The 72,089-nt window shown below is 36.5% G+C and overlaps 2 protein-coding genes across 3 annotated transcripts; both read left to right on the forward strand.

The window, feature by feature from the left end:
* The first annotated feature begins 24,006 nt into the window (after positions 1 to 24,006).
* On the forward strand, positions 24,007 to 37,770 carry LOC145072647 (E3 ubiquitin-protein ligase UPL2-like). The gene is made up of 17 exons (XM_079019112.1): positions 24,007 to 24,410; positions 25,081 to 25,176; positions 25,257 to 25,463; positions 25,544 to 32,701; positions 32,776 to 33,282; positions 33,364 to 33,684; positions 33,782 to 33,989; positions 34,067 to 34,341; positions 34,433 to 34,752; positions 34,845 to 35,997; positions 36,084 to 36,230; positions 36,331 to 36,411; positions 36,492 to 36,717; positions 36,816 to 36,955; positions 37,052 to 37,158; positions 37,225 to 37,368; positions 37,454 to 37,770. The coding sequence occupies exons 1-16, from the start codon at positions 24,378 to 24,380 to the stop codon at positions 37,325 to 37,327; spliced, it is 11,082 nt and encodes a 3,693-aa protein (XP_078875238.1). The 5' UTR covers positions 24,007 to 24,377; the 3' UTR covers positions 37,328 to 37,368; positions 37,454 to 37,770.
* A 10,450-nt stretch (positions 37,771 to 48,220) lies between these two features.
* On the forward strand, positions 48,221 to 50,079 carry LOC145074445 (protein NOI4-like). Of its 2 annotated transcripts, none has more exons than XM_079020816.1 (3): positions 48,221 to 48,376; positions 49,329 to 49,517; positions 49,726 to 50,079. In XM_079020816.1, the coding sequence occupies exons 1-3, from the start codon at positions 48,371 to 48,373 to the stop codon at positions 49,765 to 49,767; spliced, it is 237 nt and encodes a 78-aa protein (XP_078876942.1). In that variant the 5' UTR covers positions 48,221 to 48,370; the 3' UTR covers positions 49,768 to 50,079. The 2 variants fall into 2 exon arrangements, with proteins under 2 accessions (XP_078876942.1, XP_078876941.1); XM_079020815.1 differs by having other exon boundaries at positions 48,222 to 48,376; positions 49,723 to 50,079.
* Positions 50,080 to 72,089: the final 22,010 nt, after the last annotated feature.

Here is a 72,089-nt window from a genome sequence, read left to right on the forward strand (position 1 = left end):
AGCACCTGGTTCCTGGTACGTAAAATTTATCTAAGTATTTTACATTTTTAGTCTTGGAGTCGGCGAGTTGTAGGCCCGACTCGCCGAGTAGAGACGGGTTTGGGAGCACGTTTAAGTTGGCGACTCGGCGAGTCCACATTCTGGACTCGGCGAGTCCCCGCTGTCTGATGAAACCCTAAATTTCAAGGGTTTGCACCCTATTTAAACCAACCTTATGCGCCCCAACCTCGCCCCCTTCACCCTCAGAGCTCCCAACATCGTTCAAACCCGTATTCCTTGTGAGATTGAAGTGTTTTGGTGTGTTTCTTGAAGATTTTGAGAAGAAAGAAGAGTAGATCAAGAAGAGAAGAAGGAGGCCAGACATCCTTGTGTTATCTTAGTGATTTCCTTGAGGTATAACTCAGTTTCCCTCTGTTTTCATGCTTATAGTCCCTTATAGCTCCATTAAAGTCCTCCTTGAGCCATTTCCAAGCTTGATCACGAATTAGGGTTTGTAATAAGTTGATTAACCCTTAGATCTAGGCATGATTGAGCTCCAAGAGCTCAGATCTACTGCCTTTATGGAGCCATATTGCATGAAAGCCCTAGATCTACTCTTTTAGTGCATTTTGAGCCCTAAAACCTTCATTGGTGTTTATTTACACATCAAGTTGGAAACTTTACATGTTAATCAGGCCCTAGAAACCCATATCTATGTATGGCATGAGCTAGATTCGAGCAAAATCGAGTATATAGTGTTTGCATGTGAAAGACTCGGCGAGTCGTTCATCGGACTCGGCGAGTCGAGTCGCGAGTCCCCGAGTTTCCCCCTTTTTGTGTTTGCGGAGTGGTGTAGTGAGTCATGGGGTGTGACTCAGTGAATCGGAAGCAAGACTCACCCATGAAGAAACTCGGCGAGTCAATGCCCTGACTTGGCGAGTCCAAGGCAATCTTCTTGCCTCAAGAATAGACTCGGCGAGTTGTTCATACAACTCGGCAAGTCTCAGCGCGGAGTGTTCTTCGGATGAAGACGAACTCGACGAGTTGTTCATACAACTCGACGAGTAGGATGAAGGACTATTAGACTTTGGTTTAGAAGGAAAACTCGTCGAGTCAAAGCCTAACTCGACGAGTACAGACGAGTTTATGGTCATACAAAAGGATAGGGACTCGGCGAGTTGGCATGCCAACTTAGCGAGTCGGGTCAACTAGAAGTTGACTTTGACTTTGACTCTTTACTTAGTTAGGGGTAAATGGTCATTTTACCCTGAGGACGATTAGCAGTATTTGACTGAGTGTTTTGTGGGGATTATAGCCGGAGGATTCCCGGAGCAGCAGCAGCAGAAGATAGTCAGTTCCCACGCAGATCAGCAGCTACTTTGAGGTGTGTTACCTTCCAGTAGCGGTGGGTCAACGGCCACAATGCCGTCCCACCAGTAGGAGTTGTATGATAGATGATTGTCTCTGTGATATTCATCTAGGGTTGCTACTACTTGTGATATGTTATTATGCTAGTATGATATGATGCTATGTGCTAGTGACAGTAGGGGGGAGATAGTCCCCCAGATTACTGGTCAATAGGGTCGAAGGGGTGGTCATACCCAACCATGCTAGATAGATTACGTGATATATGTTTTATGTGGTAGTAGTAGGGGGTGAAATAGTCCTCAGTACCCGGTCGAGAGGACCGAAGGGGAGACCAGCACCCAGATATGCTAGTCAGTACCCGGTCGAGAGGACCGAAGGATAGGCAAGCTCCCAGATATAGTGGTCAGTATCCAGTCGAGAGGACCGAAGGGGAGGCCAGCTCCCAGATATACTAGACAGTATCCGGTTGAGAGGACCGAAGGGGTATGTCGGGCACCCAGATATGCCTGACAATATATGTATGTTATGTGATCGTATGGTATGTGGTATGTTGGGGGAACTCACTAAGCTTCGTGCTTACAGTTTTCAGTTTTAGTTTCAGGTACCTCTTCTTTGAAGGGGAAGGAGCTGGCGCGGTAGCGGCCCATCACACACATGCCTTGTATTCCGCACTATGAGATCCTCCTGGGAATTTGTACTATGACGATATTATGTTTTTATAAAATGTTTTTCAAGACATGCGATAACTTTTATGAAATGCTATGATCGGTGAACGTTTTATTCCTAATGTTTGCTAAGTATATGTTTTAAAAATGAAATTTTTAGCTCGTATTTTTGGGACGTTACATCGTGTTACCCAAAGCGCAACTTTGGTGTATCCAAATACTCAACTGGAACATAGAGAAAGCACTAATGCTTCAGAACACGCTGATGATCCTTCCGACATTCTTTCCTTTACTGCTCAAAATCCTTGCAATAATACACCTACTAGCTCGGGAGTTGGCTGCTCGATCATCTTCTATCTACCCCAAAGGTCATACACAATCCATACTTTGACTCAGAAGTTCTCAACTGCGCATACCATCATTACGAGTCTTCCACTTTGAACGACCCTAGCCATTGGCCACCTGCCGTGGAGACACTCATTCTTTCTCAGACACGTACCACATGCATTATCTCGCTCTGCACCTCTCCTCGATCACCAATAACCCTGGTCTCATGAATCTGTATCGTAGGTCTCTAAATCCCACTTCCTAACCACTCTTTTAACAAATTTATGCTCCCTTCAATAAAATACCCGGTTCTTCCCCACTTGGGGTCCGAACCATCACCAATTGGCGCACAAACCATCCATCCCACAGATTGTTTCCACTATCGAAATCACACCTACTCTTGGAAGGTGTTATGCAACGCCCGACGACCTCCGTTAAAGAGATCAAGCAACCTCAAATACTCTAAATCTCCGATGAGCTCCTCAGGAACTTCCCGTCACGACTGTCTCTAGTCATTCCAGTCTCATACCATCCCAATACCGAACATCTCAATCGTCCAGTAATATCCCTGACTCTTAGACTGGATCAATAAATCATCACACTCTTCGGCCTCTACTTCCCAACCAACGTTCCAACACATGGTTCATCACAAGAACAGGGACTCCATTCCCATACTCCATACCCATATTAGACAGAAGAACCACCGCCTAATATACTCGTCTGGATTACCCACTAATACCGATACCATATGCCCTACTATATTCAAATAGGGTGCAACATGGTCATTTACCAACTCAGTCCCATCTGACTACATACTCATGATATATCCTTACCTCACGGCCGACATGCTACCAAATACTCTGGCAGAAGGTTGTCATCAATCTTAACCCGCAAGGTTTACTCCTAAACCCAAAACTGAAACCTTACACCTCTCATGTTTCCCGCAAGAAACATAAATACCACCACTCAGGTCACAGAAGGTGACATCTCCTCGATCGGCAGATTGCTCAGATTAGGCCGCAATCCCCCCACAAGCCATCTCTACTTATCCTCGAGTCTTGCGACTATATCTTTCATTTCACCAAAATATTTTGAAATTCTCTCGACCTCCCTCACAAGGGATGCCTCTTCGGACTCAATCATGGCCAGGCCTAAAACCCCATCGTATCCAATCTCCTCCTAATCAATCATGACCGGATAACCGGAGAACCACGAGCATCATTTGCTATGACCCATGGTACTCAGCCCACGACGTCACTTCTCAATCTGCTATGATGCATGGTATTCGAACCATGACATCACTCCTCAATCTGTTACAATGTATGGTACCCGAACCATGACATCACTCCTCAATCTGCTACGATGTATGGTACCCGAACCATCACATCACTCCTCAATCTGCTACGATGTATGGTACTCGAACCATAACATCACTCCTCAATCTGCTACGATGTATGGTACTCGAACCATGACATCACTCCTCAATCTGCTACGATGTATGGTACTCGAACCATAACATCACTCCTCAACCTGCTATGATGTATGGTACTCGAACCATAACATCACTCCTCAATCTGCTATGATGTATGGTACTCATACCATAACATCACTCCTCAATCTGCTACGATGTATGGTACTCGAACCATAACATCACTCCTTAATATGTTACTTACAACCTTTAGAATACTCTTTGTATCGAGTATGGGTCCTCTACTTTCGGTAGTACGGGCCCATACTACCTGCCACATCTACTCATACTTTTCACACGGACCATCCCAAAGCTCCTAAGTAGTTGCTCAACCTTCTCGTTCACCAATTCTGTCACGGGTACTCGCTCCTCAGCGAAATGCTATACCCTGCCAGCGCACTCATCTGGCTAAGGTTACTACCTAGGCTCTTCCTTGGTTCTACCACTTCTCCGCCATCAGCTGCTGAAGAACTCCTAATGATGTCAACCATCTACCTCCTGAATATCGTCATATTCACTTAGTAACTGACTCCCATCATTGAGAGTTCCACAAAGCACGAAGCAAGCAACATTTGGGCATTGAAGCACCTCCTTCGGCATGTAAAACCTCCCAAGGTTATTATCCACTCGCTTTCCTCATACTCGAAGGATATCACCGAATTCTAACATCTTCGCCCCACATGGCCTTTGGCTACCCTCTCGGCAGACTCCTCATATGCTCATATAGATACCTCTTCTAGATTACTCCTCTACTCGAATCCCCTAAAGGATTCCTACTGAATACTCTCACTCATCTCATACTCAAAAGCACATCACATACAACAACAACTCCTAGGCTAAGACATCACAAATCAGCCCACTTTAGTCTTAAGATATGAAATACCTAGCCTGTCTCTAGCATGCATAATATCTCATAAAATGTATCATAAATATCTCATAACAAAAGTAAGGGTATTTTGGGAAATCACCGTTCGGGCTCTGGCTGATTGTACACACTGCTCTTTTTCGTTTTCTCTTTGAACTCTTATTCGCTTTAGAAAAATCATTTCTTTGAAAAGTTTTCTCAATTCCTCAGTTTGAGTCCAAATTTACCCGAAGGTGCGTCCGAATCCCTCAAACCAAGGCTCTGATACCAACTTGTAACACCGTAATTTTCAAAACTAAAATTTTCATTTAAATTCGCTTAATTCTTAAAACACTTTTCGTAAAAGTCTCATTTTGTTTAAATTACAAAACATTACAAAACATAACTCCATAATCAATTAAATAATAATCCAGGATCCTCTAAAACATAACTTTTCCTCTGGTGTGTACAATCGAGCCGGTGTCGTCCCGTGATCCTGAGAAAACTTGAAACACATAACACAAAACACTGTAAGCACGAAGCTTAGTGAGTTCCCCAAAATACCACACATAACATATACTAGCCACTCGAGGCTATAACTCTGTGGGCCCCTTGGCCCTAACTCTGTGGACCCTCTGGTCCTAGCTCTGTGAACCTTCTAGTTCTAACTCTCATATACACTAATACACACAGCATAAATCACATAGAAATAATGCAGTGCAACACATCACATAAATAGTATACAATAACTCTATCACATAACTCTAATTACCACTCAAGGTAAAGTATAGTGAAAAGACTCACCTCGGATGTCTCTGGTAATCTCGCACGCGTATACACTGATCTAGCCTCTGCATAAACACATAAACAATTATCTCAATCAATAACGGCTCTCCAGGCTAGATTAATCCCTTCCATGTCCTCTAAGAAGGCTAAAAGACCATTTTACCCTTCAAATGGTCCACATGACCAATTGTTGACCAAACCCTAAAAGTCAACGGTCAACTATGACCAGACTCGTCGACTACATAAGGGTGACTCGACGAGTCCATGTGTGTCTTCTGACTCTTCCACGGCCTCACTCGACTCGTCGAGTGAACCTTCCACTCGACGGGTTTCCACTGGATTCATATCGCGGGGCAACCCGACTCGACTCGTCGAGTCTCCCCATGGACTCGGCGGGTTTCTCCCATGTCAACACTCATTTGACCTTCTGAGGTCCTATCTTTTCCTCTAATCCATAGATTTGGCTTCCCTACGACCAATAATCACGTAAAGGTCGAGGCTTGACATACATGCAAAGCTCACAAGGCTTTCCTTGGAGAAATGGCTCCAAGAATGGCATTAAAGTCTCATTCTCTCAAAGAATCAACATAAAGCATACAAAATAAGGCCCTATGGACCTCTATGGGTCCAGATCTGGGATCTCTCACACAAAGGGACCCTATACTCATCACAACAAGCCATAGGAAGCTGTAAAAACCCTAAAATCACCAATCTCACCCAAAACAGAAAAGGGAATTCGATTTGATACCTCTACAATGAAGATACGAGCTCAGGAACTCTGAATCAACAACTCCCTTGACCTCCCTTTGCTGGAAATGACTTCTCCCTTGCAAAATCATACCAAGAATGCTTAAAATGGCTTTATCTATCTCACTCTTCGCTCCAGCTCTCTAGGGTACCTCTCTCTGGACTGGTAGCCGCACAAGAGGGCTATAAGGTCCTTTAAATAGGTCTCCAACCCGGACAATTAGGGTTTTCCTTAACAGCACTGACTCGGCGAGTCCAGATACCCGACTCGTCGAGTCCCTTCATTAAACAGGTCACCAAGTCGCGATCATACTCGACGAGTTGAGGCATCAACTTGCCGAGTCTCTTCATAACCCATAATAAAATACTCAATTTTCCATGCCTAGATATCCGGATGTTACATTGGGACACCTAAAATGTCCAGATCCACAAGATCAATACTCTGAAACAACTATAGCTCATAAGAACCTTCAAAAGAGGCTAAAATGACTAAGAACAAATCCAAAAGGAGAGCTAACCAAAGAGTGAGCAAGATAGATACTTTATACCTTCAAGATCACAAAATTATGATGCAACTTCTGGATCTTTAAGCTCGTTTCAAAATAGTGAGTCTTTAACCTTCTCCTTCTCTTACACAAACCACCACAAATACTCCCCCAAGCTCCAAGACTCACTTAAGGCACTCTAGGGTTTCAATGTAGATGAAAGGGGATGTAGGTTGACTTAAAAGACTCAAAGGAAGACCATAATGATGTTTATACAGGGTCAGAACCACAAAATTAGGGTTTTTCTTTGAAAGGAGTGCGCCCCACGTACCCCTTAGTACACTCGGCGTACTCTAAGATCCTCCGCGACTAATTAATCCACTACTCCCTGCATTCAAAATGAGTACGCCCCGCGTACTCATTGAACCTTTAAAACCCTAAACTTCACTTGGCTCTAACTTCTTCGTTCTAAGTTCGTTTACGAAGAACTTTATATCCATAGAAAGGTCACAAGAAGCCCTACACTTCTAACAACTCACCCTTACCTTAAAACCTCCTAAACAAAAACCCAAAATTTACGAAGACCCGAACTGCCCAAATTATGATTATACCCTTAGGCTTTGAAACACAATCGAACTCTTAGGTCACTAAAACCATAACACCCATATACAAAAACGGCCAAATCCTTTCTTACTCAAGGCCCTAAGCCTCGTGAGAACTGATGATTGGGCCATAACCCTGATTAATGAAGCAATCTGAAACCGAGTGTTACATACCAGTGGAAGAAGACTTTTCCATCTTCCCAAGTAAACAAGATTCACAATCTCCATTGGACTCTAGGTTAAATGGTTCCAAGATTCCATATGGTTAGAGGTTGGCAATTCTCTTTTTATTTATGTGGCCAAGGCAACAATGTCATAGGCATGATTTATCTAAAGTAGATTAATTAATGTTGAAGACTGATTTTTCGTTTTTACTTACACCAATCACAGATTCATATACTCCATTGCAAGTATGTGCTTTAAAATAAATAGTATTATCTTTGCAAACCAAAATAATAGGATTATTTTTGTCAAGTCCAATGGTAAAACTGTCATGCCACAATGGATAAAATGAAATGATGTTTCTTGCCATGTAAGGTGAATAATAACAATCTACTAAACTAATTGAAAAACTAGAAGGTAATGAAAGTTTGTAATCTCCAATCTTGGGAACAACTACCCTGCTCTTGTTCCCCATGATCAAATCAAGCTCTCCATGCCTTAGCTTCTTACTTCGTTTTAGTCCATGCACATCATAACAAATATGGGTTCCATATCTTGTGTCAAGTATCTAATTATTAGAAGCAAAAGCCAAATGTAATTTAATTGTAAACATACATGAAGTGTCAATACCCTTGGCCTTGTTCTTATTGAGATCCTCCAGATATTTAGGGCATATTCATTTCCAATGGACCTTTTCTTGGCAGTAGTAGCAGACGACTTCTTTAGGATCATTCACTAGTGGTATGTTATAAATGTCCTTAGGGTTATAATTGGGAGCATAAACTTTTCCTTTTCCTTTTCCCCTAGCAATGGGATAAGAGGGCATTTTTATCTTGACACCACCTTCCCTAATAGCCCTTGAACATGGGTGGTTGAACTTGTATTCCTTGGTGGAACGATGCTTTCTTCAATTGTCTTGAGCATCCCATGTAGCTCCATGATACTCTTCTCTAAACCATTCATATACTAGTTCATTGTGAACTGCTTGTATGCACTAGCCAAAGAGTTAAGAACGAAACCAATAGCTAAATCTTGAGTGAATGCAAGCCAAGACGATCAAGTCTGTGAAAGTACCCTTTTAATTTTAGCACATGGGTACTCAAAGAACCATTCTCATGCTGCTTGCAACCAAGAATTAATTACATCACCTTGAATCTTTCAGTTCGAGCTTGCTCTTGGTAACATATATTTGATTTGCTCGTTCATATCGTACGCCACAAGATTCTCACAACTCTTTTGGAATTCAGAAGAGAAGGTCGCCAAAATCAGACACGAGACCTAGATAAAGTGACATCGATGCTTTTTGTGTTTGGCTGGTTCTTCTTCAGTAGCACGCCAGTCGCTAGGAAGTTCCTCTTCCAGATACTCGCCTATAACATACTCCTTCTTTTCGTACCTTAGAGTGATCCTCAGGTTACGAATCCAATTAAGGTAGTTTGGACCAGTGAGCTTATCTCATGAGAGGAGTTGAAGTAGTGAAAATTTTGATGAAATTGCTTGGTGTAGGAGGAGGAGTGACACTAGAACCAGGAGTCATCTATTTAATAAGAAGAAACACAGTCACTTTGATTAAGAAATCCATTTAATATAATTACCCAATATCAAATTATTAATCAAATTGCTAGGATCCATATTTGGCTTCACAATGTAAAGTGGATTAGCCAAAATTACAAAATGAAGTTATTTCGGTGGACAGACTATTGTCGATCTCAATCTCAATGAGATTCCTAAAAAGCAAGATTTATTGATTTATATAAATAGCATGTTAATCTCTTATAATGCTCGTTTAGCATTCATGATTCGATTAGCCGACGACCATTAATCCAAATGTTGAATCGTCCATGTGAAGTTATAATGAGATCAAAGCAAGAAACGCTTGAGAATCGCGATCTCCATATACCTTTCTTTGACTATATTCTTCTCTTGACAAGCCAGTAAACCACACAAGCTAATGTCAAACAGAATATACCACAAAACATAATTTCCACATGAAGCATAAGATTCACATTATTATCAAACAGGATCTTGTTTTATTACTTATTAAGTTAATACTTTTAACTTTGTATAGTTGTCCTATCAAACCCTTGCGATGCCTCTACTTCAAACACAAGAAGGCGGGGAGGGTGGCGAGCAATAAATGTCACTTAAAAGCCAATCTCATTACGAATCAAGGAGACGTACCTTAAACCTCCCTTATATCAATAAAGTAGACGAGCCTAGTCATGGTAAGACTAACAATGCACATTTAAGAAACACACGAAGATGCAATGTTTGTAAATTGGTGTGATACATATAAATACAATTTTACTATATACATACATATTTGGAGTTTATATGTCTTTTAAACTAAACAACAAGATGTAAGTCAACAATTAAATTATTAAAGTTCTAATCTTTTGCTTTTTAATTAATCTTATAAAAAAATCAAAGTGACTTTATGTTTTAGTGTAAAGGCTATTTAGTATTTGTTTTAAAATCGAAAAAGAAGAAAGTAACGAAAAAACAAGAAAAAGATTTTATAATTATCGAACAACATGTTCCATGACATGGGGAATGGGCAACCACATTGTGGGGCACCCGAAACACAAGAATAATTATAAAATATTAATTAAAGTTCAAGCAGCTCACCATGACGTGTCCAGGTAGGGATCACGACGCGGCGACAAGGCAATCATGATCCTGTTTTAGCATCCAGTAGATACCACGACATGGTAGAGGACCAGCCACGACGTGGTGAAGAGGCAGAACAACCCGAAAGTCATTTTTCTAGCATTCACAAATCCTAATTTAACAAGGCAAATTTCTAGACATTTAAAACAAATTAAACATAGAAAAACTACACATACAAACCCTAACATACGATCAAGACAATGTGTAGGTGCAATAGAACTGAGTTAACTAGACGCTCTAATACCACTAATGTGTTTCGAGCCTAGTTGAAGACCATATCGGGACAACAGAAGCAATAACAATTTCCAATCTTAAAGACTCAAAACAAGCCGATCTAATTCAAACAAATCTATGCAACTTAAAGGATACAAAAGAATAAATCATAACTTTGCTTTCTTGGTGATTGTCTCAAACTTCGAGGCTGGAAGAACGCCCAGCATACCATGTGGTACGCTTAGTGTATAAATATATACGCCCAACGTACAAGGTATGTACGTCCAACGTACTATTGTGTTCACGGTCCATAATTAGCTACGTAGCTTACTGTTCTGCATGGTGCACATGTGTTCGTAGCCTTGACGCGTTTGAGATGATCTCTTCGTACGCCCATCATACTCAAGGTACGCCCAACGTAGTGGTTGAAGAAGCAGTACGCCGCACGTACCACAAAGTTATGCCCATCGTAACTCCAGGGTTCAACCACTATAAATAGAACGCAATGCCATCCGATTTTAGGTTACAATTTTCCATCATCTTACCATATACATTCTTTCATGTTGCACTAAATACCCCTAAACCTTAAATACTATCCTAGCATCTTAAGAAAGCCCGAAAACCCCAAGAAAAAGAGTTTTTGAGTCGAAACTTTGCCCACGTGAAGTCCGATTTTTGAGAAAACATCCCAGTTTTATCGGAAATGAGTCTTTTAAGAGACGAAGTGCTGCCCAATTATCGCCAAATCAAGTGACTATGTAGTCACTTTCATCTTACACATAGATATGAAGTATTTTCTATAAAAATACATGCTATGTGTATAAATATTGTTTGTTTATTTGAGATGGATGTTGAATGAAGTTTTTATACATGTTTAGAATGATTTAAACTGTATATGTATTTTTATCCACATATATGTTGGGTATAACATGGGTAGATGAAATAGTTGATGTGTGTTAAAATGATGAGAGGCCTCGATGTTGTTGTTGTTCCAGTTATCTAGCGGAGTATAGATGACGACTACAGACTATTGTAGACAGTCCCGTGGAATACTGGCATGCTCGCAACATGTAGGTGTTTTTGAACTAAGTATTCACCAGATGTACTCCATCCCCCCATGGTTGCCTTATTTGACATGTATTGCTGAGGAATCCCCTAAGCAGTGTTGTCACTTCGAAGAAAAATCCTTAGGCTAGGTCCCTTATGATAGATGTTTAGGGACGTAAAGTGAGGATAACGTGAACGGGTAATCGGGGTTATTGTTGGTATATAAAATTAATAAATTTATTTTTTGTTGATAAAATTAATAAATTTATTTATTATGGGTTAAAAACCCTATATGCTCACCAGGCTCCCAAGCCTGACCCACTCAACTTTTTATTACAGGTAGTGGACCCAAAGCATAGTTGGATGATGACGATGGATTTTTGGATTATAGGGCAGTAGATGTAAATAACTGTTGTAAGGTCTATAATATATTTATGCTTTTGGTCTGTATCGATGTGGACATTCCGAGTTTTGTAATGAAATGAAAAATACATTTCTTTAAGAAATGCTTTGATAATTTTTTATCATATTTTGTTTTGGTACAAATTCCGCATATTTTTATCGGAGAGATTACTTGGATTTTATTTTAAAAGCATAAACTAAATCGGTCTTTTTTGGCCGAGAAATTGGGGGATGTCACAGTTGGTATCAGAGCATTAGTTTAAGCGAACTAGAAATTTACAGGATTTCCAAACTTAAACTTAGAATGCTAAGTGATGATTGTGAGATAAGTGTCTACCATATTTTAGACACAAGCACTAGTATATTTTAGGAAAGATGCCTAAAATATTTTTATGTGTTGTATGTTATATGTTTTCCATATATGATATTATTTGTTCGGATCTATGCTCTGTTGCCGACCGGATCTGGAAATCTTATGTGTTCAGGATTCTAAGCGTACGACTACGATATTAGAACTAGCATGTAATGTTTCAGAATGATAAGGAGAATTTAAATATCCATCATGCATGAAGTTCTAAATCCGCCTAATTTTATGTATAGATCATAATGGCAAAAACCCGAAGTGGAGCTGGAAATGAAAAATAGAAATTAGCAACCTCAATCCCAGGTGATGGAACATGTGCCTATAGCAGAAGCTGCACCAGAACCAATCACAATGAATGGAGTGTGCGCCATGATTCAAGCCATGATGGCTGAAAAAAGGGAGGAAATGAGACAATTGTTTCTGAACAACCGGAGTGAACCTTCAATGCCTGTTGAACAACCGGAATTAAATGACAGTCATTCAGAGGAAGGAAATTATAGTAGATCTGTTGGTCAAACTGAGCCGCTTGTGGATAGGAGGAATAACCAAGATGAAGGAGTTGAGAAAAATGGATACAAGTACAAAGATTTTATGACTTGCAATCCGTTAAATTTCAACGTAAAAGAAGATCCTATCAGAGTAATGGATTGGATCTCGGAGATGGAATTAGCCTTTATGACATGTGGTTGCAAAGGCAAGTTACAAATCATATTTGTAGTACATTAGTTCAGAGGTGGCACTGTTCGATGGTGGAACACTCTGGGGAAGACCCTAAGCCCTATCGAGACACTGCAACTGACTTGGGTAGAGTTCTTGGTGCATTTCAAGCGCAAGTACTGCTCGGCCTAAAATTTGCTTGAGCTAGAAAACCAAAATTTGACTCTAAAGAAGGGAAGCATGTCCATTGATGAATACACAAATAACTTCACAGACAAAATGGAGTTTGCTTTGTGTATTGTCCCAAATGAGCTGACAAAAATTGAAAGGTGCGCAAAGGGACTTCCTTGGGAGTATACAATACCAGTGCATCAAGAACTTACTCTGGAGGCAGCTATCTCGGCTGCCAAGTATGTTGAAGATATGATAAAAGGAAGAGCCGCCAACAAGGTTGAAGTTGGCGAGAAGAGATAGTTTGAAGGAACTTCATGTTCCAACAAGAAGGGCAAGTTCTCGAAGTCTGATTCGAGGAAATTTGGAGGAGGAGCCGAAGCAAAGTGGTGTGAGAAGTGCAAGAAGAAGCACTCTGGGAAATGTGGCAGAGAAGTCACTAGTTTTAAATGTGGAAAGACAGGGCACTATCCCAACGAGTGCACTTCCAATAAAAGGGTGTGTTGTGGATGCAACGAAGAAGGTCACATTTTGAAGGACTGCCCGAAGAAGAAGGAGGCAGCAAGGCCCAATCTCCCACCAAAACCAAAAGACAGAGCTCTCCAGATGACATTGGAAGCCGCAAAGGAGGCAACAGATGTCGCTTCAGGTACCTTTCTTGTAAATGGATTGCCTGCCAATTTATTGTTTGATTCCGGAGCGAATTACTCCTTCATATCACATAAATTTGATGAAAGGCTAGCATTGCCTATAGAAAAGCTAGATGATGCCCTAATTATAGAAGTTGCTAGTGTCAAATTTATACATGTTAGCGATTATATTAAGAACATTGTCATCGACTTAACCGGAAACAAATTCCAATAGAAGTTGTTACCCATCGAGTTAAATGGTTTCGACATCGTTCTGGAGATGGATTGGCTTAGCGCCAATGATGCCGAAATAATGTGCAAGAAAAAGATAGTAAGGGTAAACCCGCCAGGAAAAGAGACATTTATGGTGTACGAAGACAAGCATAGAGTGAATTCTGGAATCATTTCCCTGATGAAGGCCAAATTTTTTTTGAATAAAGGATGCACATCATACTTGGTGTTCGTGATCGATGCTAAGAAGAAGAAGAAGGAAATACAAAGCATACCAGTGGTATGTGACGATCCGGAAGTCTTTCCCGAAAATCTTCCTGGATTACCCCCTAATAGACAAGTGGAGTTTAGAATAGACTTGTTGCCAGCAACAACACCAATAGCAAAAGCACCATATCGATTAACACCGACAGAGATGAAGGAGCTTATGACGCAACTTCAGGAGTTGTTGGACAACGATTTCATTAGACTTAGTTCATCACCCTGGGGAGCTCCAGTGTTATTTGTAAAGAAGAAAGATGGGAGCATGAGAATGTGCATAGATTACAGAAAGTTGAACAAGGCAACAATAAAAGAACAAGTACTTATTTCCAATAATTGATGACATGTTCGATCAGCTACAAGGTTCGAGTGTAACATCCCGAAATAGCGAGAGTAGAGTTGAAGGGCCAAAAGTGTTAATTGGGAAAGAGTGACTCGGCGAGTCCATGGATGGACTCGGCGAGTAGAGTCGCGGCTTGACCGCGAGTTAAGTAGCCGACTCGGCGAGTCGATGAGTTGGACTCGGCGAGTAGGCGCTGGGTGGAGAAAACCCTAATTCTCGGGGTTGAGCCCTATATAAGGAACATTATGTTCCTTCCCCAGCCTCTTTACTTCCCTCTTGAGTGCTAGAAACCCTAAATCGCAGAGGAGATCCATTGTTGAGTGGATTGAAGCTTGGAGAAGTAATCTTTGAAGGAATTTGTGGGAATTGAAGGCTTGGGGCAAGGGGCTTTGCTTGGAATCAACTTCATTGCAGTTGGGGGCGTCCATTGGAGGTAATATCTCGTTCTTGGTCTGATTGTATGTTGTTTCTTCATTTTGGGGTTTGTGGGATCATGTTTAAGGGTGTAAATGGATGTCTAGAGGATAGATCTGAGGTTGCTACCTCAGATCTGGAAGGGAGGAGAATCAGAGAGCATGAAAGTCCCTGTGTTGGAGTGTTTAGTGAGGCTTGCAAGTCCCAAACCCTAGTTATGAGTGATTATGGCCTAGATCTCTATGGATTCACGTAAAGATTGCCACTTTACGTGATGGATGAGTTGTAGGAGGTTGGATCTATGTTTTGGATCATTTGCATGGCCTGGAATGCTTCTGAATGGATTCAGATTGGTGGTACTCGGCGAGTCACATGGGTGAACTCGACGAGTTGCTTGAAGATGAGCTGGGACTCGACGAGTTGGAAGAACAACTCGGCGAGTCGGATGAAGATAGCCTTGAACTCGGCGAGTTGTATGAACAACTCGGCGAGTATGTTGATGATAGCCTTGGACTCGGCGAGTCTGTTCTTGGACTCGGCGAGTCTTGTCGAAGAGTTCCGATATTCTCTGGTTGAGTCGAGAATCGGTGAGTCAAGGGATGACTCGGTGAGTTGTGTGCGAGTGGTCTCTGAGTTGTTGGACTCGGCGAGTCTCGGGGTGACTCGGCGAGTTAGGTCGCGGATGGAGTAAAGTCTGAGCATGGGAACTCGGCGAGTCATAGGGTTGACTCGGCGAGTAGGGTCAGTCAGGAGTTGACTTTGACCTTGTCTTTGCCCAAGGGTTGACCAATGGTGTCCAGGGATATTTTGGTAATTATTGTTTGTTGTTTTGAGTTCAGCGCATTGGTGGTTGACCAGTGGCGGAGATCGTATCAGTGATCAGAGTAGCTCGGATTATCTGTTCAGTCGGCAGCTTCGAGGTGAGTTATCCTCACTATATCAACGGGGTCTAAGGCACTAAGGCTGACCCTTATCGGATTGAGATCCGGGTAGTTGTTTTCATGTTGCTGTTTTATCATGTTTGCATCCTGTGAGTTAGGATGGTATATGCTAGAGACCTGATTGAGTTCGGTATCCAAAGAGTTAGAGAGATGCTATGTTAGTGACCTGTTAGGTCGGTATCCTGGCGAGGATAGTGGCTTGTTATGTGATTTGTTGATCTGCTTGTTATCTGTGAATTGTTAGATGATTGTATGTATATGTGCACATGGATGTATGGACTGGAGTTGGGTTGAGGCGGGTCCTGCTGTGTGTAGTAGGCCAAGATACCCAGGGCGGACCGGTTGTCCCGTAGGCCCAGCGAGCGGTCCGGATAGGCTGTAGGTCCCGGTAGGGGCGGATCAGACGTGCCGAAGGCTCGAAGAGTGGACCAGACAGACTGAAGGCCCGGTGCGGGCGGACCAGTCATACTGTAGACTCAGCGAGTGGACCAGGTGGATTGAAGGCCCGGGAACGGGCGGACCAATCACACTGCAGACTCGATGTATGCGGATTGACTCAGAGGGTGGACCAGGTGGACTGTTGGCCGGTGCGGCGGACCAGTCACACAGTAGACCCGGAGAGCATGGCTGTTCTATGATCGGATATGTTATGGCATGTTATGCGTGTATGGTATTTGTGGTTGGTATTTTGGGGGTATCTCACTAAGCTTTCGGGCTTACAGTTGTGGTTTCATGTTTTTCAGGTTCTTCAGGAGATCGTGGCAAGGCGAAGGCGTGATCGTACCGCTCCTCGTAATTTTATGGTGTTATGATTCTGGGAATACGATAAATATTTTGAATTGAAAACCTTTTTGTAAAGAATTATTGGAATTGAGATGTTTTTAAAAAAATTAAAAATTTGTTGTGTTTTTCGGTTGTTACATCGAGCTATTTCTCAAAGATCGATCTTAGGTCAGGATATCATCAGCTAAAGGTGAGAGAGCATGATATTGAGAAGACTGCATTCATAACAAGATATGGACACTACGAGTTCTTGGTTATGTCATTTGGACTAACCAATGCTCCAGCAGCATTCATGGATTTGAGGAACAGGATTTGTAAACCATTCCTCGATAAATCCATGATAGTGTTCATAGATGACATTTTGATTTATTCAAAAAGCAAGCAGGAGCATGACAAACATCTGCGAGAAGTGTTAGAAGTTCTGAAAAGGGAGAAGTTGTATGCAAAGTTCTCCAAATGTGATTTTTGGATTCAAGAAGTCCAATTTTTTGGTCATGTGGTTAACCAAGAAAGGATTGTGGTTGACCCAGTTAAGATTGAAGCTATAATAAAATGGGAACAACCAAAGAGTCCCACGGAGATCCGAAGTTTTCTGGGATTAGTCGGATATTACCGAAGATTTATCCAAGGCTTTTCTTCCTTAGCTGCTCCATTGACAGCTTTGACTCACAAAGGAGCTACTTATACTTGGAGTGAGAAGCATAAGAAAGCATTTGAGAAGTTAAAAAAGAAATTGTGTGAAGCACCGATTCTTTCTTTACCCGAAAGAGTTGAAGACTTCGCAGTTTATAGCGATGCATCTGGAATTGGGTTAGGTTGTGTTCTAACCCAAAGGGATAAAGTGATAGCATATGCATCGAGACAATTGAAAGAACATGAAAAGAACCACCCCACTCATGATTTGGAGTTGGCAGCGGTAGTGTTCGCCCTAAAGATACGAATGCATTATCTTTATGGTACAAAGTGCAAACTTTTCACTGATCATAAGAGTCTTCAGTATCTCTTTAATCATAATGAATTGAACATGAGACAACGATGCTGGCTAGAATTGCTTAAGGATTACGACTGTGAAATACGTTATCACCCTGGTAAAGCAAATGTTGTAGCCGATGCTTTAAGCAGAAAAGTGAGCCTTGAAAAGAAAATGCCAAGAGCATTAAGAATCAAAGTTGTCTCAATGATTGTAGAAAGCTTTAAGAAAGCTTAGATAGAAGCTTTAGAGAAAAATGACCGAAAAGAAGAACGTTTGGGCAAAATGTTAGTGTTCGATATAAACGGTCAAGGACTGAAGTATTCCAAGGTAGGATTTGGGTACCTAAAATGGGAGGAATAAGAGATCTTCTGATGGAGGAAGCTCACAAGACTATGTACTTAATTCATCCCGACAACACGGAAATGTATAGGGATCTAAAACCCTATTATTGGTGGCCGACGATGAAGCTCGATGTTGCAAAATATGTGGCCGAGTGTGTGACATGTGCTAGGGTTAAGGCGCAAAATCAGAAACCGTATGGAAGTTTAGAACCTTTACCTATACCCATGGGTAAATGAGAAGACATTACCATGGATTTTGTGACTAAACTGCCCAGAACGAAGAACGGTCACGACATGATTTGGGTGGTCGTTGATCGGTTTACTAAAAGTACACACTTCATAGCAGCCAATGAAAAATGGTCTATGGATAAGTTTGCAAATGCTTACGTGAAGGAGATAATGAGACTTCACGGTGTTCCTTTAACAATTGTATCAGATCGGTCATAGTCGTTTCACGTCAAGGTTTTAGAGAAGTCTACAAGAGGAATTGGGTACAAAGTTGTGTTTAAGTACAACTTACCATCCGCAAACCGATGGTCAGAGCGAGCAAACGATTCAAACATTAGAGGATATGATGAGAGCATGTACCCTAGAATTCCAAGGTAATTCGGATGAATATTTACCTTTGGTAGAATTTTCCTACAATAATAGTTTCCACTCGAGCATCAAGATGGCACCTTATCAAGATTTGTATGGACAAAAGTGTTGAACGCCGTCATGTTGACTTGAATCTAGAGCAAAGCGGTTTATGGGACCCGAGATAGTCCATCAGACTGCTGGAAAGTTGAAAGTGATTAGGGAAATGATGTTAGCAGCTAAGGATCATCAAAAGAGTTATGCTGACAAGAAAAGACAACCAATAACATTTGAAGTTGGAGATTCAGTTTTACTTAAAGTCTCACCGTGGAAGGGACTTATAAGATTTGGTAAAAGATCAAAGTTCAGTTCAAGGTTTATTGGACCGTTCAAAGTTCTTTAGAAGATTAGGAATCAAGCTTACAAGCTGGAACTACCAGAAGAACTAGATGATATTCATAACACTTTCCAGGTGTGTTATTTGAGCAAGTTCACGGGAGAAGTTCCCGACATAATTCCAATTTCTGAATTAAGGTTGGATGAAAACAATAGGTTAATTGAAGAACCTAAGGCAATCGTTGACCGTAAGACTAAGAAGTTGAGACGCAAGATGGTAGATTTAGTGCTTGTGCGATGGAAACATACGAATGCACCAAATCTCACCTAGGAAACAGAGAGTGACATGATGAGTCGCTATCCACATTTGTTTGCTGATGTATGATTCCGGGGACGGAATCGTCTTAAGGGAGAGAGAGTTGTAACGTCCATGTTTATAGGCTAGGCATTAATGATGATGTAATAGTCTAGGTCAACCTTTGTAACTTGTTTTGAAGTAATAAATATGTATTATTTGAGTATTGTGTGTTTATACTTAATTATTATGATTTAATAAATTAAGGATAAAAAATAATAAGCGCCGAAAATAAATAATAGATAAACCCGATATCTACGAAGTAAATTGTAGTGGTTGAAACAAGGATTCCGGAGATATAAAGAATACCGAAATCCGAGTTATAACGAAGAATGTATGACCTGTCGAAGTTTCGCGACAGAATCGGCACAACGCTGTGTGACGTAAAAAATGATTTATGATAAAGTGCTTTTTAGCCTTAGCAATTTAAATGAAATTCGTAGTATACGTTAAACCAAGAGCACGCATAAAATGAATGTCCAAATCTGACTTCGTATGAGGAAGTTATGAATTTTTTAAGATTTGGTATAACAGTATGCAGCCGAAACTCGAATTTTAGATCGAGCGATTAGCTGACACAACCTATAGGAGAATCGAAGATCTTGTCGATTGTAGTTTAACAGTAAAAAGACAAATGAAAACAGACGTCAGATGAAGAAGTTGTGAATTTTTAACGGACTTTTCCCGTCCCGGTCTGTTAAAATATAACTTTAAAAATAAAGTCAAAATTAGCCGACGGAGTCTAAATGAAAGTTGTGGAGCATAATTTCACCTACACGTGGATATAAAGAACGTAAAAAATGGAGCCCGTATGCGAAATATATGAGTTTTTGAAGTTTCAGGCACAAACTTCGAGGCTAGAAGAACGCCCAGCGTACCAAGTGGTACGCTTAGCGTATAAATATGTATGCCCAACGTACAAGGCATGTATGCCCAATGTACTATTGTGTTCACGATCCATAATTAGCCACGTAGCCTACTCCTCTGCATGGTGCACACGAGTTTGTAGCCTTAACGCGTCCGAGATGATCCCTTCGTACGCCCAACGTACTCAAGGTATGCCCAACGTAGTGGTTGAAGAAGCAGTACGCCCCGCGTACCACAAAGTTACGCCCAACATAACTCCAGGGTTTAGCCACTATAAATAGAACGCAATGTCATCCGATTTTAGGTTACAAATTTCCATCCTCTTACCCTATACTTTCTTGCATGTTGCACTAAATACCCCTAAACCTTAAATACTATCCTAGCATCTTAAGAAAGCCCAAAGACCCCAAGAAAAAGAGTTTTTGAGTCGAAACTTTGCCCACGTGAAGTCCGGTTTTTGAGAAAGCATCCCAGTTTTATCGGAAATGAGTGTTTTAAGAAACGAAGTGCTGCCCAATTATCGCCAAATCAAGTGACTGTGTAGTCACTTTCATCTTACACATAGATATGAAGTATTTTCTATAAAAATACATGCTATGTGTATAAATATTGTTTGTTTATTTGAGATGGATGTTGAATGAAGTTTTTATACATGTTTAGAATGATTTAAACTGTATATGTATTTTTATCTACAGATATGTTGGGTATAACATGGGTAGATGAAATAGTTGATGTGTGTTAAAATGATAAGAGGCCTCGATGTTGTTGTTGTTCCAGTTATCTAGCGGAGTATAGATGACGACCACAGACTATTGTAGACAGTCCCGTGGAATACTGGCATGCTCGCAACATGTAGGTGTTTTTGAACTAAGTATTCACCAGATGTACTCCATCCCCCCATGGTTGCCTTATTTGACATGTATTGCTAAGGAATCCCCTAAGCAGTGTTGTCACTTCGAAGAAAAATCCTTAGGCTAGGTCCCTTATGATAGATGTTTAGGGACGTAAAGTGAGGATAAAGTGAACGGGTAATCAGGGTTATTGTTGGTATATAAAATTAATAAATTTATTTTTGTTGATGAAATTAATAAATTTATTTATTGTGGGTTAAAAACCCTATATGCTCACCAGGCTCCCAAGCCTGACCCACTCAACTTTTTATTACAGATAGTGGACCCAGAACATAGTTGGATGATGACGATGGATTTTTGGATTATAGAGCAGTAGATGTAAATAACTATTGTAAGGTCTACAATATACTGTTTATGCTTTTGGTTTGTATCGATGTGGACATTCCGAGTTTTGTAATGAAATGAAAATACATTTCTTTAAGAAATGCTTTGATAAATTTTTATCATATTTTGTTTTGGGACAAATTCCGCATATTTTTGTCGGAGAGATTACTCTGATTTTATTTTAAAAGCATAAACTAAATCGGTCTTTTCTGGCCGATAAATTGGGGGATGTCACATTTATCATCCAAAAACACTCTACACTTAATCCATTAAGTGCTAATTGAACCCCTTAAGAACATAATGATCCTCAAAATTTACAAGAAGGGGTTAACTAGTCTATTTTGCAATTTAGCATTCTAAAACTCACATAGTTTGTTCCTAACTTACTGAACCTCATATGAATGTTGTTAGGTACATAAAACCATAATTAATCACACTGTAAGTGCTTAAATTAACTATGAAATCCTCAATTCCATTCCATGTTCCCAAATTCCCGTTATGGCCAAATATTCCATAAATTCAACTAAAGATCATTCAAGTCTTCATGTTATTGCATTCAGGCCATTCTAATTGCATCCATTCATGATTATGAACTTCATTTGCTCAAAAAATATACCATAATACATAAAATCCGTTGATGTCATTATAATTTTCCCAAAACCACCTAAAATCCATGTTTATGCAACATTCTACCATCGTGGGTGAATTTGAGCATTCCAATTAGATTTGTTGCTATCAAATATCACGTAGGTCACAAAATACAATCGCATTTCATCATCAATTGCAATAGCCTCAATTAAGGTTTTCTAGGGTTCATGTGGGTTTTCACCAAAATCATCAAATCCATAATTGTAATGATTGGATTAAGATTAGAACCACGAAAACCACTCAAGGGAGGTTAGAAAACCAAACCATAGTCATCAACTGAAGCCAAAATCGAGATTAGGTTTTCCCCAAACCTTGAATTCGAAATTCAGAGGTAGAAGAGAAGAGATTATACCTAGAAGCTTTTGATTCCTCTTTCCTTTGCTTGGATGCTCCAATCTTGTATTGGATTAATCTTTAGGTGTAAGATATAAGAAAATCACCATCAGAGAGTCTCTTCTTCGTGAATCACGACCTGGAGAGAGAATGTAGGGAGTATGCATCTTATTTCCTAATATTTTCACAATTGGTCCCTCTAATTTACATCTTTTGTCAAATTTACCATTATTTCAATTATTGTTGCATATGCCTAAAAGGTTGACATAACATAGTCCTCCTCTATCCATTATATAACTATGATAGTCCCTTCCATTAATTCAGTCAACCATTTGGTCAAACTAACTTTGTTAACATTACACTGTTAGATCTTTAACTTTTAAATTATCATTATTTTTACTTATAACTTTCTAAACTTCATATCAACTAATGATATGATTATTCCTTGATTGTTTAACTATATATATATATATATATATATATATATATATATATATATATATATATATATATATCACCCTTTATTTATTTACCTTATTAATTTAATAACCTAGTATTAAATTTACATAAAATATCTATGTGTATATTTTTTTATAGAAACGGTCCACGTGTTTAAGACTTTTATATGTTGGCATGTTTAGTCCATATGTAAAAAATAAATTACAAAAATTGTCCCTGTACCTTACATAAAAGGTCCCTATGTAGATTTTTTTTTACTAAAACAGTCCATATGTTTAAAATAATTAAAAAATAACCCCTATCTAATAGAAAATTTACAGAATACTTCCCTCGCAAAGTGGATGTAATATACCATAGTTAATAAATTACTATTTATAAATTTTATAAACATAACTAACAAAGTTGGGGTCAAACCAATCATATATGTTTCCTTCTAATCAACATTAAAAACTATCACCTCGCTATCGAGTTCAACTTAAGGAGAGAAAAGAAATGAAATGGGTGGAAATGAGAGGAAAGTAAGAGAAATTGGTGTTCCCGAGTTTCATTAAAGGAAGGAATCGGAAGGAAATGGAAGAATCACTTTCCCTCCCAACTTTCTTTCGATTTGGTAGAATTTGGAGAGAAAGAACAAAATGTTTAACTTTCCTTCCATTTCTCTCCAACTCGGGAACACAAAAGACAAATTTCTTTTCCTTTATTTTCTATTCTCTTCATTTTACGCTTTGTTCCCGAGTTTAACAAAAGAAAAGAAGAGAAAAAAAAAGAAAGTCACGAGAGAAAATAAGAGAAAGAAAAGGAAAATAATTTTTTTTTGTGTTCCCGAGTTGGAGAGAAGTGGAAGGAAAATGAATCATTTTGTTATTTCTTTCAAAATCCTTCCAAATCGGAAGGAAAATTAGGAGTGAAAGTGATCCTCCCATTTCCCTCAATTTCTTTCCACTTTTCTCCTTTAATGAAACTCGTGAACACCAGTCTCTTTTATTTTCTTCTCATTTCCATTCATTTCCTTTCTTTTTTCTTGTTAAGTTGAAGTCGAAGCAGTGTTAACTCGAATTCAGTTAGATCCAATTATACCTCATCTTAAAAATATAACATGACATAACTTTAGTTATAACAATCGTTTACAAAATATCAATGATTTACAAGTTTTTGTAATGTTCTGATATTATAAAAAATTAAATTAATTTAGATGTTATCATTTATAACTGAATACAAATATTTTGGCTAAATACGTGTTAAATTATTTTGAGTTGGTATCGGTAAAAGGTAAATGGTAGGTCGGTGAAAAGAAATATATAAGCCCCCTCTGTGCTGCCTTTTTCTTTTTGTAAATCGTTCCTAGGACGACAGTAAGCTTCTTTGCTTGAGCAATTCTCTCTTTGTTCTTCCCTTTTCACTCTTCATTCTTCCCTTATCTTTCATACCTACATCTACAATCGCACGCAAACACTTTCAATTTCTCTTTCTGATCAACCGCCGGCAAACCACAAGGGAAGAAGAAAAAACCCTTGCCTCGAAAACCCTTGAATCGAACCATTGGTTGATTTCTTCAATATTGATTCCCCACTATCTGATCTTTTGTCAATTCGATCGTCTTTGACGCTAATTGATCGTATTTAATACTAATCGTACGATCAACGAATCGATCGATTGTGTTTTGTGGGCAATGCTATTTGTCACGTTGATTTCAATATGAAGTTACGGAGAAGGAGGGCATCAGAAGTGGTTAGTGCAGTTATTATATTCTTTTAGTCTTTTTTTTTATTGGAAGTTGTGTAATGGAGTGTGGTAGTTTAGGGTTTATTCAATTATTTTAGGGTTTTTTAATCGGGAATTAACATGATGGAGACTAGCGGTTTGGTCGATCGTTTCTTTCGATCGATAGTGGTGTTTTTACTATTTGAATGTACCAGTTTTACGCATGCCCACTCATATGATCTTTTAAATTATTGGAAGATTGATTATTTGTTTACTTGTGGCATTTGTATCTAATTTATTTAATGTTTTCCATTTTGGCTGTTTATTATCTGTAAAATTTTGGATTGCTTTGTATACTTGATTTTTGGTATTCCAATAAACTCCACACTCTCAAAAATTATGGATTCCTTGAAATCCCCATCCCCATCCTCTAGGTAGAAGCTTTTCTGTTTACATGAATTATCAGATATTTTGATTCAAAACTAAACGTAAGTGTTTCCATATGTCACTTCCTTATGTTTCCCACTCTATATGACCATTAGCAGCTTCTTTTATCCTTGGATTCATAATGTCTTCAATGATGAAAATTGAATTAGTAAAATTCTTTAAAAACCATGCTGACAGTTGAATTCTGTATACTTTGATTTGTTTAAATGTTGATGATACATGTTGTATGCTTCTTTTCATTGTGCATCAGCCTCCCAAAATCAAGTCATTTATCAATGGTGTAACTGCTGCTCCACTTGAAAGTATCGAGGAACCCTTGAAAAGCTTCTTCTGGGATTTTGACAAGGTACATCTACATTCCTATCCGACTTAGCCATATAATCCTGCTTATATATGGGTTGTTTGTGATGATTGTTGTTGATACAGGGGGACTTCCATCATTGGATTGATCTATTTAACCACTTCGATACTTTCTTTGAGAAATACATAAAACCAAGGAAAGATTTGCAAGTTGAGGATGATTTCTTGGAGTCTGATCCTCCCTTCCCTAGGGAATCCGTCCTACAGATTTTGCGTGTTGTTAGAATAATATTGGAAAACTGCACAAATAAACACTTCTATAGCTCCTATGAGGTAAAAAATATATCTTTGCACTTCATAGCTACTTCTTATTTTACTTGGTAAGTTACTTATTCTGGATTAATACGATGCAGCATCATCTTTCTTCTCTACTGGCTTCCACTGATGCGGATGTGGTTGAAGCCTGTCTACAAACTTTATCAGCTTTCTTAAAGAAATCAATTGGAAAACACATTATACGAGATGCATCCCTAAATTCAAAGCTATTTGCTTTTGCACAAGGTTGGGGTGGGAAAGATGAAGGACTTGGATTGGTTTCATGTGCAGTTGAAAACATATCCGATTCAGTAGCTCACGAGTTGGGTAGCACTCTCCATTTCGAATTCTATGCAGTGAACGAGTCATCAAACGAGTCAAATCAAGGGCTACAGATTATCCATCTCCCTAAAATCGATACATACGAAAAATCCGATCTTGAACTTTTGCACAAGTTAGTTGAAGAATATAAAGTCCCACCTAGTTTAAGATTCTCACTTTTGACAAGATTACGTTTCGCAAGAGCTTTCACCTCTTTCACTGCTCGACAACAATACACATGTATTCGCTTACATGCGTTTGTAGTTCTAGTTCAAGCATGTGGTGATACTGATGATCTGGTCTCCTTTTTTAACACTGAGCCTGAGTTCATCAATGAATTGGTGACTTTATTGAGCTATGAAGATGCAGTTCCTGAAAAGATTCGGATTCTAAGTCTGTCTTCTTTGGTTGCACTCTGTCAAGATCGGTCCCGCCAACCGACTGTGCTGTCTGCTGTGACATCTGGCGGACACCGTGGCATCCTGTCTAGTCTCATGCAGAAGGCTATTGATGCTGTGGTTAGTAAATCGTCTAAAGGGTCTATTCTTTTTGCTGAAGCTTTACTCTCCTTGGTCACTGTTTTGGTTTCTTCCTCTTCTGGCTGTTCTGCTATGCGTGAAGCAGGGTTTATACCAACACTTTTACCTCTTCTTAAAAACACAGACCCTCAACATCTGCATTTGGTTGGGACAGCTGTACATGTTCTAGAAGCTTTTATGGATTACAGTAATCCCGCAGCTGCTTTGTTTAGAGACCTTGGAGGGTTGGATGATACGATATATAGACTGAAGGTAGAAGTTTCTCATGTTGAAAATGGATCAAAGCAAGAAGGTAGTACGTCTGTTGAGATGGAGAGTTCTGAATCTGATCATGATCAACCTCTTTATTCTGAAGCTTTGGTGTCATACCATAGGAGGTCTTTAATGAAAGCTTTACTACGTGCTATATCACTTGGAACATATGCTCCTGGAACCACTGCACGCGTTTATGGCTCTGAAGAAAGTTTGTTGCCACATTGCTTATATGTGATCTTTAAAAAAGCTAAAGACTTTGGTGGTGGGATGTTTTCACTGGCGGCGATTGTCATGAGTGATCTCATCCATAAAGATCCTACTTGTTATTCGATCTTGGAAGAAGCTTCTCTTCCTTCTGCATTTTTGGATGCTATAATGGATGGTGTGGTTTGCTCTGGTGAAGCGATAACATGCATACCTCAGTGTTTGGATGCCTTGTGCCTTAATAACAATGGCCTTCAGGCTGTGAAAGATCGTAATGCTTTGAGGTGTTTTGTGAAGATATTTACATCAAGAATGTATCTACGTGCTCTTATGGGTGATACCCCGAGTTCATTGTCCAGTGGTCTTGATGAACTGATGAGACATGCTTCTTCTCTACGTGCACATGGGGTGGATACACTGATTGAGATTCTGAAAGCCATTGAAAAGCTTGGATCTGGACCTGAAGCTACTTCCTCAACTGTTGATGCTCCAAGCTCTTCTTCTGTTCCAATGGAAACCGATGCAGATGATAAGATTGAAAATCCTGAGAAGAGTCCTGAACAACCTTCTGATGCATCTTCGTTGAATGTCGAGACCTTTCTCCCTGATTGTGTTAACAATGCTGCTCGTTTACTTGAAACAATTCTTCAAAATTCCGACACGTGTCGTATATTTGTGGATAAAAAGGGAATCGAAGCCGTTTTGCAGTTATTCACCCTACCTTTGATGCCTTCATCTGTGTCTGTTGGACAGAGCATATCTGTGGCTTTTAAAAACTTCTCTCCACATCATTCAGCATCACTTGCTCGAGCATTATGTCTTTTCTTGAGAGAGCATTTGAAATCAACAAACGAACTTCTTGTTTCTCTTGGAGGTATGCAGCTTGCACAGGTAGAAGAGTCTAAAAGGACAAAGGTGTTGAGGTGCCTTTCTAGTCTTGAAGGTATCTTATCACTTTCAAATGCTTTATCAAAGGGGACAACTAATCTTGTGTCCGAATTGGGAACCTCTGATGCTGACGTGTTGAAAGATCTTGGAGTTGCCTATCGGGAAATACTCTGGCAAGTTTCCGCTTCTTCTGATTCTAAAGTGGACGAAAAAAAGAGTAGTGAAGCAGAGGCTGAAAATGCCACCAGTGCTGCTGGTGGTAGTAATGGTGGTGGTGATGGTGATGCTGCCATTGCTGCAAGTAATGAAAGGGAAAGTGATGATGATGCGAGCATGCCAGTTGTCAGATACATGAACCCAGTGTCTGTTCGGAATAGTACACACCCTCACTGGGGTTTAGAGCGTGACTTTGTTTCAGTTGTTCGATCTGGTGAAGGGTTCAGCCGTCGCAGCCGACACGGGTTGGCACGTATACGAGGAGGAAGAACGGGTAGACATCTAGAAGCTTTACATATTGATCCGGAAGCTTCCATGAGCAACACTGAAGTAAGCTCTTCCCAGGATCTGAAGAAAAAAACCCCTGAAGCTCTTGTTATGGAAAGCCTCAACAAACTTGCTTCTACTATACGATCTTTCTTCACCACTCTTGTAAAAGGATTCCCATCGTCTAATCGGCGTAGGGCTGAAACCGGATCCTTAAGTACTGCTTCCAAGAACATCGGGACTGCATTAGCAAAGATTTTTCTTGAGGCCCTTGGTTTCCAGGGGTACTCCATGGAGCCGGGTTTTGATGTGTTGTCTGTGAAGTGTTGTTATCTTGGGAAAGTTGTGGATCACATGGCGGCATTGACATTTGATAACAGGCGGCGTATCTGCTACACGGTAATGATAAATAACTTCTATGTCCAGGGGACTTTCAAGGAGCTACTCACCACTTTTGAAGCTACAAGTCAGTTGCTTTGGTCATTACCTCATTCTGCTTCAACATCTGGTGGTGATAATGAAAACAGTGAAGGAAGCAAATTATCTCGTGGTTCATGGTTACTTGATACGTTACAGAGCTACTGTCGTCTTCTAGAGTTTTTTGTTAACTCTACCTTCCTGTTACCTCCAACCTCCACATCTCAAGCTCAGTTGCTTGTACAGCCTGTTGCTGTTGGTTTATCAATCGGGTTGTTTCCTGTTCCTCGAGATCCCGAAGTGTTTGTTCGTATGCTGCAATCTCAGGTTCTTGATGTAATACTTCCTATCTGGAACCACCCTCTGCTTCCAAATTGTAATCCAGGGTTCATTACTTCAATTGTGACACTTGTCACCCATGTATACTGCGGTGTTGGGGATGCAAAACGGACTCGGAGTGGTGTTTCCGGGAGTGGTAGCCAGAGGTTCATGCCACCTCCACCTGATGAATCCACTATTGCTACGATTGTGGAGATGGGATTTACTAGGGCAAGGGCAGAAGAAGCATTAAGACGAGTTGAAACGAATAGTGTTGAGATGGCCATGGAATGGTTGTTTACTCATGCTGAAGATCCTGTTCAGGAGGATGATGAGTTGGCAAGAGCACTTGCTTTATCTCTAGGAAACTCATCTGAGGGCCCAAAAGTAGATAGCAACACGGAAAAAACAAGTGATGTACAAACGGAAGTGGCGGAAACAAAGACACCGCCTATTGATGACATTCTTGCAGCCACAATGAAGTTGTTTCAAAGTAGTGATTCGATGGCTTTTCCCTTGACTGATTTGCTTGTCACGTTCTGTAATAGGAACAAAGGAGAAGATCGGCCGAAAGTGATATTGTACCTTATTCAACAGCTAAAGCTTTCTCCACTGGAGGCCTCGAAGGAGACAAGTACACTATGTATGATATCACACACAATGGCATTGCTTCTTGCTGAAGATGTTACTGCTAGAGAAATTGCTGTGAACAATGGCATTGTCTCTGTATCAATTGATATTTTAATCAAGTTCTTGGAAGGAACCGAGTCACAAAGCGAGCTTCTTGTACCAAAATGCATCAGTGCTCTGCTTCTTATCTTGGACAATTTGTTGCAATCCAGGCCAAAAGTTTCTTCCGATAGCAAAGAAGCATCTTTACCTGATTCTAAGCAAGGGCAAGAGCAAGAGCAAGATCAAGAGCAAAAGAAGGAAGGTGGTGAAGAGAAATCTACTCCAGTTGATGTTGATAAAGAAAAAGAAAAGGGCGGAGCATTTGAAAAGATATTCGGGAAGTCCACTGGTTATCTGACTATTGAAGAGGGTAATAGGATACTCAATGTTGCATGTGATCTTATCAAACGGCATGTCCCTGCTATGGTTATGCAAGCAGTTCTATTGTTATGTGCTCGCTTGACAAAAACACACACTCTGGCTCTACAGTTTCTTGAAAATGGAGGTATGGTTGATCTTTTCAGTATACCAAAGAGCTCTTTCTTTCCTGGATATGACACAGTAGCTTCTGCCATCATTCGGCATCTCATTGAAGATCCCCAGACTCTACAAACAGCAATGGAATTGGAGGTACGACAGGCATTAAGTGGGACCCGCCATGCTGGCCGTGTTCCCCCTCGAGCATTTTTGACATCAATGGCACCCCTTATTTCTAGAGATCCCGAGGTGTTCATGAAAGCAGCAGCAAGCGTATGTCAGTTGGAAACAACAGGAGGGAGAACTGTTGTTGTTTTGTCCAAGGAGAAGGAGAAAGAGAAAGAAAAGGATAAAGAAAAATCAAAAGCACCTGGTGTTGAAATTGGTATATCTGAAAATAGATCTCAAGATGGGCCAGCAAAGTGTGGTAAAGCCCAGAAAAAGATTCCTGCTAATCTGACACAGGTTGTTGATCACCTGCTTGAAATTATATCAAAATATTCTGAGGAAGATTGCGTTAGATCTGGTAATGCTGCCATGAACATGGAGATAGACGAGTCTACTGCCAACAAGGGTAAAATGAAAGTGGATGAAACAAGGAAAGAATCAGACAGTCAATCAGAAAGATCAGCAGGGTTAGCTAAGGTTACATTTGTCCTCAAGTTGCTGAGTGATATTCTTCTAATGTATGTACATGCGGTTGGAATAATTCTGAAACGGGATCTTGAGATGTGTCAGCTGAGGGGATATAATGAGGTAGAATACCCTGGACATGGTGGGATTGTGCATCATGTTACACATCGACTTCTCCACCCTTCCATTGATAACAAGAGTACCACTACAACCTCAGGATCTGATGAATGGAGAGGGAAATTATCCGAGAAAGCTTCGTGGTTTTTGGTGGTTTTGTGTGGTCGCTCAAGCGAAGGGCGTAGGCGTGTCATTAATGTCCTTGTGAAAGCCCTGTCATCATTTGCAAACTCAGCCAACAGTTCATCTAAGGGCAGTTTATTGCCTGATAAACGGGTTCTTGCTTTTGTTGATTTGGTTTATTCGATTTTGTCTAAAAATTCATCTTCCAGCAATGTACCTGGTTCCGGATGCTCTCCTGATATAGCCAAAGGAATGATTGATGGAGGGATGATTCCGTGTCTCTCCAGCATTCTTCAGGTACTGGATCTAGACCATCCGGACGCCCCTAAAGTTGTAAATATCATTGTTAAAGCCATGGAAGGGTTAACACGGGCCGCCAATGCAGTGGAGCAACTCCCATTATCTGATTTGGGTAACAAGAAAAAGTCGGTTAGTTTGAGTACTGGATCCGATAATCAGATGCCTGACAATAACAATAATACCCCTGTTGACGAGATACCCGAGGGTAATAATAATAGTCAACATGAGATCGCAGATGACAATGACACTGAGCAACATGATGAAGAAACAACTCAGGATGAGGGTGGGGGTGGTCAACAGTCAAACTTAAACCAGCCGCCGGCAGAACAGGAATTGAGAATTGAAATGGACGAAACTGAAGAGATGGAAGATGGTGGTGTGTTGCGTGATTCTGATCAGATTGAAATGACTTTTCATGTTGAGGGTAGGGGTGGTGGTGATGAAGATGATGACATGGGCGATGACGGTGAGGATGACGAGGATGATGAGGATGGAGATGGAGAAGGCGATGGCGATGACGAGGATGAGGATATAGCTGAAGATGGTACTGCTTTGATGTCGCTGGCTGACACGGATGTGGAGGATCATGATGAAACTGGGTTAGGAGATGAATATCAGGAGGATGACATGGTTGATGAAGAGGACGATGATTATCATGAAAACCGTGTTATTGAGGTGAGGTGGCGAGAGGCTCTGGATGGGGTGCTGGGGCAACCGGGAGGAGATAGTGGACTTATCGACATTGCTGCAGAGCCTTTCGAAGGTGTGAATGTTGATGATCTTTTTGGGCTTCGAAGACCTTTAGGGTTTGACCGACGCCGTCAACAGAGTCGAACCTCATTTGATAGATCTGGCACAGAAGGGAATGGAATTGGGAGTGGGAGTGGGAATGGTTTGCAGCATCCTCTTTTATTGAGACCTTCTCAGTCTGGTGACTTGGGTTCAATTCGGGAATTGGAATCGTTATCTGGTGGCAGCTTTGATGTGGCTCATTTCTATATGTTTGATGCTCCTGTTCTTCCATTTGATCATGCACAACAGTCTAGTGTATTTGGTGACAGAGTTGGAATTGGAGGAGCAGCCCCACCGCCATTGTCCGACTTTTCTGTTGGTTTGGAGTTGCGTGCACCTGGAAGAAGAGGACCGGGAGATGGGCGGTGGACTGATGATGGGCAACCACAAGCAGGTGGTCAGGCTGCTGCTATTGCACAAGCTGTAGAAGAACTATTCATGTCTCAATTACGCCCTCCATCCACTACCACTTCTACTCAGTCTCAGGGACAACATTCAGATTCCCCCTTGCCCAATGATAATCAGCCTGGTGGTGAGACTGATCAAACTAATACTCTCCATCAAGACCTTAATGAAGTGGTTGAAAATGTTCAAGTTCAGCCCAACACAGCTGTAGAAGAACTACAAGTGGATGGCCACACCTCTCAAGACAATGCACCAAATAGTCATGATAACATGGAAATCGGTGAAGGAAATGTTAATGTAAACGAGCAACAGGTAGAGATTGTGTTTTTTTTTTTGGGTGACTTCTCTGATGCGATAATTATACATTATGATTTGTGGCATTTCAGGATTTGTCAGCAAATGATGAGGATGCAAGCAACCATCTATCAGTAACCTCAGGTGATAATGTGCTACCAGATGTTGACATGAACGTTGCTGATCCTGATCAAGGAGGTGTCATGGAGGAGTCAGACAGTCGCATTGCCCAGCAGGATAACAATGGTCAACCAGATGAAACTGGTGCAACTAATGCAGATGCAGATGCAGCTGCAGCCCCAAATGCAAATGGCATAGATCCAACCTTCCTGGAGGCACTCCCTGCAGATCTAAGGGCAGAAGTGTTGGCTTCACAACAAGCTCAATCTGCCCCACCCCCACCTCCGGTTGCTGCTCCTGCTCCTGTTACTGCTGAAGATATTGATCCAGAATTCTTAGCCGCCCTTCCTCCAGATATTCAAGCAGAAGTTTTAGCCCAACAACGCGCACAGAGGGTCGCACATCAAGCTGAAGGGCAACCTGTGGATATGGACAATGCATCAATTATAGCCACTTTTCCAGCTGATTTACGTGAAGAGGTTTGCATTGCTTCTCCAGAAGAAGTTAAAAATTGTCAATACATACTCTAATATGGATGGTTGATTGTTATTTGTTTGTAGGTCCTGTTGACCTCTTCAGAGGCGGTTCTCTCAGCATTGCCATCTCCATTGCTTGCTGAAGCACAGATGCTGAGGGATAGAGCTATGAGTCACTATCAGGCCCGTAGCTTGTTTGGAAATAGCCATAGACTGAATAATAATCGTAGGAACGGCTTGGGATTTGATAGGCAGACTGTAATTGATAGGGGTGTGGGTGTTACTATAGGACGAAGGACATCTTCTGCTCTTCTAGAAAACCTCAAAGTCAAGGAAGTTGAGGGGGACCCACTTCTAGATCCTGAGGCATTGAAAGCATTGATCAGGCTTCTACGACTAGCACAGGTAATAATTAGTTACTCCATCTCAATCTAGTCCCATAGGTTATTTTCATTACTTTTGCAATGTGCAGAGTTTGACTTGACCGTTTTCTTGATGTCAGCCCCTTGGTAAAGGCCTTTTGCAGAGACTCTTTTTGAACTTATGTGCTCATAGTTACACAAGGGCAACCCTTGTTTTTCTGCTACTTTACATGATCAAGATGGAGACTGAAGGCCCTGTAGGTGGAGGTGGATTAACAACAGTAAACTCTCAGAGGCTTTATGGCTGTCAGTCTAATGTTGTTTATGGCCGATCACAGCTCTTGGATGGTACTATGGTTTCCTCTTAACATGACACTTGATTTTTTTGCTTTAAAATCTAATATCTTTCCATATATTTATTACAGGTCTCCCACCTCTCGTACTGCGTCGGGTTCTTGAGATTTTGACATACTTGGCTACAAACCATTCTTCTGTTGCTAATTTGCTCTTCTACTTTGATTCTTCTCTTGTCCCAGACTCCTTGAGTCTCAAATACCATGATAAAAAGAACGATAAGGGAAAAGAGAAAGTTGTTGAAGGAGGAGGAGGATCTGGATCCGATGGTGATATACCTATTTTATTGTTTGTAAAGCTTTTGAATCAGCCCCTTTTCCTTCGCAGTATTGCCCATCTAGAACAGGTATGCATATTTTTAGACCATAGCTAGTCATCCCTGTTGAACACAACACCACACCAGTATACATTTTTTATATAAATGAATGATGCATCAGGTCATGGGTCTGCTTCAAGTGGTTGTATACACTGCTGCTTCAAAAGTTGATTCCCAATCTCATACCGAACAAGAACAAGCAGCAGCAGCTACAGCTAGCTCCCAAGGTCTTGCCGCCATTGAAACTGCACCTGCTAGTGACAATCCTCCTGCTCAGGGAGATTCTTCCTCAGCAGCAGCAGAAGCAAGTCAGCATGATAAAAGTGTGAGTGATGGGTTATCCACTTCAGATGACCAGAAAAGTGTCAACATGTATGACATCTTCATGAAGCTACCACAACCTGATTTACACAATCTATGCAGCCTTCTTGGCCATGAGGGGTACGTAATATCTACTATCCTAAATAATCCAATCTCTGTCCACCATTTCAAAGATGAAAATGTTAATTCTTTTGTCCACCATGAATGACTAGGCTATCTGATAAAGTTTACCTGCTTACTGGGGAAGTTCTGAAGAAATTGGCATCGGTTGCTCCTTTACATAGAAAATTCTTTATTGTAGAGCTTTCAGATTTAGCTCATAGTCTGAGCAGTTCTGCCATCAAAGAACTCATCACTTTAAGAAACACACAAATGTTGGGTCTGAGTGCTGGATCCATGGCTGGAGCTGCTGTTCTAAGAATCCTTCAGACACTGAGCTCTCTCACTATATCCGGTGAAAAGAGTGATGCTGATGATGATGACAATAATCAGGAGCATGTCACTATGTGGAAGCTAAATGTTTCACTGGAGCCTTTATGGCAAGAATTAAGCGAATGCATAAGTGTGACTGAAACACAGCTGGCACAAAGCTCATTCTCTTCAGTTATGTCCAACACCAATGCCAATGCCAATGCTAATGCTGTTGGTGACCATGTCCAAGGTCAGGGTCAGGGTCAGGGTTCGGGTTCTTCATCTCCATCTCCTCCACTCCCTCCTGGGACCCAAAGGCTTTTGCCCTTCATTGAAGCATTTTTGGTTCTATGTGAGAAGCTTCAAGCAAACAATTCCAATTCCAATTCATCTCTCCAGCAAGAAGACACGTATGCAACAGCAAGGGAAGTGAAGGAACTTTCTGGAAGCTCATCACCAAGTGGGGTTGATGGTGCTGTGACATTTTCTAGATTTGCTGAGAAGCATCGCCGGCTTTTGAACGCTTTTGTCAGACAAAACCCCGGCTTGTTGGAGAAATCACTCTCTATGATGCTGAAAGCACCCAGGTTGATCGACTTTGACAACAAAAGATCATATTTCCGTTCTAGAATCAGACAGCAACACGATCAGCATTTGACTGGTCCACTCCGGATAAGTGTTCGACGGGCGTATGTTCTAGAAGATTCCTATAATCAGTTACGGATGCGACCTAGTCAGGATTTGAAAGGACGCTTAAATGTCCATTTTCAAGGTGAAGAAGGTATCGATGCTGGTGGTTTGACAAGAGAATGGTATCAGTTGCTTTCCAGGGTCATATTTGACAAAGGTGCTTTGCTTTTTACAACTGGAGGGAACAACGCAACCTTCCAGCCAAACCCCAATTCTGTATACCAGACAGAGCATCTTTCTTACTTCAAATTCGTTGGCCGTGTGGTACTTTCCAAAAATACCCTTTTTCTTTTTTCAAAATCAAATTAAAATGTTGTGGAATAAGGTTTTAAAATTTATGTATGCTATAGGTTGCTAAAGCTTTGTTTGATGGGCAACTGTTGGATGTTTACTTCACACGATCCTTCTATAAGCATATCCTTGGTGTGAAGGTAACATATCATGACATAGAGGCTGTTGATCCTGATTATTACAAGAACTTAAAGTGGTTGCTGGAGGTAAGCGACACCATTCTTTATACTTTATTTATATTATTAGATTTAATATTTAATATTTGCATGCAATATAATATCGTGGTTTGTTTTTTACTTGGTTCAGAACGATGTAAGCGACATACTGGACTTGACATTTAGCATGGATGCTGATGAAGAAAAACACATTCTCTATGAGAAGACAGAGGTTTGTAAATTAGATTTATTTGTTTATTTATAGAATGGAATATTGAAATGTGGTTTATTTGTATATGGTAAAAAAAAAAGGTTACTGATTATGAGCTGAAACCGGGAGGCCGGAACATAAGGGTGACAGAAGAAACAAAGCATGAATATGTGGATCTTGTTGCTGAACATATTCTGACAAATGCGATACGCCCTCAAATAAATTCATTCTTGGAGGGTTTTAATGAGTTGATTCCACGTGACCTTATTTCTATTTTTAATGATAAAGAGCTTGAGCTGCTCATCAGTGGACTCCCAGAGATTGACTGTGAGTATATTTTGTTAAAAAAAGATTTATAAACATATTTATTACATGATTAATTTAAATTTAACCAACCTTGGCCTTGTTAATTGTTTTTAATGCAGTGGATGATCTGAAGGTGAATGCTGAATACACAGGATACACAGTGGGTTCTGGTGTTGTTGTGTGGTTTTGGGAGGTTGTGAAAGCATTTAATAAAGAAGATAGGGCGAGATTGCTTCAATTTGTCACTGGTACATCAAAGGTATATTTGAGGATATAATACCTGAATTAATAATTATTAAAGATTTTGTATAATATAATATAATATAATCTAACGATAACATTGATGATTGATTAGGTTCCATTGGAAGGTTTTAAAGCACTACAAGGCATATCGGGTCCACAAAGGTTCCAAATCCATAAAGCTTATGGAGCACCAGAGAGGCTGCCATCTGCTCATACCTGGTTAGTTTAATTTAGAATTTAGAATTTTTATTTGTTTAAATTTAAATATTTATATTTTTGTTTCAGCTTCAACCAATTAGATCTTCCTGAATACACATCAAAGGAGCAGCTTCAAGAGCGGTTGCTGCTTGCTATCCATGAAGCTAGTGAGGGTTTTGGGTTCGGCTAGTCATTTCAATTTGTTTCAGCCATATGTTATTATGTATAGATGTAAGTCTCCCTCCATTTCATTTGTTTACTTTTCATTCCGATTTCGTTTTCGTACAATGAAGAAAGTTAGGTTGATTTTTTTCAGATAAAGAATGAAGATTGGTTATGAATCGTGAATTTTGAAGAACGAGTCATGACAAGAAAGAGAAAGTGATAAGACTGATGATATATTCTTGTTATGTTGAACAAGTGGTTGGTTGGTTTTTGGGGCTCTATTTGTAAGCATGGAAAAATGCTGTGGTCTTATGGGTTGCTTTTGCTTCCTTCCTTCCTAGTAGTTTTAGTTTTAGTAGTAGAATAATAAAATGATATAATGATGGAAACTTGAAAAAACATGAAACATCCACTTTCATGTAAGTAAATTTTATTACCTATTTTTTTGCCCAGTTCCAATTTGGTAAACTTTCTTTGCTCCATTTACCCAAATTTTCCTTTCTTTCTAGATATATATATTATATATTATAAGAAAACGACAAAAGAATGTATTTGGATTAACTTCACCTCCTTTCTTTCTATCATCTGAGGTTCAACTACATATAAAGAAGTGACACAGGTTGACCTTCACCCAATACTTAAGTTTTGATGGTTAGTTTTATGTAACACGTGGAACTACATACCAAACCAAAAGCCTAACCTAAGAAAACCAAACCTGTTGATTAGTTGAAAGTTCCTTGGTTTAGCATTCCATCTGGTCTGTCGGATGGATGTAGATGCAACGTTTAAATATTCTACATCATGTTTTTTTATTTTCCCATTTCGGTTGATTTTCAGTCGGTAGGAAAAATGATATTAAAAAGAAAATTAATAATTGATCACATATCTTCTGGTTAAAATTTAATGCTCTCGTGCTTGATGCAATTTGATTAATTAATGTATCCCCTTCTTTTTCAATTGAGAAATTAGATATATTTTTATTGTTGTTCTTACTATCTTTCTATCTATTTTATATTTCCTTTTTCCAATTTATGTGAATTTTTTGCCATTTGTTGTTTGCTCTCTCCCTATTTTGTATTTTTTGTTGTTTTTAATTTATATTTTATTATTATTATTATTATTATTATTATTATTATTATTATTATTATTAATTTCGATAATCGTATAAAATTTAGACAATATTATAAAATTCGGACGACATTATAAAATTTAAACGACTATATAAAACGGAACAAAAACAAATGTTGTTTTTATTTAACATATATTAATTGGTTCGGTATTATAATTGCGTGGTGCGTTACATGGATCGAAAACTAAGTTTTTTTTAATCATTAATAATAATAAAAACAATAACAATAATATAATAAGTAAGCTTTTTTGTCATATATGAAAATATCATACATAAAAGTTTTACAAATGAGCAATATTACATTTTCTATCATGAAATTGCATTTGTAGTGTAATTCCAAAAAAAATAAGTTTTAATTTTTTTAAATAATAAGAATAATCTAATAAATAAAAAACGAAAAAAAAAACAAAAAGGGAAAAGAACAAAAAAAATGATGCCAAATTAAAGGTTAAGGTTTGATTAGATTTTTTTAATAATAAGAATAATCTAATAAATAAAAGAAAAGAAAAAAACACAAATAAAATAAAAATAAAAGGGAAAGAAACAAAAAAAAATGAAGTGAAATTAAAAAGTACAATTTTCCTTCTTGAGAATGGTTAAATGTGAATGGTTAGTTGTGTATTAAAAAAAATGTTAATATTTCTCATTCTTAGAAATATTTTGACACCCTATTATAAATCTGTCTTTTAAGAAATATTTTGACCCTATTCACAATTTGTACTATTTGCATGCTTCACATAGGGCGGTGCTAGAAAAACCTCATTTGAGGTTTTTATTACTTTGTTTTCCGTATTACACTAATCAATCAAATTTAATATAATATTTTTACTTTTAATTATTTAATATATGTTAATATAACTATGTTACTTTTAATTTCTTAATACATATATTATTTATTAGTTCTATTTTTACCCATCATGTTATCTTTTAGTTTTATTTTAATTACATTGTTTCACAGTTTTTTTTTTTGTTTTATATATATATATATATATATATATATATATATATATATATATATATATATATATATATATATATATATATAAAAGTAGGATCAGGTAGAAGCTTAAAAAATGGTAGGAACCGCGACGATAATTTTTGGCCTTAAGATTGAAAAAATAAATGGTCAGGATTTAATTTTATTTATCGTCAAAATCTCGTGAAATGGTATGAAATTTTCATAATTAATTATGAGATTTTGATAATTTCTGAGGAAGGTTAATTTTTTTGAGGGTACAAATGACAAAAACAAAAAGATTAAAAGAAAAAAAAGGAAAACGAAAATTCGGCCATGTGGCCTCTCCAGGAGTTGACACATGCCCCCACCCCTCCCCCAGGAGGGGGTATTATTATATATTAATAAATATTATTTTTAATTTATAATATTTATATCCTAATAAATAATACATTATCAGATTGTTAATTTCTTTCAGTTCTCGGAGACATCTTTATTTGAGGAGGAGGCTTCGTCGTTCGGCTTCTCATAAATGATGTTAGGATGGGCCGGCCCATCCTCGGAATCCTAAAAAAAAAGAGAGGGAACATAATCACTTTCTTTCAGTGACATATCTAATCAAATTGAATAGGATTTTAAGAGCTGTCACGATCATTCACATCCATTTCAGTAGGCAGGAAGGGCAGGGAAGCTACCGTTTCTAGAATGCGAGCAAGCTAGCTTGCTGACTCTCCTAGTGGTTTGGCGGCAAGGAAAGGGGCATTCGGGAAAATGCAGAGCCCGAGCGTCCAACGAGCGAGACTTATAATTGGTCTTGCCCGAGGAGATGAAAAAGAATTAGGGCTTGCTTTCTCAATTCACAACCCATGATTAATTGTGACCAAATAAACATAGTGAATGGTTAGTTGTGTATTAAGAAAAAGTTAATATTTCTATTTCTCGTAAAATATTTTTACACATTGTTGGAAGTCTATCTTATGAGAAATATTTTGACCCTGTTGGAAATCTATACTATTTACGTGTTTCCGAAAGGTGGTGCTAAAAAGACCCCATTTGAAGGTTGTTATTACTTTTTATTCCATATTATTATAATCAATCAAAGTTAATATAATATTTTTATTTTTAAATATTTAATATAATTTAATTGAACCATGTCGCTTTTAATTTCTCAATAACTATATTATTAGTTATATTTTAACCTATGAAGTTCACTTTTAGTTTAGTTTTATTTACATTGTTTCACTAGTGTCTTTATTTTTACTTTATATATAAATGAGAAAAGAATATATATATATATATATATATATATATATATATATATATATATATATATATATATATATATATATATAGAGAGAGAGAGAGAGAGAGAGAGAGAGAGAGAGAGAGAGAGAGAGAGAGAGAGAGAGAGAGAGAGAGAGATGATCATTTGAGAACTCATAGTTTCATAAAAACACAAGAACTAAAAGTGGAACGTTAGATCAATTTTTTGGACGGCTTAAATGATCGGTGGCGTAATTATAATTATAAATGACTTTAATGACATTTTAGGTTTTTCTCATTAGACTTTAAGGGTAAATCTGGTATAGAAAATATATTTCAAAAAAATCAATAAAGTAAATTATCAATTGAAAAATCCCTAAATTACTCTTTCTTTTCCCCACGTCCTCTTCAGTTTCACTGTATTTCTCCCCTTTCCATCTACCGCCTCCCTCCTCCTTCCATCCACTACCTCTACTTCTGCCGACGATCAACAATGACTACAAATCCATGATCCTTATCCTGCATATTATCGACGGGAAATCCACTAGCCAAGAGATCAATGTCGTTCGTTTTCATCTTTGATTGCGATAGTCGATCGCTGAAGACGTGAATGTTCATTGGTAGATCTTTGATTGGTAGAGTATCTGTAATCATTTTGTATAGAAACATAACTCCATTGAAGATCAAACTTACACACATACGTTGAAGATCGATGAAGGACCACAATTATTGTCGATTTCCACAAAAATCCCCGTCGATTTCAACAAAATCAGAATCGATTTCGAGCACTGATGATTGAAATCGCACTCATAAAGTCGATTATTGCTTGTCGCCAATCAAGCGAGTTCTTTTACTATTCCTAGTATTTTGAAAACCTTATGTTAAATAAAGCGTGCTCCTGGATAACAATATCTCTAATGAAACCTCCTATTACGGGGAAGAATACGATGATGAAGCTTTATCTCTTTATAAACACAGTAATAAAACGTTATGATTATCTGGTATGCATCATTGCTCATCAATAACTACTTGTTTGTTCTATCAGGCTAGAGCATGCTCATGTTGGACTGGTGGCTCCCAAAACACCACATACAACATACATATAATGTAACAACACGTGGCTGTTTTAGGTCCGTATCAACCCCGGGTTCGTATCAACCGAAAATAACAAGAAGTAGCTATGTTGGGTCCGAATCAATCCCCGAGTTCATATCAACCCCGAGTCCATATTGACTCCGAGCCTAGACTAGCTCAATATATAAATCATACAATCATATCATACAAAATCATATGACAACATACAATTTTTCTCATACAATACAATGGGTCGACATTGGTGCCTTCGACCCACTTAAGGTGGTAAGAAGACTCACCTCACAGAAAGTCGAAAAACTGAAATGACACGTTGCTCTTAAACCCGTGCTACTGGTCACCTTTATGAATAACAATAACCATAACTCAGACTACTAATCAAATACCTAAAATACCCCTAGGTCAAACCTTAGTCAAAATCTAGGTCAAAGTCAACTGAGTCAACCGATTTGACTCAGCCAGTACACGGGGCGTACTCATTGTGTAGGCGGGGCGTACTTTTCAGTTGAACGAGGATCAGGAAGCTGACCTCGTATGCACAACGTACCCCTCGGTACACCCAACATGTACGGCTGCTCACCACCCCTCTTATTAAGTGGTTAATCCCTTAAGCACTTACATCCGAATTTTAGATCTAGGCAACAAAAGATGTTCTTAACCATAAAGTTTCTAACATTACGGTTTAACATGGCTATTAAGACCTTAACTGCATAAACCATGGTCTCTTAATCCATTAAGACCATCTAACACTTGCATGGAGAGAAACTAGTGACCAAAAACCCAACTTTATGACTTAACACCCCTCAGAACCTCTGAAAGGACAACTCAAATGCCTTGGAGTACCTTCAACTCACAAAGAACAAGGTTGGGACAAAAAGGGAACAACTTTGAGAGAAAAGTAGATCCATAAGATTTCTACACCAAGGTTGAAGCTTTTTACCTTCACAAGGTGCAGAAGGGGAACAAGATGCTGGATCCAAAGCGTTAAGTGAGACACCACCACCTCAATCCTCTTCCTTCTACTCTAAAAGATCCAAATGGCACAAAAAATTGCTCTACAAGATTCACAATCCACTAACCCTCTTTAGGGTTTCGAAATGAGGAAGAGGACGGAAGGTAAGAAGACGCATGTGGCCATAAATGTGTTTAAATAGGGTCCAAACTCTAAAATTTAGGGTTTCCACCCTGGTTACGTACGCCCAACATAAGAGCATGTGTGCAACGTACTAATGCGAACCCGAGTACAACCTGCGTACGAAGGTGTACGCCCCGCGTACTCCAGCTGACTCCAAAATTACAAAATTTCCATCGGATACTAAACTTACAAATAAAGCACAACTCATGGGTTAAAACGAATATCTGAATAATAGATGTTACATAATCGATCAGAACTTAATATAATAGTTTTATTTCTAATTTTATATATATATATATATATATATATATATATATATATATATATATATATATATATATATATATATTGTAATCCCAAAAAGAAGTTTTAATTTTTTTTAAATAATAAGAATAATCAAATAAATAAAAGAAAAGAAAAAACAACAAAACCCAAAAACAAAAAGGGAAAGAAACAAAAAAATGATGTCAAATTAAAAGGTAAATGATTGAGGTTAGGTGTAAAAATGGTAAATGGGATGGGGTAATTATAGCACAATCAGTGGTTAATCGTGAATAAATAGACATACTGAATGGTTAGTTGTGTATTAAGAAAAAAGTTAATATACTTTCTTCCCGATAAATATTTTGATACCCTGTTGAAAATTTGTATTCTGAGAAATATTTCAACAATGTTGGAAATGTGTACTATTTGCGTGCTTCCCATACGAAGGAGCTAAAAAAACCTCATTTGAAAGTTTTTATTACTTTGTTTTTCGTATTACTCTAATCAATCAAACCTAATATAATATTTTTATTTTTAATTATTTAATATATGTTAATATAACTATGTTACTTTTAATATCTTAATACCTATATTATTAGTCCTATTTTAACCATCACGTTCTCAGTTCTCTTTTAGTTTTATTTTAATTATATGGTTTTACGATTTTTTTAATTTTCAATATATATATATATATATATATATATATATATATATATATATATATATATATATATATATATATATATATATATATATAATGTAATTCCAATAAAAAGTTTTAATTTCTTTTAAAATAATAAGAATAATCTAATAAATAAAAGAAAAGAAAAAAAGGAAATAAACAAAAAATAATATTAAGTTAAAAGGTAAATGATTTATTAGATTAAGATTAGGGGGTAAAAATGGTGAAGGAGAGTACTTATAGGAGAACCCATGGTTAATTGTGAGTAAATATGCATAGTGACTTGTTAGTTATGTATTAAGATAAAAATTAATATTTCTCATTCTCGAGAAATATTTGGACACCCTGTTGGAAATCTACCTTCCGATAAATATTTTGACCATGTTGAAAATCTATACTATTTGCGTGCTTCCCAAAAGTGGTGCTAAAAAAACCCATTTGAGTGTTTTTTTTTCTTTATTAGTCTAATGAATCAAACTTCTAGTCAATCAAACTTAATATGATATATTTATTTTTAATTATTTAGTATATGTTAATATAACTATGTTACTTTTAATTTCTAAATAACTTTATTATTAGTTCTATTTTAATCTCTTTTAGTTTTATTTTAATTATATTGTTTCGCTAATTTTTTTATTTTTACTTTATATATATATAGTGTAATAAAAAAAGTTTTTTTTTAAGTAATAAGAATTATCTAATAAATAAAAGAAAAGAAAAAACAACAAAAAACAATAAAAGAAAGAAACAAAAAAATGATTTCAAATTAAAAGGTAAATAATTGATTAGATTGAGATTAGGGGGTAAAATGGTAAAATGAAGGGGGGGGGGGGGGGGGGGGGTTGGGGGTACTTATATATAGCACAACACATGATTAATTAGTAGTAAATAGGTATAGTGAATGATTAGTTGTGTATTAAGAAAAAAATATTTCTCTTTTCGACAAATATTTTGACACAAGCTGTTTGAAATCTGTCTTCCAAAAAATATTTTGACCATGTTGAAAATTTATATTATTTGCGTGTTTTCCTTAGGGTGGTCCTAAGAAAACACCCTTTAAGGGTTTTTATTACTTTGTTCTTCATATTAGTCTAATCAATCAAACTTCTAATCAATCAAACTTAATATAATATTTTTATTTTTAATTGTTTAATTTATGTTAATCTAACCATTGTTATTTTTAATTTTGTTGATATTAGTTCTGTTTTAACCCATCACATCATGTTTTAGTTTTATTTTACGTTGTTTCACTATTTTTTTAAAATTATATATATATATATATATATATATATATATATATATATATATATATATATATATATATATATGTATTTCTAAAAAAAGTAAGTTTTATTTTTTGCTAAATAACAAGAATAATCAAATAAATAAAAGAAAATAAAAAACAATAAAGGGAAAGAAACAAAAAAATGATATCAAATTAAAGGGTAAATGATTAATTATATATATATATATATATATATATATATATATATATATTTTAAATAATAAGAATACTCTAATAAATAAAAGAAAAGAAAAAACAATAGAAAACAAAATGGAAAATAAACAAAAAGTTATATCAAATTAAAAATTAAAAAATAAATAATTGATTAGATTGAAGTTAAAAAGATGAAAAATGATAAAAGAAAAGATAATTATGATACAACCATTAAATATTTCAAACATTATTTTTTGTGATTCATAGACATATATGCATGACAGATACTCTTGGGCCTTAGCTGGTTATATTAGTAATCGCATCTAATAGCTAGAGCAAAAAGTTAGGCCCAATTACTTGGCCTGAAATAGTCGAACCAATCTATACTAAAAAATGGGTGCTTTGCTTTGCGCCACCTCTGGTTTGGCTTTGGGTACCACAATATCTTTCCTCTCTTTATTGCATTACTATTTCTAACATAACCTACTTTTAATTTTTGTCCCCGAGTCCCCGAGTATTCTGGTCAAGTAGTAGTTGTGCCTAGGTTATAAACGAACACGAATGACAACTTGTTCATATTCCTTCGTTTAATATAGTCCAACGAACGAATAAACAAACATGTTTTCTTGTTCATGTTATATTGTTCATTTTCGTTGGTTTAACAAATTATATTGTTCATGTTTATCAACATGTTAGACGAACATAAACAAACGAACACAAATGAACGGAACAAAAAAACATAATTGAACATATATGAACATAAACGAACATATAATATAGTAATGTAATCAAACACAATTGAACATATATTAACATAAAAGGAACTTAAATGAACGACTATAAAGTTACGTAAACAAACGAACATAATTGAATGAAGGAGACCATTGTTTGTGTTCAATCGTTTAATTAAACAAACAATAATTTATGTTTATGTCCGTTCATTTATTAAATAAACGAACTTTCGCCGAACAGTTGATGAACAATTCGTTAAACGTTCAGTTCATTTACAATCTAATTGTACCATACCAAAATTTGATGACTAACCAATAAAAATACTCAATTCTAGCAAAATTTAAATTATTATTATTTTGTATAAACTTTATATCAAATTAAGGATAAACACCATTAACAGAAAATTTAAATAGTCGATTTCTATTTTAAGTAACATGTTTTGCGGTTAACTTTGAAAGCTCTATATTTTAAACTAGTTTATAACTCGTGAGAACCTCGGTTATAAAATTTATTAAACTTTCATATTAAAAAATCAAAAATATTAATCAATTATTTTTAAAAGATACTTTTTTAGTTATATAAAATTATAATCGTTGATTTAAATATATACATGAAGTTATATCACCCTATAATCTGTGTTAATTTTATAATATTTTTTAATCTAATGTTATTAATTCAGTATAATTAGAGTTAGAAAATTTTAAAATTTGAAATTTAAAATGGAAAATCAATCATTAATTTAATGTAATTAGAGTGATAAATTTAAAATTTGAAATTGATTAATAGGTTGGTAAATAGAATGATAAGTGACATATAGTATTAATGATGAATTCTAATAGCATGACAATTGTCAATAGGAGAATAAACTTATTCTTTTATTAGAACATGAAGATGAAGATTTGACTGATCATTACTCAAGACTCGAGAGTCAGATTTATATTCTAGGCAATAGTGGCGGACGCAGACTATTTTAGTAGGGGTGTCCCTCATATTTCAAGCGGGTGCACCTAATAGAAAAAAATTAAAAAAAAAAAAATTACACTACGAGCCGGAAATTGAGCAGTGGCCCGGGACCCCCAATTCTCCACATAGGTCCGCCACTGCTAGGCAATAACTTAGGTTATGTTTATCACATTACGATTAATTTATGGGAAAACCTTAGAAAAACCCAACATAATTTCACCAAATGCTTAAAAAAACCACTATATTATTTTTTAGTATACTAAAACCCTTATATTTTCTAAAATTCTTATTTAAGGTTTTATGAGTTTAGAAAAACCTACTCTATTTTCATGAAAGGATTAGAAAAACCATTATATTATTTTTTTAGTGCATTTAAACCCTCATATTTAAAAAAAAATTATTCTAATGAATTGTAACAATAGAAACGTTAAGAATCGAGTACATAACATTTTTGGCTATTTAAGATTTACCGAACTCAATGCCTTAAATGATACATTTTAAAAACTATAAATGTTTTAACGTACAAAAAAATAATATAGTTGTTTTTTTAACACTTTGATGAAAATATGTTGGGTTTTTATAAGATTATCTCTTAATTTATAAGTTTTTTTTTTAAGTTTTTTAGAATAACTGTTGGGCAAACTAAAAAGTAAGCTATAAATTAATTTTTCATTTTTTTCATTAGAGTAGTTTTTTAAATCAATTATTTTTTCAGCTACCAGTTAGTCAGTCTGCTAAAAATAACTTTAATTTCAAACAAATAAATTATAAACATGTTTAGCAAAAATGACTTCACGTACTCTAAACGAGTTGCAAACATTAACTCTTTAACTATCATATGCTTTTTTTTTCCGTCTTTTTTAGATTTACATGGTTTGTAGGATATTATGTAATAAGATCATTTTCCTCTCTCAACAAAATTGGTTCATATGAGGTGATAAGATCATTTTCGTCTCTCAACAAAGTTGGTTCATATGAGGTGATAAGATCCTTTTCGTCTCTCAACAAAGTTGGTTCATATGAGGTATTGTTATTTTTATTTGTGGTTGAAGGTTCAGGTCTCGTTTGAAACATAAGTGATGATGTTATGGTTATTTTAGTAAAAGTATATTAGATTTGAGGTAAAAGAAAAAAAAAACAAAACGTAAATTAAAAACTGCTTTTTGAAAAGTGATTTTTTAAGCACTACAAAGAAAAAAAAACTTTTATGTAGAAAGTAAATTTCCGTGTTGATTTTAGGGCTTGACTGACGGTTTGAAATTGAAGTCAAAACTCAAAAGACACCGTTCGGTTCCGTTACTAGCGTCGTCTCCCTTTCCATCCTCACGGATTATTCCTCACATATTCCTCTTCCCCCCTCTCCCTCTCTCTCCCTCTCTAAAACAACAGTGAATCAGTATATCTCCTGCAAATTCATGTCGGTAAGAATCAAATCTATTTTCTTTTTTACTTTCAATCCAACGTTTTCTGATTCCTTTTTCGTATCTTTGTTCGTTACTGCTTGCTGTATAGATCGACCGATCGACCGATCGATCGATTGTATAAACGCGTTGTTTGTATTTGAATTCTGAAATCACTCGATTTGATCGTTTGCTTTTGAGTTTAGGAATTACTTATGCTGTCGCTTGTTGATTATGGTTTCTACTTTTCTAAAAACGACTAAATTTAGGGATTTTGCCGTTAAGTTATCGATCATTCAAATTAATTCCTAATTTAGAACCATCACTGATTTTTTTTCTCTTTCTTTTTACCTTGTATTTACTCCTCTTTTCTGTTCTGGATTAGAATCGGAAAGGTTATAGATGTATGATAATTGGAATTGGAATCTTAGTGCTATTGCTTAGCTACTAGCTAGACTAATTATTCATCTTGTTTTTATCAATTGTCTTGATTGGTCTTCCTTTCAAACTTAAAGTTCAACCCCACCTCTCACTTAACACACCCACACAACTAGGTTGAACCTCTTAACGTAAAGGTACTTGAGAGGGTTTGGTACGATGGGGTCAAGTGTCTCTTTGATCACCTTATTAATGTTCAAATAAATCAAATAACCCCACATCATCATTCTGCTCTATACAACTCTTTCAAAAAAATTTCCACAATGCATTGAACTTTTCAAAAGTTTAATGGAACATTTTTATAAAATCTAATTTATGACATATTTAAGCCAACATGATATCTGACAATGTTAGAGCTTAATCCATTGAATGCCCATTAGGCATGTCACCTCATTCAACTCACCTATTGAATTATGAATTGTAGATGCTTTTAACTTCCATACCTAACTGTAGATGACAGGAATTTTGAATAATCATGATTCTTAAACTGTTTGTTAATTGTGATTTGAAGTTTGGTTTATTTATGGTTTTGCAGGAAGAGAAGGGTAGGCCTTTGCCAAAGTTTGGGGACTGGGATGTAAATGATCCTGCTTCAGCTGAGGGCTTTACTGTCATTTTCAATAAAGCCAGGGATGAAAAGAAAACTGGTGGCAAGCCAGAATCACCAGCTAATGGAGATCCTGGTTATAAGCATTCCTCTGCCCCTGTAAAGAAACCTCCAGCTGTAAGTGTCCCCTTAATCTGGATTTTGTTTTCAAATTTATACTTTTTGGCTGCTTTAATTCCTTTTATTATCAAAACTTTTGATACTCTCAAGTCCCCTGTTCTTTTCTGCTTTTTTCTTTTATTGGGTGTTAAAAAAGACAATCTTTTAAAGTCTTTATACTTGATTGAAGATTATAAGTGCCTAAAAAACAATTTATTTGCAGAAGAAATGGTTTTGCTGCATGCAAGCACCTAATGCAGAATCCTAACATTGTGGTTATTCAGCCAACAAGGCATTCGGGTGCTGGGCCCTACCTACCTACCCCACCAAAACTTTTAGTTTCTTCTGTGTGTTAATGTGTTATATATATATAGAGTCAAGTCAGTCTTCTTGATGGGGGGAGGGAAAATTGAAAAAATGAAGACTTTTTAAGTGTCTATATTACAGATTTTGAAGTTTCTTGCTTCTTTTCTGTGTGCTACTGGTTTATTTTATCTCAATCAAAACTCAAAAGCAAGGCTCATGTGTAGTAACTAGTTGTTTTGCCATGTTATTGCTTTAATTTGGTTTGGTTTGCTTCTGCTATGATGTTAACAGAATTTGTGTTAGATGATGATGAAATATGTTTTCAAATTGATATTACTAAAATCAAAACTTGAATGGGTTAAAATGTATTTAAATTCTTGTGTTTTAACTTTTAAGTTGTGAAGGAAATTAATTCTTTGATGGTATAATGTTATGGTTATATTTAGTTTAAATTGTAGAATAAAAAAACAACGAAAAAAGGGGATTAGTTGGGTCGTTACAACTCATTGTTTTGTCACTTTCATTCGTGACGTATCAAGGACATGATGAACAAGATTATTATAAATGCGCTTTATCCATTCAGAATATTTAATGTTAGGTTTGACGTTAAACTTAAATATACACATGACTATTTATAAATGATTAGGGATGCCTTCATCACAAGGATGTATTTTATTATAGTATGGTAGTTTATAATATTAATAAAGAAATAATTCTTTTTCAATACTTTGCTTCAATCAATCTAAGCACTTCAATTGTACTTAACATGCAATTCAAAATTGAATTCCTCCTATTTGTTCTCTCCCGATCGTTTCACGCCAAATGAATCCAAGCCCTAGATACGATGCTTTAATTAGTATTCTTCATTTGACACTCATAAACTTTCTATTTCAATTTTATTCATGTTGTACCCTAGTTAGAAGGAAGACCACAATTTAAGTTTCCTACTAATCCCAACTGCCATATTCTTCAATAACTTTACATTATTAATCCACACTTGGTTGAATAATAGTAAAATTCGGAGTGTGTATTCATACTTCACCACTCATCTTTTAGTTTCACATCCTGCATTTCATCTATTTATCAAAATATAGGAAATTGTCATCTATCACTATCTTTCATTTTTATTTTATTAAAAATAAAAGTAGTTTAGTTTTAAAGTTTTTAATTCAAAAAATAAATAGAGTTAATAAAAAATGATTAAGAAAAACAAAAAGTAATTAAATTAGAAAATTTTCGTTACTTCAAAATAAAAGTTACATAAAGGCTAACGAAGATTAAAAAAAATTACGTAAAATAACAACCTAGATTAAAAAAACAACCAAAAAAAAGACAAAAAAGGTCTACAAGAAATATTTTTTCATGATCTTCTCCTTCATCTTCAAAACTAGCTCTAATGTCGGTCCCAAAAAATGATCGATTTTTTGCATCAAGAAATTCATATCGTTAATTTCTTTCCTTTCCTTGCACTCCGTTTTTTGTGGTCGTGTTTTTCTTTGTCATTTTACGCATTTCGTCTACTTTGCTGTTGAAATATGATGCATTGGAAAAAGACCCTTTCCCCTTCCATTTTGTTTTGTGCATACCAATTGGTCAAATAATTTTTTCTAGCTTGAGCTCGTCTTCATCATTTAAATCTAACTCGACACGAGTATCGGAAGAAGTTGTGTATCTACTAGAGCCTTTTTTATTCTTTTTTATTGTACTCCTCCTATTATGAAGCTGGCTTCGTATTTTTTCTACCTTGGACTAAGAGATAACAATTTCAAAGACTCATTAAACTTGAATATCTTTATTGTTTCCTCACTAAACAAATGCAAAGCCTCTTGAAGAATGTCTTCATCTCATTGACAACTTCTCCTTTGGGTTTTTAGGTTGTTGTGCAACTCGTTCATCTTCGAAACACTTCTTGCTATTTCTCAAAACTTTGAATTAAGTTGTGTTCGGTACGGTAGTCTCATCTTCACCCAAGTTCTTGTGAAATCTTCACCCAAGTCAACGCTAGCTCTTCTTGTTGAGTCCATGTTATGGCTTGCACTTTTTCTTGTCTTCCACTGGTTGTTTTCTTCTGCCGCTGGTGGGGGAGGGGCTTGAATTCCCATACAATCGTCGTCAGATTCATCGACGCTTTGGTTTTGTGATTGGGATTAATAAAGCGAGGTTTGGCTTTGGATTGATTTAGTGAAAGTTGATCGGGTAAACCAACAGAGTTGTCGAACATGTTAGGACCAGGACCAACATTTGGTACTGGCATAAGGTAGTATTGTCTAACATTTTGGAATTGAAGTTCTAGACGGGATTAAATAGGGGCATCAAGTTGGGGACGATAAGCAGGTAGGGATAGATTGAAGGCGAAAATGTTTCGAGTTATGGTAGTTGAACTCAGAACATTGTTTTTTTTTTTTTCTATCGGATTTTGCGGTTGGATTGTTGTGAGTCATTTTTTTAAGAAATAGAGAGGAAATGATAGAATAATGTGTGATTTTAAAGGTGAAAGAAGTGGGGTATTTATAGAGTTGTAAAACGGTGTGTGTATATATATATATATATATATATATATATATATATATATATATATATATATATATATATATATATATATATATATATAGTAATGATCAAATGAGAACACCAAAAAGGTTGAGAACGCGAGAACACTTCTGGACCAATAATTTTATAAGAGTATATTAGTAATTGTATAATTAATTAAATTCAAATCTTAATTTCCTAAAATTTAGCAATATTGATTACATTTACTTAAAATAAAAGATTAACCAATTTTTTTCATTTTCTTATTAATGAGTGATAAAAATAATTTGTATTTATTTTTCACTCAAATAAAAAAATCGATTTTTTTTTAAAATTTATAATTCATCAGAATATTTTTAATCATGTATGAATAAAACACATCTGTAATTATAAAAATATACGATTGTAATCCTAAATGAATAAAACATGATTTAGAGATAAAAAAATTTCATTTATAAATGAATAAACAAACTAATAATCATAAATGAATATACTAACAAATAAAAAAATCAATACATTAATAATTCATTATCAAACATTATTATATTAATAAATAAATTTTCCAAAGATTGAGTTTATACATTTTTATATTTATATTCATAAAAGAATATGTCAAGACTAATTTCTTACATTTATATATGATTATATTCAATAATAATTAAACCACTTCAATGGAAAAAATTACAAAATTCATTATTGTGTCAACCATTTTCTTGAATCGGTAGCAACCTCGTTCTTCTATTTGAATCAAATGGCCCGTGAGCTTGTGTAACCAGTAGTTGTGATACCTAAAAAATTCCAACATTCATTTTTCGTTGATCAATATCTACAAAATGACAATACTATGTAAATACAATAAAATGATCAAAAAAAATATTAAAATGAATGATTAGTAGCAAATCGTATGTTGTTATAATCATAAATGATTATAACTGTTCCTCTCATCGTTTATGCTGCCAATAGCTATAATCATAAATTATTATTATCGTTGTCTTCTAATTATATGGACAAACAATATTTATAATCATAAATGATTATAACAAACACAACCAAACATTGTTTTTTGATTAAACAATTATAAGATGTAAAACCACCCTACAATAAATGGATTCACTTTTAGCTAATTCTAAATATTGAAATCGTCAAATATAATTAATAAGCAAAAAATTTTTTGACCCAAACCTAAAAAAAAAAAAAAAGAGAGTAAATAAAACAAATACCTTGATTTTTATATGAGGACTTTACTTTCTTCTATTTGCAGCCTTTAAGACCCAAAACAAATTAGCACAAGTTTCCTCTTTGACTTTCCTTCTTTCCCTACATGAACTTGGTTGCAGGTATTCATAATAAAAAGAAACCAAAACAAATTTATTTTGGATCTTTGTTTTGATTAAATCCACCGATAAAATTTACATTTCAATTTCTTTTTGTCTTTTTTAGATTTCTAAACATCTTTGCTTCCCTTTTTACATAAATATGATAATCAAAATAATATAAGAAAAATGAAAAGTTATAATCAAAATAATATCTAGAAAATTGAAATACGAACACGAAAAGAAATAACAGTACATACCAGAATAACAATCACAACTTCCGAACACTAGGGCTACCATCGACTTGTTGCCACCCAATACCACACGACACCACCAAAATCGGCTCTAAAACGCTGCTACACCCTCCCCCTTCTCGATCTGTCTCTGAATCCACTTCATACTCTCCCTTCTGTTTGCATTTTTAAGAGAAAACGGAACCCTATTGTAGTTGGAATCGATTAAGATTCAAAGAGGGAACCAACAGTGTAAACGACAATGTTTAGACCAGAGAGGAGGCTTGATAGTAGCTACAACATGAGATGATGATGATGATGAACTGATCATGGTTACGTGTGGTCGATGGATGCGTTTTTGTTGATGAAGCCCTAGGTACACGAAAGGAAGAAAGAGACGGCAAAATGAAAGGAAATAGATGAGAGAGAGAGAGAGAGAGAGAGAGAGAGAGATTTTAGGAATCAGCTAAAGTAGAATTTACTTTTATATCCTTATGACAATTTTGAAGGTACACTTTAATGCAAGTAGTTTAAGATTTTTACATAAACGACCCATTTGAAATTATCCTTAGATTTAGATATTTAAATGGTCCAGACACTACTAGAAAAACAACCTTTTATGACGCTCATTGTGCGTCGTAAAAGGCTCAGACGACGCGCAAATGCGCATCAAGAAAGGTCATGTCATAAAGAGAAATGACGCGCATTTACGACGCGCGTTTACGACACGCAATGCGTATCAAGGAAGACCTTGTCATAAAGGAAGACGACACACATTCGCGTGTTGTAACCTTACGACGCGTGTGTTAATGACACGCAATGCGTATCAAGAAAGCCTCTGTCAAGAAAGACCATCTCATAAATGAAGATGACATATATTTTTGCGTATCATAATTTTAAATGTTTTAAAAAAATATTATTTATAGATTTACTAATTTTCAAATTTAATTTGTATTTAATGTCTTATAATAGAAAATAAAATATCATATACAAAAAATACAATCCATTGCATAAAATTTAATGTCATACAAATAATGGTTCCATGGAAAGATAAAACAAATCAATAGTTGTAACAAAAATTTACAAACTAATTAATTAGATACAAGAAATATAAAAAAATATACCCTCAAATGCTTTTCAAAGTCTAATCTCCATGTCAGCTCTTCAACTCACTTCTCTAGTTTGTCCTTGGGTTCTCTAAGGGCTCCAACATCTCTTGCAGCCTGTGACAACATATATTATAATTTTTTATTACTATTTATTCTTATAATTCAAAGAATTTTTTACAGAAAATTCACTCACCAGCTTCAACATTCTTAATTTTTTCCCAAGTGAGACCTTTTTCCTGTCTGTTAATTTCCCTGTGCTTGTGTTGAGTAAAAAGTTCAAAAGATGTCTATCCCCAAGTGCACACAACAAGTAAGGTATCTATAATTAAACATTAAACACTTTTTACAAATTTGCCCTCATAGACGAAGATAAAGATGAAGATGAGATGAGAATCATACCCCTTCAAAGGCACAAAGAAGAATAGAACGTGATATTATTTTGCCACCTAGATGTTCTTCAGTGATGTGATGAGAATCATACCCCTTCAAAGGCACAACAAGTAAGGTATCTGTAATTAAATATCAGTCCACATCCCAACTGCAGCAAGATTACTATAATTTGGATTTTCACCAATGGGGTTTATGTCAAGACATGAGATATCATATTTCAGTTCTGCGTGCTTTTTTTCTACTAAAACACCATCACCAATTTCAAGATAAACCAAATGGCCACCTCTAGTAGCCAATAACACTTGTTATGGAAATTAAAAAGGCTAGTCAAACTTATTTATTAAAAGACCAAAATACACTTGGTTATACCTGAGTAGCGTTAGCAGTGGCAACATTTATTGAGCAAAAACCTGAAAGAATGAAAATTTAATTAAATGAGGTATAAATATAATAGCAAAATATTTAGACAATTATACCTAAACAAGTTGACATACCTTTCTAGAACTTCTACATAAGGGCCTTTTGTATCAGGTTGGAGATTCAACTTAATAAGTTGCAATATGTAAAAAATAATAATAATAAATTACATTAGCATTTGACATTATTGATGTTAATATAATACTTTTATGTGATGAAAGTTTTTACATACCTGGGAATCTCCATAACTTGAGTCAACATACACAAATGCATTATCAAGATATGATATAGTTGATACTATAGAAGTTTCCCCTAGAAGCTCAATTTTAAGTTTAGTAACTCTAAAACAATGAAGAGAAAGTATCTTTTCAAACAGTTGGGAAGACTATTTAATGGTATATATGACAAAAATTAGAATTATAACTCACTTTTCTTTCTCATGGGCAATGACAAGCAAGTGAAGAAGGCCACTATGGTCTAGTAATAGACTGCAAGTTTACGACACAATACATCAATTAAAAATGAAAATATGTTGCCATCTCAAAGGTGTTCAGATCTGGTATATTTATTAAACCGGTGACTAAAGCTACTCTCCCCCTGATTTGTCAAAAAAATGTTTCACTCAAAGAGAATGAAGGGATCTTTCAAGGGTATTTTGGTCTATTAATAAAAAAATGATGAATCAATGTGAAAATAAAGAGAATCAGGGGCATTAGGGGCATTTTAGGCATTTTATAAAGAGAATCAGGGGCATTAGGGGAATTTTAGGCATTTTATATCAGGCAGAATCATGGGTAGTATAAAAGTCGATGCTACTTTGTTTACTTGTAGTTATCACTATTATAATGTAGAAAGAAAAAGGAAGTAAAGTAAGATACTTTGATCATTTCCCAAATTCCCCTGATTCTCTATACTTGATGATTTCCCAAGTATGTTTAAACAAGGGCATTAGGGGCATTTTAGGCATTTTATATCAGGCATTTTAGGCAGAATCAATCCACATAACTAGCATTTAATCTTTCTTTACTCTTATCCCTAGGTAAATTTGTATTATCAGCTTCCATGCTACCTTCTATATCCTCACCATAACCACTACCCACATCTGACTCATCATATTGTGTCCAAAAGAAAAGGTAAATCAGTCTCTCAAGTCTTATCTTTCTAGATGTTGTTTAAAAATATATATATATATATATATATATATATATATATATATATATATATATATATATATATATATAAATCACACATACCATTCTTTCAGCGCTCTGAGAAGGTGATGACATTAGACTGGAAGCTCTTCTATTTGGAGAACTACCTTTCTTTGAAGCTTCTGCCAATGCCATTGCTATATTGTGAGCAACATCTTCATCATCATCTGCCTTGGGTTTTATTATCCCTTTCCTTGTTGGCAAAAAATACTTTTCGCCCTTGACATACTCGTCAGAATGTGAGACAGGGAAATTAATACGATCAACAGAGCCAACAACTCCATTCTTTAGTTTAACAACATTATCACCTCTAACTATAATCACTTGAGCTTCAAAGACATCCCAAAGAATGATTAATCCACTTTCGTGTGCAATTAAAACTCTGCAAAAGAACAAGCAATTGGCTATTTATACAGGCTGTATATGATATTTAGTGAATGTATGCAAAAAAAAAAGTTTTTTTATTATTATTATTTTTAAATGAAAAAGGAGAGAACTTCAACCAATACTTGTATTCCAGAAGAACATGGTTGATGAAGAACTCTAACAACAGTCCAATGATCTGGAAATGATGATCCAACTGCTTCTGTAGAGTAAATTGGAATATAAAGTATTGTAATGTGTTGAAAATGAAGACAGAGAACTCACATTTAAGCACCAAATTTATAAAGAAATAATTCAATGAAATGGGAAGAGATATTACCAATAAGAGATTTGGCTGAAATATGATATGGCTGTTGGATTAATGTCTAAGTCTATAACTATAACTGGTAAGACTTGACCCGACCCGGCTTGGTCTATTTGGGTTGCATGGCATCATGCATTTGGATAGACTATAATGAGAGAAATAACACTTAAGGTTTGTTAATATATTATAAGTTCTAATATATTAATAAGATTATTTAATTAGTATTGATCAAGAATTAATCTAGGATTAATTAAGTGATCAAAAGAATACTAATTAAATATATGGGTTGATTGTGTAAATCATCCATACTTATATAGTGGGCTAATGCTCCATGGATTGTCAAGTTGGGCTAAAACCCATAAGATGCTCCATGGTGTATTTGTACCCATGGATCATGGAAATGAAAGGCCATGACAATTAGGGTTTACATGGTGTAACCCTAACTATATAATGATCTTATTCTTGGAGAAAATCGACCACTATATGTGATAGAAAGGGCTAGCCGATTTTATGAAGTGTGGATTTCTCTCTAATCTATTCCAAGTGTATTTGGTGTTATGTGAACCATTTGAGGTGTCACACTTGGGGCACTAGGCACTCAAGCTTCATGAAGACATTCTACATCAAAGAGGTATGTAATTCTAACTTGATATATTCATATGAATCAAAGTTATTATGCTAGTTAGGATGAATACCTTGGAAAGTTCATATTTGCATGTATAGTAAAGAAAACATAGATCCAAGGTATTTAGGGTTGCATGTACACTTAGGAGTGTTAGAATGCTCAAAACCCAACAGTGGTATCAGGGCCTAGGCTTGCTTTCTCTTATACTTGATGAAAATGTGTTTTTTCAAAGTTGAATCTGTCCAAACCATAAAACTCGACGAGTTTATGCCAAAAACTAGATGAGTTCATCATATTGGGCATGAACTCGACGAGTTTCTTAAGGAACTCGACGATTTTTGGGTGCTGACAGCTTGCTGTTTGCTGTTTTAGCTAGAATTGGACTAGGAACATTACCCTAAGATGTTTTTGACCTTATAAACTTGTTTTTGATGTGGTAATGTTCATGCTAATCCAATTTCAAAGATAAATTTCAACAGATTCATGTTTTGTATTAGTTTAAAAGTTATGTTAATTACATTAAAATGTTTGATGTGAATTATCTTTGTTCATATGAGTTGCTTAGATTAATAGATAAGTTAATTGATTATGTGTTTTCAATCCATTTTAATCTAAGAGATGATTCTAAAATGTGTTTGTGTAACTTGTCCTCAAGTTACATGAAAGGTCTCATTTAAGTTTCATAAAATTAATAAAAGTTGGCAATGGTTACAAAAAATGAAGAGTCTTGTCCTCAAGTTATGGAGGTTCAAGAGTCACTTCATTAGTAATAAAATGTGTAACCTTAATTAACTCCATAAGTTACAAAATAAAGAAAAGTTACATTCTTTTATTAGTTTAAAGTCTTCCATAACTTGTCCTCAAGTTATGGAACTTGAAGAGTTTTTAATTAAAACTACTTTAAACACATAAGTTATGGAATTAATTAGTTTTGAATAGTTTCAAAACTTGCCCTCAAGTTTTGGAATTTGAAAAGTTCTCACTTATGAATACTTTAATTCCAAGTTAGCCTTTAGAATTTTAAAAGTTAAAATTCAACCCTTATACTTTATAATATTATAAGTTAATAATACTTATATATATGTATAAGAGTAAAGTCAGTCTTACCGTTAGTAGGCCTCATTCACGAAGCCAGTCTATAAGAGGGGGGGGGGGGGGATAAGGTTACTGCCTATAACATGGCAGTTTAATGGGTGTCCACTCTCACCCACCGCTTCCTTGACTGGTGGAGGGTCGTTAGTCGAACGGGTAGGACAAGGACTATAATTCTCCCTTCATTAAAAGTATTAATGATAAATACTAAGTAACTAAACTCTTATGAATACCCAATCTTAGTTACTTAGGAAAAAGTGAATAAGGTGCTAATCCATGAAATTACACTTTGCACTTTGTTTAAGTCGGTTAGTGGAGCGTGTGTGGTTAACCGGCACACTAACCAGAACTTAACAAGGTAGGCAAAGGCTAACTTAATATTTATCATAGTATCGATGGAGCGAGTGTGGTTAACCGACACATCGATTTAGGGGTAAATATTAAGGGTACCAAGTATATTTGCATGGTTACTTCACACATTGTTTTGTGATCCTCGGCATCCCAGTCACAAAACCTGAAGGGCACACTCGAGATTGAAACATGCCATTGAACAGTTCAATGAATCTCAAAGATCTAGGAGTTCAAAAAAAAAACCAATTAAAACCTAATAATATATTTTGTTTTCATGGTGGAAATTGGTGAATCGTCATTCGCCTACCTTCAAATATTTTATAGCTTGGATTACGACATCCCTCTTCCAAGTTATAAAAGTATTGTGTTGGGTCCTAGCCTTAATATTTCATATTGGGTGTTATATTAAGGACTTTAAATCAACTATCTTGAATATCTCCCAAAAAGATGTCTGGCTTAGACATTTATGATCTTCCCAAATCTCTTGAAACAAGTTTTCCTAAATGAAGATAATGTCCCATGGAAATCGTACTTCCTTCACCTCCTCCAGTTATTCTCCCTAACCCACAAGTTCTTGAAAAGTTTAAGGTCACTCAAGCCCTATTGGCAAGAAAAGGTCTATGTATGATCACATCTTGGAGATGTAGTCACATATTGACAAGCCGGGAGAGTTGGGTGTCAAAGTCTTGAGAAAGTTGGTGGCTCAACTACTTTCTAAGTCACATAGTGAGTTCCTTTGGTACTCCTATGAAACAGACTGTGAAAAGACCCTTAATGATCTTATCTATTTGCTAAGATCAACTTCCTAAAACTTTATGGACATTGACAATGATGACATTGGATATCCAGTAAAGCTCTCTCTTCCCAATGGAAAGGGATCGACCATAGTCAACTCGGTTGACCAAATGGTAAAGAGAGAGGCTAAGTCTAAGATAGTCCCATTATCAAGGGTCCATAGGTATCTATTGCCAAAGGAAGGGGCATTGATTACGAAGCTGCCAAATTTACCTAAGGATGTTAAAGTCGATTAGTTTGACTCTACTTCAGGTAAAGTCCACTATCTAACTCTGCTAAGTTTCTATTCTGAGATACTTGATACATGATGTGACTGGGTCACATGGTGATGTTTTAAGAATCAAAGAAAAGTGAAGGAACTTAAAGAAAGAATATGATGAATCTAATCGCGTAGATGGATTTCTATCGCGTAGTTTGAAGATCGGATTCTTGAGCTACTTCTTAGGAGTTATGAGATATTTCTTAGGAATAGATAACAACAAGTTTTCATATGGATTGTAAGGATAAGTTTTTCCGCAAAGTTTTAAAATAAAAGGAAAATTTTGATTTTATTTATCTTATGTATCCTTACAATGGCGTTTGTGGAAAATTGTTGCTTATAAGATTCCACTGATAGCAATATTGGAAAGTGAATTTGATTCTTTCATTTGTGGTAATGTCTAAATTTACCAAATAAGGAAATATCCTCATGACCCAAGTTTCAATTGGACCGAAACTTGGAATCATGCAAGTTGTATAGCATGATGGATGAGAACTTTCAAGCATTGGAAAATTAAGACTAACTACTTGTTCACATGGATGTGTGAGTCAAGTAAAGGCCTAAGGGATCGAGTACACATTCTTGTACACTGGTTAAGTCCACCACAAAAGATCGATAAGACTATTCATCATAAGTTACTACAGCTTAGTAAATATGGTTATACTTACAAGCTTAAGTATAAGTTCAGAAACATTGGAAAAGATCCAATATATGGCAGAGTGAATAAGAAGAATCAAATTAGGCAGAAGGATAAAAGTTTCTCAAATCTGGAAAGATGGAAGAGTACTTTAGTATCATGTTTGTGATCATCTTGATGATTAAGAAACCATATCACAATTGGTCTTCTAAGGACATCTTAGTGCATTCTTATGGCTAAGAAGAGGAGTTATGAATTGTTGAAGTGGTTAAATCAAGATGATTCATACTTCGTTCCAAAAAACAACTCTTAGAGTTATACTCTAAGATTATAACTTGAGTGACATGTCTTAAAGAAGGTTTAAAACACTTGTAAAATGTAAGAGTAAAAGTTTTCTACTCTTGTACATTTGAAATTGGTAAGTTGTGATGTTTTGGATAAAACAAAGACCAACTAAGGCCAATTGTGTGAAGTGTTTGTCTTGATTAAGAATCCACACAATCTCCTGAATATTTGACAAGAGAGTATTATATGTCAAGAGGACAGTGGGAGTCCTAAAGGCCTTGAAAGTCTCAAGAACTAATCAAGAATAAAACCTGAAGTTCTTCACTAGCACACGACTTGAGGTTTATAACCTATCATGTTGACATATTTTGTGCCCATTCCAGTTAAAGTTGGCTCTGCATATTGATGGGTTTTAGGTAAAACAAATAAACTAGAAAACAATTCCTAAGTTCACATGCAACCTACTTTGGATCTATGTTTTATCTATTGAACATACAACTTTGAATTGCAAAACAAGAACCCTAGAGGAGAGAGGCTATAATCGAAATTTACAAACTAGGGTTTAGTAATTACATACCTTTCAATATAGTAAACAATTGATAATTCCCTTGATCTTGATCTTGATCTTCTTGGAAGCTTAGCACCACAAGTGTAATGCCTCTAATGGAATCACACCCAAACTAGCAAGAAGGAAAGTAGAGGAGAGAGGGGAGAGGGAGTATTCAAAATTTCGGCCCTTAGGGTTTCTTCAAAAGAAAAGAGTGACCAAAACATGAACCAAGAGGCTCCTTATATAGCTGAGGGATCTAGGGTTTAGGGGAAACCCTAGTTATCCTTTGCTTAGGGCCTAAGCAAACCCAAGGGCCTTATCCAAGCCCCTATGGACGAAATTATTAGGGTTTCCCCTAAAGATTTCGTCCACCCTTATCCAAGGGGGTTCTAGAGCCTTCCACTCAACTATTAGATAATTGCAAACTAGTCCCTGGACCTTATAATTAATTCTTTTAACCCCGAAATTAATTCTAATTAATTTCTGGCTAACAACTAATTAAAAAATAATTTCTTATTAATATATTAATCTTTTAACATATTAATAAATTCATTTATATTAATTTATTAATCTTATAATAAATTAATATCTCTCCTTTCATAATTTCCTTGTCCGGTTGCTAGGTTTGAGGGCAACCCGAAAGGACTGTGCTGCTATCAATTCAAGTACATACCAATTATAGTTATGGGCTTAGACACCTAATCCAACACATATGAGTTCTTAGAGTTCTCAATTGGTTGCATAACAACTTGGAAGCAATGGTAGGCCCTTGAGCTGCCAGGTGGCAAGAAATTAAGATTGAGTTCAGTCCATATGAGTTTGGATTTGTCATTATCCTTGTCTTGTGACTATGGTTTTGACAATTCACATGGATAAGAACACATATACCATTAAATCTAAGTGTCATAAGGTTTCTCTCTGATTTATGAAAATGATGGTGAGGAAACACTTTCACTAAGTAGATTTTAGCTAGATAGAAATTGTGATATTTGCATTCTCAAAGTCGTGAGTGGAGCGTGTGTGGTTAACCGGCACACTAACATGGACTTGTGAGAAGTGGAAAAGGTCTAAACAATCGAGACTATGATTACGAAATCCCTTTTCATAGTTCTTAAAATTGTTTAGACACACTTGTGAGCTATCTAAGATAAGGTGTATGATATTGATAAAGTTTTATCAAAGTAATCTAGTATCAGAAATCTGAACTTTGGTAAGAAAGTTAATAAAGTATTGATTTGTAGAAGTCCAGCTGATTTCTGAGTATATATCAAAGCTAGTGGGAGCATAAGTGTTATGCTAATAATCATCATGTTAGTGGGAGCATGATAATTATGATAAAGGTTGCAAGTTAGCAATGTTAATTATAGAAAACAAAAGGTTTCAATTGGGAAAGAGTTGTTTTTGCTATAATTAAGGGAGAAGAAATTATACTTTATCTCAAATCTAAAAGCTTAGATTGAGGTTTTAATCGTATTTAGTCAAGTATACATATGAATGTTATGTTGGAATGGCTCAACATAAGAAAATTCTATATATGAGTCCATTATTTGCGTTCTAAAATTTGATTATGATTACGGCATCCCTTTTCATAATCTGAATTATGAGAACTTGGCAAATTGAAATGGAAATATTATAGCAAAAGATTGGTTTAGTCTTTATGTGAGACATCATGAATCGTGTCCCATATGCTTCGGATATAGGATTGATTGCATGTCCTATATTAACCCTTTCTAAAATTTTCCTAATGTATGGGGCATTAAGAAGGGAAAAGGTCTACAATCTAAGGTTTACCAAATATTGGTTGCTCAAGGACAGTTGGAAGTATAGTGATAATTCTGGAAGGAACATATTGACATAATTTGTAAGGAGACAACTCTTGTTCAAAAGTGATAGTCGAAATGGAATCTGGAAATGTTTCAAAGTTAGAAATTATTTAATCTGTGTAAGATTAGGAAAATTAATGCAAGAAGGATGTTTCCAAGGAGTTGATCTCCTTTGGAATGCTTTGTAATGTTTATTGTCAAGTCTTTTCGACTTTGTGCATAATCATTACAAGAGGATCTATGCATATAAGTTTAGAATCTAACAGATTTCAGTAAATGGCATGAATTTGGAATTCTTGCATTTGCAGTAAGGATTTGGAACTGTGAAAAGAGGATCATTGGAGTTATGCTCAATTGATCTATTTCACAAAGTAAAGATCATAGACAAACATAGTATGCATACTTGGTGTATGGCATGACTAGTGTTTAGAAAACATAGTGTACATGCTTGGAGCATGGGACAACTATTGTTTTAAATTCAAGAATAAAGTTGATAGCTAAAACAGTATATAATGAATAATGTGTAATCATATGGTGATAAATAAAAAGGTGTTTTATTTATGTTCATAGGTTTTGATACCATATTCGATTCAATTATTCTTGTGTTTCATTTTGCATGTTTTGACTTCCAGAATAAACTAGGTTATTCTTCCGGAGTGACTAAGTTGTTCAAAATATCCACAGTCGGTCATATGTTGGAAGTAGATATGAATCAAGACTGTCATGGGTTGGCTTGTAGAGGTCTAAGATGTTGGACAAAGGGTTACAACACTCATGAGTGCTCATAAGTTCTGAGTATTGGATTCAACCCGCACTCATTGGAATCACTTCATGGATTTTATCACGAGTGATCATGAGACGATAATATCTTATATTCTTCAAACCTAGAGATATGAGTTGTTACTATGAGTTGGTTGTACATTGATTGCACGAAAATGCATTCGGTAACTCGATGTTATAAAACGTGCCTTGGTGTATGATTCAACAAGTAGTAGAACAAGCCATATGAGTTGAAGTTTATCCATTCCTTTTACCTTCAGGATAAAAGCGATATCTGTGGGCCCCTCGATGATTGGTGATGATAAATGTAAGTGCTCGACCGGGCCTGGACTGATTTGATTTGTTCAATTAGTCAGTCGTCATAAATCGGAAATCGGGAAACAACAAATGGACAGAGAGAATGATTGTAATCCATGTATCAGTCCATATGATATCTAGAATGGAGGAATATATGATCCCTTATCTAATGGACAACTCATTGACAAAGGTCAGAGATCATCGACAAAGTCAGAGATCATCGACAAGGTCATAGTTCGACAGAAGCTTTTGAGAGCTACGATTGTCAGTCGGTTCTTGAAGTCATACTTGCAATAATAGTTTTAGACTTATCCAAGTGGGAGACTGTTGGATTAATGTCTAAGTCCATAACTATAATTGGTAAGACTTGACCCGACCCGACATGGTCCATTTGGGTTGCATGGCATCATGCATTTGGATAGACTATAATGAGAGAAATAACACTTAAGGTTTGTTAATATATTATAAGTTCTAATATACTAATAAGATTATTTAATTAGTATTGATCAAGAATTAATCTAGGATTAATTAAGTGATCAAAATAAGACTAATTAAATATATTGGTTGATTGTGTAAATCATCCATACTTATATAGTGGGCTAATGCTCCATGGATTGTCAAGTTGGGCTAAAACCCATAAGATGCTCCATGGTGTATTTGTACCCATGGATCATGGAAATGAAAGGCCATGATAATTAGGGTTTACATGGTGTAACCCTAACTATATAATGATCTTATTCTTGGAGAAAATCAGTCACTATGTGTGATACAAAGGGCTAGCCGATTTTATGAAGTGTGGATTTCTCTTTAATCTATTCCAAGTGTATTTGGTGTTGTGTGAACCATTTGAGGTGTCACACTTGGGGCACTAGGCACTCAAGCTTCATGAAGACATTTTACATCAAAGAGGTAAGTAATTCTAACTTGATATATTCATATGAATCAAAGTTATTATGCTAGTTAGGATGAATACCTTGGAAAGTTCATATTTTCATGTATAGTAGAGAAAACATAGATCTAGGGTATTTAGGGTTGCATGTACACTTGGGAGTGTTAGAATGCTCAAAACCCAACAATAGCAGCATCAAAAGCTCTGCACCTTTCTCATACTTCAAAACAAACATCAACCCATGCTCATCTCCAACATACCTGTATAATTTGGTAGACTTTTCAAAGGACAATATTGTAAGTTAAAGTATATTATTAAATTATTTGTCAGTATTATCATACATGAAGAAGGAGCCATGTATCAGAGAAAAACTTGTAATGTTAGAGCTCCATTGCAAACTAGAGGCTACAGATCTATCTTCCAAATTCCACACCTACAAAAAGAGCATCAAGTCTAAAACATAAGTTGTACTTAGATAAAATCATTACCATGGGACTAGTCAAGTGGGACCCTAATAGGAAAAAGTCAGACTTTGACTGTGAATGGAGTTTTCCTGCTTAACTCAGATCACAATAAACCCAAATTATTTGGATTGGTAGTTTCTAGTGTATTTTGAAAAATGAGAAATAATAAACTAGTTGCTACCTGTATGTCATTGTCATTGGATATGCTGATTAAAAACCCTTTGTTGGATAGAAACTGCAAGAGAAAAACAATTAAAGATATTAAAAAAATATATTCTTAAAAGGTTTATGTGTTCCATATCCTTGAAGTAACTAACAAACCTACAGATACTTGAAAGGTAATTGCTTTGGAGAAATTAGAAGCCCTTCAATGTTATCCCCACCAATCACTAACAAAAAAGACTTCTTCTTTGTTAAAGACATGCAACCATAATCTGACAAAACTGCCCCTGGATGCAAATGAATACAATCAACAGAGCCTTTAGGGTTAAGCCAAAAAAAACTGGCTTAAAGTATTGAGACACCAACCATTTACCCATTTGCCCTTCCTTTTTTTCCACCCAACTCCTCTCTCGTTAAAATTGACGAATAAGGGTAAAATGGTCATTTAGTCTCATTAAGATGGTTTATTCAGTATAGAAAAAGATAAAAACCTTATCTATACAATACTATATCCAAATAGACAACCATTTTACCGATACAGTGCTTAATGGGAAGAAAAAGAAACAGCCCCTTAGATGGCAGGTTAGATAAAAAGCATAAAAATACACACCGGCATGTCATGTTGATAAAATGGCTGCTTCTTTTTTATCTTCTTGCTTTTAATTTATTGATTTTTCATGATTTTCTGAAACTTGTATTCAATAAAAACGGTAAACAAGACTTGATGTACTTGCAGGAAAAAGCAAATATGTGCACCTACAGATGCACAACAAGAAATAAAGATTAAAATCTAACCATGTTGCTATAATAATCAGTCATCATTGCAGTAAACCCTGCAACAGAGGCTGTTCCCTCTGGAAGAGATAAATATGCCTGAGTGTGACACATGTACATTAATTACCAAGTTGACATATGGACTGAATATTTTAAAGGGGAGACAACAATAACATGACCTGAAAAGGCAAGACGAAAAGATACATTAGATTTCATGATTACCTTATTTAGAGAATAAACAGCCTCCGCCATTTCCACAGAGCGGTTTCAGAGACCTGAAGCCACCTAAAAATGCATATGGTATTTGAACATTAGATGTCAATCACAGGTTTCTGATTAATCAACAAAGTGTAGAAGTTATATACTTATATGTTATGTCATGTTGTATTGATTAAAAGCTAACACTAAAGAAATATAAATGTGTAAATATATTTCCCTATAGAGTTATGAAAATTAAGTGACCTTTCTCCAGTCTCTCCCATGCTTACGATAAGATTCATAAAAATGGTCAAGCTCTTCCTTGCTCCAGTGTGGGTCCAACATATCCGACAACTTCCTTTTCTGGAAAGAATAAGGCAGTGATTGAATCATCAACAATTAAGCATTGTAAGCTATTGCTTATTTTTGTAACATCCCATTTAAAATATAATAATTAAAAAATAAAATTGGAAACCGAGAAGCAATTTGTATTATTATTTTATGTTAATATAGTCCAAAATTAATTAATAATTAGTGGGGTGTTGGTTTCGGGAAGCCAAATGACAAGAATTGATTCCCCGGGGTTAAAATGTAATTTTCGGATGTATTTTGAAAAGGAATGAAGAAGCTAGGGTGTGTTTGGTAAGTATTGTATTTGAATTGTAATGAATTATGAAAATTGGGGGTTATTTGGTAAATATTGGATCAAAGTTGAAAGGATTTTATGGAGTTAGGGGCTAAATGGTAATTTTGGGACTTAATATGAATGGAAAGGAGAAGGAGGGGCGGATATTATCAATATGGACCCGAGTTTGAATGGAGAGGGTATAAAATTGTTCCATTGCCTCTCAACCCTAACCCTAAAGCGGTTGTCACCTTAAACATCCAGCCGCCACCACCTTACCCTCCTTCTCCACTTCCGGTAGCCGCCAACCTCTTAACACCTTAGTAGACCATCGAAGCCTTGAGGTTACCGCCGATGAAGGAACGAGTTGAGCCGATACCGTGACTGTGAAGACGGTCGGAAGAAGCAAAGTTGCGGTTGCCACCGCCGCTGTTTGCAAAGTCGGGGTCGTAATCCCTTCTTCTCCCTGTTCTTCTATTGCAGCGATGTCACCGGACCACCGCCCCTCCGCTGTTGAGGCTGGGAATCACCAAGATGGCGCCGCCATTGTTTCCGTTGCTACTGATGATGACGAACCTCCTCCTCTCCTCATATCTCTCCACATGATTACGTCACCGTTGTCGTCTGGAGGTCTCTCAACACCACTGATGCCCTACGGCCGTCGCATGCCACCATGGAATGGTGGTTGGGTTCGTGGGATCGTGAAGTTGATGCGTGAAAGTAGTTGTAACAGATTCAGATGAAGTGTATGTGGGTTCTGGGTGTTGCTTCGCGAGGGTGGGTGTGCCCTTTTGGCCGGAAACCATGGAAGGACCACCATGGCTGCCAACCATGGTGGTTATCGCCACCTTTTTGTTCTGCCACTACCAGCCGCCGCATGGTGGTGGATGTGTGCGTGTTCTACTATGGATTCAGGTGTGTTAGTGTGTGAGTGTTAATTTGGTTTCCACATTGTAATTGTAACAAAGTGGAATAATGAAAGGAAAAACCCAAACCACTACCGTAAGGTGGTGGTTGCCGCCACCGGCCGCCGTGTCGGGTGGCGGTGTGCTTTAATTGCGTTTGGACCTCGTTTGGAGGATGTTTGGACAATGTGGGATCAATTAAACCCTAGTGGGCCCAATGGAACCCTAATGGGTCCAATAAGGCCCAATGTGACCTAAAAGCCCAACAAATGGACTAATGGGCTAGTATTGGGTTGGAAAACCTTAATTAGGGTTTGGAAAACTCTAATAGTATAAAACCCTAATTTTGAGAATTCATCGGTACACACGAGATTATTTAATAACTTGAAATATTAAATAATAATCATTGGCAAACTAACTTAAGGCATAATGGACTTAATGGATTAAGTCCTTAATGGGTTAAATAAGAAACATTTAACCCTAATCATCATTTCATGTGAAAACCCTAATTTTGGGATTATGGGCTTGGACTTATCGAGACCCACATTTGGGCCATTGGAATGGAATCGTGTATTAAGCCCAATCATAACATATTACTTATTTAGTAAAGTAAGGGACTTAAGGGATTAAGTCCTTAATGGGTTAAGTGAGAAACACTTAACCCTAATTGTCACCTTATATGAAACCCTAATTTCTTTTGTGCCTTTCTATTGGGCTTTGGTAATTGGATTATTAATAGGCCATCCAAGAATAATCATAAGGACTAGAATATGTTGATGGGCTTAGGGTAAGGCCCATATGAGGGTGTGGGCCTAATTTGGAAAATTGGGCCATATGTTGGGCTTTGTCCCATTACTTGACTATTGAGCCTTTAGTGTGTGAGTTGGAATTTGGGCTTGGAACCTAATTATTAATTAGGTGTTGTTTGATGTTGATAGTTCGGGAATCTGTCAACCAGTAGCTGGAGTTTTATCAGCGAGACTTCAGAAGTGTCAGGTGAGTTCTCCTCACTATATCAACAGGGTCTAAGGCACCAAGGCCCGCCCTTTATCGATTGTATTCGGATTATTGCATGTTATGCTTACTGATTTATATCCTGGTGGTTAGGATGGTGACATGCTATGCTTTAGTGACCCGGTTGGGTCGGTATCTTGGTATATAGGATGATGCTATGTTAATGACATGTTAGGTCGATATCCTGGTTATAGGATTGTTGTTATGCTTTGTGATCTGTTAGATCAGTTTGACTGTTATATATATAGATGCTAGTGTTATATGATGTCTATGTGCACATGATTGTCCTGGTTATAGGATGATGTTGTATTAGTGACCGGTTAGGTCTATATCCCGGTTATTGGGATGTTGTTATGATTGGTGATCTGTTAGATCGGTTTGACTGTTATATGAAATGAGCTAGCATATGATATTTTTGTGCACATGTTAGTTTGATTGGGGGTTGAGTTGAGGCGGTCCTGCTTTGTGTTGTAGGCCAACTTACCCGACGAGCGGTCCGGATAGGCTGTAGGCCTTGCGTGGCGGTCCAGACGTGCCGAAGGCTCGAAGAACAGTCCAGATAGACTGAAGGTCTGTGAGGCAGTCCAGTCAGGCTGATGACTCATTATGCATGTTGATCTATACTGGTTATATGATATGGTTATGTTTGTATGGCGTTGGTATTTCGGGGAAACTCACTAAGCTTCAGGCTTACAGTTGTTGATTTGTTTCAGGCACTTCTGATGATTGCGGAAAGGCGAAGGCGTGATCGTGCACCTCCTCATATTTTCATGATTGATTATGGGGATACTCTGATGTTTGAACCATTTTGAAAACAAATTGTAATAACTTAATGGTTTTAAAATGTATTCAAAAGTTTAAATTTGGATTGAATTTTATGGGTGTTACAATTTTAGCAGTCGCCACTTTTGCAAAAGGGTATTATAGTCAAAAACTGTATTTGCTAAATGCTAAATCATCTAGATCTAGCAACAAGTCAAAGACAATGAATTGTTAATAAGAAAGTGTGCAAAGTGAACACATGTTTCACTTCTGCAAGCCATGCAGTGAACACTGGTCGTTTCTTCCTGCAAACAAATAGATAGATGATGATCATGGAACAATTTGTGAACAAAATCATTGATTTATATCCTAATTTTATGAATCAGGAATTCAAATTATGGAATATGGATTTGCTTCAATGTTTCCTAAAACCCCTATTCAAATCATTAGTGAGTGGAGACCCTCGACCAGGTATCATTTTCACTGTTCCTTCCCTTTTACAGAACTTACACCGATCACCAAAAAAAGGCAGCAAATTTCGTTTACACTTGATCAAAACAAAATCTGACATAATGAAGTTAAAGGCCAATCAAAATCAGGTGAAGATGCATTACGAATATATTAATAGTGTTAACAAGTTTACTTCTACAGTGAATTAAAGTTAATGGATGGATAATCACTCTATTGTTTAGACAGATCGATTCAAAGCCACAAATACTTAATCAAACGAATAAGACAAATTGCGAAAATGTTTTGAAACCCTAATTGCAAACCCTAATTACAAAAACTTAATCAAACGAAGAAAAACGAACCTATAGCTGAGAGGTTTAAGGTCTCCGGTGTAGCTGTGGGGTGCGACGGTCTTCTGTCGGTGGTGGCTTTACAGGGAGGCCGTGGCTAACAACGATGATTAGGGAAGACTCGTCGCTTTGGAACCAACGATTGAGAGAATCAGATGGAGGGTCTATGAATATGTCGATGTATAATGTGTATAATAAACGAGACCCCAAACCTTTGATTTCAATTTCATTGTCGGAGGAAGAGTCACCAAAGAGGTTTTCGGCACGGTGAGATTGATGATTGTTGCAGAGGCCAGAGAACACCTAG

Source organism: Lactuca serriola, chromosome 9 (genome assembly GCF_051521515.1).
Source record: "Lactuca serriola cultivar US96UC23 chromosome 9, Lser_US96UC23_V15, whole genome shotgun sequence".
NCBI classification, from domain to species: Eukaryota; Viridiplantae; Streptophyta; class Magnoliopsida; order Asterales; family Asteraceae; genus Lactuca; species Lactuca serriola.

Excerpts from the sequence above, each read along its gene's own strand:
- LOC145072647 (XM_079019112.1), top strand. The coding sequence starts at position 24,378 with ATGAAGTTACGGAGAAGGAGGGCATCAGAAGTG. Across the intron at positions 33,283-33,363 it reads CAGCTGATTTACGTGAAGAG|GTCCTGTTGACCTCTTCAGA; the intron begins GTTTGCATTGCT and ends ATTTGTTTGTAG. Across the intron at positions 35,998-36,083 it reads TCAAATTCGTTGGCCGTGTG|GTTGCTAAAGCTTTGTTTGA; the intron begins GTACTTTCCAAA and ends TGTATGCTATAG.
- LOC145074445 (XM_079020815.1), top strand. Across the intron at positions 49,518-49,722 it reads CTGTAAAGAAACCTCCAGCT|AAGAAATGGTTTTGCTGCAT; the intron begins GTAAGTGTCCCC and ends ATTTATTTGCAG.